This window comes from Brassica napus, chromosome C1 (assembly GCF_020379485.1).
Source record: "Brassica napus cultivar Da-Ae chromosome C1, Da-Ae, whole genome shotgun sequence".
Lineage (NCBI taxonomy): Eukaryota > Viridiplantae > Streptophyta > Magnoliopsida > Brassicales > Brassicaceae > Brassica > Brassica napus.
Window position 1 is genome coordinate 48,399,765 of NC_063444.1, and position 60,948 is coordinate 48,460,712.

General features: G+C 36.9%; 4 protein-coding genes, 1 long non-coding RNA gene and 1 pseudogene across 6 annotated transcripts; 2 read left to right on the top strand and 4 right to left on the bottom strand.

Annotated features, from left to right (window-relative positions):
- Positions 1 to 11,726: 11,726 nt before the first annotated feature.
- On the bottom strand, positions 11,727 to 15,138 carry LOC106382275 (cytosolic endo-beta-N-acetylglucosaminidase 2-like). Of its 2 annotated transcripts, none has more exons than XM_013822275.3 (11): positions 14,508 to 15,138; positions 14,234 to 14,371; positions 14,048 to 14,157; positions 13,872 to 13,983; positions 13,688 to 13,795; positions 13,489 to 13,601; positions 13,318 to 13,399; positions 13,117 to 13,197; positions 12,946 to 12,998; positions 12,707 to 12,842; positions 11,727 to 12,624 (listed from the first exon to the last, which is right to left on the bottom strand). In XM_013822275.3, exons 1-11 carry the CDS (start codon positions 15,009 to 15,011, stop codon positions 11,917 to 11,919), a joined length of 2,145 nt encoding a protein of 714 aa, XP_013677729.2. In that variant the 5' UTR covers positions 15,012 to 15,138; the 3' UTR covers positions 11,727 to 11,916. The 2 variants fall into 2 exon arrangements, with proteins under 2 accessions (XP_013677729.2, XP_022551383.2); XM_022695662.2 differs by having other exon boundaries at positions 12,707 to 12,836; positions 14,508 to 15,088.
- A 2,366-nt stretch (positions 15,139 to 17,504) lies between these two features.
- LOC106379892 (dehydration-responsive element-binding protein 2B-like) lies at positions 17,505 to 18,840 on the bottom strand. The gene is made up of 2 exons (XM_013819742.3): positions 18,659 to 18,840; positions 17,505 to 18,578 (listed from the first exon to the last, which is right to left on the bottom strand). Exon 2 carries the CDS (start codon positions 18,540 to 18,542, stop codon positions 17,667 to 17,669), a length of 876 nt encoding a protein of 291 aa, XP_013675196.1. The 5' UTR covers positions 18,543 to 18,578; positions 18,659 to 18,840; the 3' UTR covers positions 17,505 to 17,666.
- A 568-nt stretch (positions 18,841 to 19,408) lies between these two features.
- LOC106379893 lies at positions 19,409 to 21,972 on the bottom strand (annotated as a pseudogene).
- Positions 21,973 to 38,557: 16,585 nt separating this feature from the next.
- On the bottom strand, positions 38,558 to 39,640 carry LOC125580358 (senescence associated gene 20-like). The gene has a single exon (XM_048744721.1). The coding sequence runs from the start codon at positions 39,158 to 39,160 to the stop codon at positions 38,846 to 38,848; it is 315 nt and encodes a 104-aa protein (XP_048600678.1). The 5' UTR covers positions 39,161 to 39,640; the 3' UTR covers positions 38,558 to 38,845.
- A 4,772-nt stretch (positions 39,641 to 44,412) lies between these two features.
- On the top strand, positions 44,413 to 45,949 carry LOC106379894. Its single transcript, XR_001276207.3, has 2 exons — positions 44,413 to 45,680; positions 45,760 to 45,949. It is a non-coding gene; the product is annotated as an uncharacterized LOC106379894 (long non-coding RNA).
- Positions 45,950 to 56,508: 10,559 nt separating this feature from the next.
- Positions 56,509 to 59,717, top strand: LOC106382287 (adenine/guanine permease AZG1-like). Its single transcript, XM_013822282.3, has 2 exons — positions 56,509 to 58,577; positions 58,689 to 59,717. Exons 1-2 carry the CDS (start codon positions 56,904 to 56,906, stop codon positions 58,704 to 58,706), a joined length of 1,692 nt encoding a protein of 563 aa, XP_013677736.1. The 5' UTR covers positions 56,509 to 56,903; the 3' UTR covers positions 58,707 to 59,717.
- Positions 59,718 to 60,948: the final 1,231 nt, after the last annotated feature.

Here is a 60,948-nt window from a genome sequence, read left to right on the forward strand (position 1 = left end):
AAATTTCCGACCAAATCCAAAAAAATTAAGTCGTCGGAATTCCGTCGGCCATTTCCGACGGAATTCCGACGAAATTTGGTTCGTCGGAATTTTCCGACGACTTTTCGACGACATTCCGATAAAAAATGTAACCGTTGTAGTCGTCGGAAGTTCGTCGGTATATTCCGAAGAATTTCCGACGACATTCCGATTAACAGCAAAGTCGTCGGAATTCCGTCGGAAAATTCCGACGGAATTCCGACGAACCATGTGACCGTTGCCGACAAATATATATGACCGTTGTATAGCCGTTTGAGATTGGACAATTCCGACGGAATTCCGACGGACTGCTTTACATCCGTCGGAATTTCGTCGGAAAGTCGTCGGAGGTCCGTAAGCAATTTCCTATAAATATAACCCCTCCTCATTCAACTCATTCACACTTCATTCTCTCTTCATTCTCTTTAGTCATAACAATTCCGTGAAAATCATGTCTTCAGAAGTTTATTATCGTTCGTGGATGGATAAACCTCATTTGGATCCGAACACCAATTTGCTTACGGAAGAATACGTTCAAGGGATTGGAGAATTCATGAGGCTTGTTCAACAGCAACCGGATGCAAAAAGTGGTATGTTAAGATGTCCCTGCTCTTCTTGCAATAATAATAAGGTTATAAAAGAATTTGATGTTTGGACTCATTTGTATATGAAAGGGTTTTCACGTAATTATAAAGTTTGGTACCTTCATGGGGAAACTGGTTATGAATATGGTAGTACTAGCGAACCTCAGCCTGTTAGTGAACCTCAGCCTGATATTAGGTTAGAAGAATCTAGAACGGATATAGATTATGGTGTAGGTACTGAGCAGATGGTACATGATCATTATAGAGGGGAAGAACCAAAACCCGAGTCTAGGAGATTTTTTGACATGTTGGATGCAGGAAAACAACCTTTGTATCAAAATTGTAGAGATGGTCATTCAGTCTTATCATCTGCAACTAGATTAATGGGTATTAAGACAGACTATAATTTGGCTGAAGAATGTATGGATGCGATTACTGATTTTGTCAAAGGTATTCTACCTGAGGATAACCTTGCACCGGGTTCATACTACGAGGTTCAGAAACTTGTTGCAGGTCTTCAACTACCGTATGAAGTGATAGATGTATGTATTGACAACTGCATGATCTACTGGAGAGCGGATGAGACACGGAATGTATGCAAATTTTGTGGGAAACCTCGTTATCAGGAGACGAGGGGAAGAGTTCCGATCCCATTCAAAAGAATGTGGTATTTGCCTTTGACGGAAAGATTGAAGAGGTTGTATCAGTGTGAGCGCACAGCAAAAGCAATGAGATGGCATGCAGAGCATTCCACAAATGGTGAGATTAGACATCCTTCAGATGCAAAGGCTTGGAAACATTTCCAGTCAACATATCCAGAATTTGCGGAAGAGAGAAGAAATGTTTATCTTGGATTATCTACTGATGGTTTCAGCCCATTTGGAAAGCATGGAAGGCAGTATTCTCTATGGCCAGTTATTGTGACACCGTACAACTTACGGCCGAGCTTGTGCATGCGACGAGAGTTTTTGTTTCTCTCAATTCTCGTCCCCGGGCCAGATCATCCTAAAAGATCACTAGATGTGTTTCTTCAACCACTAATATATGAGTTGCAACAACTATGGGCGCATGGTTTTGAGACATACGATGTTTCGCGCAAAGAAAACTTTCAGATGCGGGCAGTACTTATGTGGACAATAAGTGACTTTCCAGCATATGGTATGTTATCTGGATGGACAACACATGGGAAGCTATCATGTCCATATTGTCAAGATGACACAGATGCTTTCCAACTAAAGAACGGAAGGAAAACGTGTTGGTTTGACTGTCACAGACGATTTCTACCACCTGATCATCCATACCGCAGGAGTAAGACTTCGTTTACGAAGAACAAGCAGGTGTTTGATGGTCCACCTGAGGAAGTTAGTGGGAAAGATTTGTTGAAGCAGTTTAGGTATTTTGATGCAGAAAGGACGCCAGATGTAGGTGGACATGAAAACATTCGAGTCAATGCGGTTGGAGAGCTACATAACTGGCACAAAAAGAGTATTTTCTGGGATCTGCCATATTGGGAGAGTCATCTATTGCGGCATAATTTAGATGTCATGCATATTGAGAAGAACTTCTTCGATAATCTGATGAACACAGTCCTTAACATCCAAGGTAAAACGAAGGATAATTTGAAGTCAAGGTTGGATTTAGTCGATATTTGTGATCGTTCTGAACTTCACGTTGATGAGAACGGTACGGCCCCTTTTCCCATTTATCGGCTAGATGGTGCTAGAAAAGAAGAGTTCTTTGATTGGATTACAGATAAAGTGAAATTTCCTGACGGATATGCATCAAATTTGGGGAACTGCGTTGATAGAAGCGAAGGAAAGTTTACTGGCTTGAAGAGTCATGATTGTCATGTAATTATGCAGCGCCTCCTTCCGTTTGCTTTTTCAGCATTATTGCCACGTAATGTTCATGAAGCAATTGCAGGTATATTATATTTTTACAATTTAATTTATTTTTATATTTAACAATTATGCTTATAAAAACTTAATACTTACGAAAATTATGTCTTTTATCTATGTAGGGATTAGTGTTTTCTTCCGCGACTTATGCAGCAGAGTAGTGACTGAAGAGGGTATTAATAATTTGAAGACAAACGCACCAGTCAGCATGTGCAACCTTGAGAAGATATTTCCTCCATCATTCTTTGATGTAATGGAACATCTTGCTATTCATCTCGCAAGAGAATTGGAACTTGGTGGTCCTGTGCAGTACAGATGGATGTATATTTTTGAGCGTTATATGCATCATCTGAAGAAGATGGTCAAAAATCAAAGCAGGGTGGAAGGATCTATAGTGGCACAGGTGATCAATGAAGAAACTGCAATCTTTGCTGAAAATTATTTTCCACCAGAAGTGCATACAAAACACCGAAGACCTGCTCGGCATGATGATAGAGGGGAGAGAGCAACATATCATGTTACTGTCCCAAGCATGTTCAAGGAAATAGGACGACTTAGTGGAAAATTCACGAAGCGGAGACTTACGGACACTGAGCACGCTCATTTGCAAACATATTTGCTCACCAACTGTGAAGATGTTCTACAATGAGAGGTAAAAATATTTATTCATTTATTGTTAGATTAATATTCAATAATTTTATTTCATATTGATAATATTTTTGTATATAGTGTATATATGGCGGAGTTGCGTATGACTCACAGGCATGCAACAGAAGATGAGCTTCGACAACTTAGAGATAAAGGATTTGCTGCGTGGCTTCGTAGTTATGTGAGTCATATATCATATTACCCTATGCAAATGATTAGTTTAAATTTAATATATATAAACTAATTAATTTTGCAATCATATATGTTTTTAATTTATAGGTGAATGATGGTTTGGCCAGAGGTCTTGTGTTCGATGATTGGATACGCGAATTTGTGCAGGGACCAAACTATGTGGTCAAATCATATCCTAAATTTTGTACGCGAGGATATGCATTCACAAGGAAAGGTCATTCTAAGACAACATATGATGCTGGTGTTTCATCTTCTTCTGGTGACGATGTCTACTACGGCAACATAAAAGAAATATTGGAAATCCAATTTCCTGGAATGGTTGGATTGCGTTGTGTAGTATTCTATTGTGATTGGTATGACACCACCCCAGATAGAGGAGTGAAGATTGATGCGTTTGGTGTTACATCAGTTCATTCGCGGCGGAAACTTCAATATTATGATCCCTTCATTCTTGGTTCGCAAGCTGATCAGGTATGTCAATCTATTCATAATTTTTTACCAATATAATTAATTAATGTTATATATTTTACTAATACTTGTATAATTGATATGTATAGGTGTGCTACATCAGTTACCCTCGGGTGACGTACAGAGACGATCCATGGGTTACTGTAACGCAAATCAACCCAAGAGGACGAGTGGCTGGAACTTCTGATGATGATGAACCATTGCAACCAGAGTCTACCAGCAACGCCCAGGCAGTTGAAGATTTGGAAAATGTTCAACTCGTTGAGAATTTGACTATGTTTGGAGATGATGCTGTCGTACATTCAGAGCCGGAAGCCGAGGTTGGGGAGTTTGATGAAGATTCAGAAGATTCTGATTAGTTTTTTTTTTTTTTTTTTTTTTTAATGGTCCGTCAGAAATCCCTCGCAATATACCGACGATATAGCGACGACAACGGGTTTCATTGAAAATTGGAAAGGTCGTCGGTATTTCGTCGGTATTTTCCGACGAAATACCGACGACCTTTTTTCTATAAAGTTTCAATCATAAAAATCTATAAATTTATATGCCAAAACTATGAAAATAACACATAATAAGTGTTTAGTATAGTATTAGATCGCAACCGTTCAAATATAACAACTCATTAAAATATTTATGTATGCATATCATTGTTTTCATAACATCTCATCTTAACATTATATACTTATACAATCATATTTATATAAGCTTACACTACAAAAAATGTTGTTGTGTAAAATCGTGTTATAAAACATTTTTATTTTAAATCTTTATGCAAATACTATATATATTATCAAAGATTTGGATTTTGCATTTAGAAACTTGAAATCAACACCCTAAACACTAAGTCGTCGGAATTCCGTCGGAATATACCGACGACATGTGTCCGTCGGAAAATACTGACGGACACATTCCGTCGGAATTTCAATTAGCCCGGGAGAACCAAACCGCTTGAAAATTTTCGCGAATCGGCATTTGGTATATTTTAATTATACCGACGGAATACCGAAGAACCCGTGTCCGTCGGAATCCTCGGAAATAAAAACCCTTCTTCTTCTTTCTTCCTTATCTCCGCGGCCTCTCTCTCTCACGAAACCCTCCGACGATTTCTCCCCCTCTCCGGCGATTCCGGCCTTTCTCCGCCTCTCTTCACCGGCGATTCCTCTCCCCACCCTCATATCTCTTCCCCAAACCCCAAATCATGTAAGAATCATCCCAAACCTTCTTTTTTATCAATTGTTTAGGGTTTTGGAAGTTGATCTCGGATTTTAGGTTGTTTGATTGAAAATTTTAGGATTGAATGGATAGTTTAGGATATATAAGTTAGGAATGTTGTTTGGATTGTTGTTTTAGTTTTTTTTGGAACATTTTTTGATTTTAAAAACATTTTTTGATTTTTAAAAACGTTTTTTGATTTTTAAAAGTTTTTTGATTTTTAAAAACGTTTTTTGATTTTTTAAAACGTTTTTTGATTTTTAAAAACGTTTTTTGATTTTTTAAAACGTTTTTTTTTATTTTTAAACGTTTTTAATATTTTTTTTAAAATATTTAACAACATTTTTCTATATTTATAAATTTTTTATAATTTTGTATACATATATATATATATATATGTAAATCATGTATAACAAAAATTTTAAAATTTTTTATAATTTTTTATAAGTTTTCACTAATAAACTATGTATAATAAAACGTTTTTTAAAAAAAAATATAAATATTTAACAACATTTTTCTTCATTTATAAATTTTTAACAACATTTTTCTATATTTATAATTTTTTTATAATTTTGTATACATATATATATATATATATAAAAGGTTTAATAGTTTTTTTTTAAACGTTTATAAAACCTTTTGTAAATATATAAATGAAAACATTAAAAATATAAATGATTTGAAAATATGTTTGATGGGTTAATTTTTTTTTTTAGGGCCGAGGATGAAGCCCGCCCCGCAGCCCGTCTTCGACGTAGTTCGGTGAGCAGTTCCCGTGCATCGGGATCGTCTCATGACTCGGTTCCCGCATATATTCCCGCTCCAGCTCCCTCAGCCCCTCACGCTGCCCCTCACGCTGCTGCTCAACCGGATCCGGGGGTCATGCCGGTTCATCTATTGGTTCAACAACCAGGTCGAGAGCATCTCCCGTTTCTCCAACCCAACCCACAACGAGGCCATAGCACTTGGTTAGTATTTTTTTAATTTGTACCGTTATATTTTTTCCTTTAATTAACTTGCTAACTTGTATTTTTTTTTAAAGGTTCACCAAGTCGAAAAATGGCATTAGCCGGAGCATCAACCAGATGATGTACTCCATGCTCCGTTTTGGATATCCAAAGTGGAGTGTGATCCCTTCCGACGAACGAGAGTTGTGGTTTCGTCAGTTCGTCAGTTTGAACATTTTTTTAAATATATTTACTTATTAAATTGTGTTTGTTTTTTGTAGCAAGAGTTCAACTGGCACTCCGATCTTACGGAAACAGTCCGTAAGAAATTCAACGAAAAGGCCATGGACTCTTACACAAAGCAGATAAACTCGTGGAAGACAGTTTGGCAGAAGAACAAGAAGCCACGGTTCATCAGCGGGTCGGTGTGGGAGCAGTTGATAGCTCATTGGGAGAAGGAAGAAACTGCAGAGACGTCTTCTAGGAACTCTAGGAACCGGAAGAGCGATCGTGGCGGGAAAGGTATGTATGTGCACAACCTCGGCGCTTGCTCTATGTCTACTAAGGAGGATGAACTTGTAAGTTTTTTATTATTATTTATCTTTATATTTTTTAAATAAATATTTTATATATTTCTTGGCTAATAATGGCGGTTTTTTTAGATCGAAGCAAATGACGGTAATCCCGTTGATCGTCTACAACTCATTAAGGTGGCTCACACTAACAAGACGACGGGTCAAATTCAGGACCCCGTGATCAGAGGTGTAGTTGATTTGGTGGAAGCTGAAATAGTTTCCCAATCTCAGCCTCTCTCTGATGACGGCGACTCCACGGGAGCTTCAACCAACCTGTCTCTATTGCAAATAAATGAGATGGTTGAAAAGGTAATTTTTTTATTATTATATTTTTTTAATAATGTCGATTACTTACTTGTCCCTATTTACTTACTTTAAATATTTTTGTAGGCGGTTCCTAAAAGGAAAGGAGGCCGTTTAGTTGGGTTGGCCCGTCGTGCTTCTTCGTATCCGGCATCTTCTTCACAAGCTCCGTATGCCGATCCCATGATTCTCGAGGAGCTACATGACAAAGATGAACGGATTGGGGCATTGGAGGAGCAGAACACCACTATCCTTTCCGAGAATGCCACTATCCGTTCGGAGAATGCCACTATCCTTGCTGAGTTGGCATCCCAGAAGAAGTTCAACACCGAGATTATGCAGAAGCTAGATCGTTTGATGTCTTCGAGTTCATCTTAGTTTATTTCGGCTTTTTAAAACTTTCGGAATGTTTTTTTTTTTCGGTTTGTATGAATTTTAAACTTTATGAATGTTTTTTTCCTATTTCGGTTTTTATGAATTAAATTTTATAATATTATTACTTTTAAATTATTAATATCAAAAAATATATAAAAATGCAAAATTAATTTGAAAAAAAAATGGGTATATACCGACGGAGTGGTCGTCGGAATTTAACGACGGACATATCCGTCGGAATTTACCGACGAACCTTGTTAGTCGGAATTTACCGACGGACAACGGTCGTCGGAATATACCGACGACCGTTGGCCGTCGGTAAATTTCGACGAACAAGGTTCGTCGGAATGTACCGAGGAACACTCTGCGTCGAAAGTGTCCGAGGAATGTTCTCCGTCGGTTTGTAGTTTTTCCGATGAACTCTGGTCTCGTGTATCCGCATCGTAATATCGTCGGAAGTTCGTCAGAATGACGTTTCTCGGTATTCGTCAGAAAGTCGTCGGAAGTTCTGACGAAATTCCGACGAATTTTTTTTTTCCGACGAAACGATACCGACGGACGGGTTCGTCAGAAATTCGTCGGAATCGGTCTATTCCGACGAATTTCCGACGATTTCGGCCATCAGAATCCCCCTGTTTTCTTGTAGTGCTTGTGATTGTCAGATACTGAAGCTTACCGGCTAGACGTCTGAAATAGGTCGGCTCTGAGAACGGTGTTGAGTCAAAATGTTCAATGCGTTGTGGTAATGGCGTTGGCATTGGATTGCATTCTAACATAGCCGCCTGAGAGAGTATTTCTTTGGTGTATGCTTCCTGATGCAGGAACATTCCTTGAGAGTGATGCTCTATCTCAACTCCCAGAAAGTACTTCGGTGTTCCCAGATCTTTCATTGCAAAGCGGTTGTGTAAAGCTTCAAGCGCTTCTTGGATCAGAGACTCATGGCTCCCAGTTAGTAGAATATCATCTACATACAACAATAGCACCAATGTCTTGTTGTGATGATGATACGTGAACAAGGACGGGTCAGACTTGCTGCAGGTGAACCCAAACTCAATCAAGAAGTTACTGAAAGTATCAAACCAAGCTCTGGGAGCTTGTTTCAATCCATACAAAGCTTTCGTGAGTTTACACACATGATTAGGCTTCGCTGGATCCACAAACAGGCTGATACATATAAACCGGTTCCAGTAAGTCTCCATGTAGGAAAGCGCTTGATACATCCAATTGCTTAATCAGCCAGTCTTTCGTTATAGCAACCTCTCAAACAAGACGTATTGTTGCCGTTCTCACCACGGGACTAAAGGTTTCCAAGTAGTCTATTCCTTCTTCCTGCTCATTACCTCGTGCAACCAAACGAGACTTCAAACTCTCCACTGTACCATCTGGTCTGAACTTAATAGTAAAGACCCATCTACTACTCAAGATGTTCATTTCATTTGATGGTTCCACCAACTCCCATGTATGAAGAAGATGTATCTTATTCATTTCATCCGACACAGAACCATTCCACCCCGTGTGTTTCATTGCTTCAGCTATCGTCTTTGGAATAGTAGGAGCATACTTTGGCGCCACTAATGCATACCGTGTATTAGGCTTATGGATTCCTGCCTTTCTTCTAGTCACCATCGGATGAGCATTAGTAACTGGATCTTGGACAACTTCAGGATTGACAACTTCATTAACTACCAGGGCCTGGTCCTGTTCTACTACTACTGGCTCAGCCTGTGTATCTTGACGTGGCAGTGGCAAAACTCTTGTGATCTGCTGCTCTGGCTCTTCTGGTGGAAAAGAAGTAGCACTCTGCCAAGCTTTAAGTATAGGTGTCGCATATCTCGGAACAAGCTCCTTATATGTTGTCTTGAACGAAGCATTCCTCATCAAAAATGGTATTTCTTGTGATGTAAACCTTCCCACTTGGTGGATGCAAACACCTATATCCTTTATACTGCGAGGAGTAACCCAAAAAGACACATTGAAGCGATCGAGGTTCTAGTTTATGACTCGCCCAAGGTCTTAGGCATGGGTAGCACACAGATCCTATAACTCTTAGTGCAGTGTACTCCGGTTTGCTCCCAAATAGCTTCTCATAAGGACTAGTTGAATCACTTCCTACTGCTGGAAGCATGTTGATGATATAGCTTGCGGAGAAAAAGACATCAACCCAATACTGAAGCGGAATATGACCAGCAAACATCATAGACAGGGAGAGCTCAACCACATGGCGATGCTTCCTCTCAGCTAAGCCATTCTGTTGAGGAGTATGGGGACATGAGATTCTATGCACTATGCCACATTCCTCTAGATGTTTCTTCATTTGTAGGTTTACAAATTCACCTCCTCCATCACTTTGAAATTGTGTAATCTTGAATGAATGTTGATTCTCCACAAGCTTTTGAAACGCCACAAACACACTGAAGAACTCAGACTTTTGTTTCAGGGGATATAACCAAGAAAATCTTGTATATTCATCAATGAAAATTGCATAGAAACGGAACCCTTGATTCGACAATACAGGAGATGGTCCCCAGAGATCACAGTGTATTCTCTCTAAGGGACAAGAAACAAAAGACTGAGAAGAAAAAAACGGTAGACTGCTACTCTTCCCCATCTGACAAGGCTCACAAATGGAGGTTGTTCTGTTCTTATTGATGATAATCTCCTTGTGGTTGTTGAGAAGTTGAAGAACCTTAGGATTGGAGTGACCTAACCGATGATGCCACACTGTCTCAGACGCTGCAACTTGTCGGTTTGAGAAATGCACTTCAACCTGAGTATCCTTCAACACATAAAGACCTTTACTTCTAGGCCCTTTTGTCACCACTTTCTGCTCGAGCAGATCAATCACATAAACACTATTAGCATCAAAGAAGACCCCACACGGATAGTCATCACACAACTTTGATACTGATAACAAAAACTTCTGCATAGATGGACATACTAGTACATCATTTAGTGGAAGTTTACCTGTCTGAGACAAAAAAGTGGTGGAGCCAACATGGGTTATCGGAAGATAAGCACCATCACCAACCATGACTGCTTCATTCCCCTCATATGGATGGACATTCTGGAGGTTAGTCGAGGAAGACGTGACATGATCTGTGGCGCCAGAGTCTGGATACCACTCTTTGCCTTCTCATCAATCAAACGCATGGCAGAGAATGCTGCAGCAGGTTGATAGTTGTTATCAAACCTATTGTAACATTTCAGAGCAGTATGACCTATGCGACCACATATCTGACAGGTGGGCCTCTCTCCATTGTTGGTGCTTGTCTGATGCTGAGAAAACCCCCTACCACGAGAGCTATATCCTCCTCTGCCTCTGTAAGGTCCAGAACGTCCTCTACCTCGTTGAGCGGGATTGTAAGCTGGAGCAGCCTGTCTATAACTTTCACCTTGTGCATCTTTCTGAGTGTTATACGCCAAGTGAGGGTTCGCTGGAGGGTCTTGCTCATAGGACTGAAGTTTAGCATCAAATCCTTTTACTTCAGACACAACATCAGTAAACGTTGGAGCAGGAAACTTCGACAGTGAGCTCTGAATGACCGTTGTGATAGGATCATATTCCCTACTCAGACCATTGAGAAATCCAAATATCTTCATGGACTCATCGATAGGCTTGCCAATGGCACTAAGTGAGTCACACACGGTCTTGAACTCACGACAATAGACTGACAAAGTCTTCTCCTTTTTGGTCAACAGTTGAAGTCGACGACGTAAGGAGAACTCTCGGGACAACGAGCTCTTATTGAAGCTCTCAGCTAAGGAGAGCCAGACTTCTCTCGAGGTGGGAAGGGTATGAACAGATCCAAGGACTTCTTCAGAAAGCGTACCAAACATCCACGACCTGACCAGTTGGTCTGAACAAAACCAAGCTTCGTGCTCAGGGTTTGTTTCTTCGACGGTAACGTTATCACGAACGACAGAACGAGTTGCAGCGGGAGCCGTGACAGCCCCATTGATGAATCCCAAGAGCTTCTGACTTGAAAGGAGAGATTCGAACTGCATTTTCCACAAAAGATAGTTACTGTCATTTAGCTTGAGAGTTACGGAACTGAGGATATGAACATTACTGGGAAACGGGTAAGGGTGTAATGGATTCGCCATCGATTGACTTGTTAAGGTTTCAGTGGCTCTGATACCATATGAAAATTTAGAATAAGATAGGGATTCTGAACTTTCTGATTTACTTTCGTTAATCCATACAAGACTACACAAGAGACATTATATACAAGGTTATGGATATTTCTAGATAGCTAGCTGTAAAGGTGCTTCGTCATCCTGTAAGGATAAGAAAATATCAAATCGGTTTCGGGTGAGAGCTGGCTTTGCGTCTTCGTCTTCTCCTTTTCCGTACTTGCTAGCCGTTGATCCTCTGTTTCTTATAACAGTGTTCTTCATGATGTCTGGGCCTCTTCTCTTTGTATCTCCATCATGGGCTTTAGTATCGAGGCCCATAGTCTCTTGTCTTACAAATACCGTATAGCACAAAAATTTGTAGAGATAGAATAGTGCGATATAGCACAAGGAAAAGATCTCTTTATAATTATAAAATACATTAGTGTACATTAATTATATTTTTAAGAAGTTGTACGATGATCTGTTATCAGTTCAGGTTTTTTTATCATGTTTTCCCCACTTTCTAGATTAATGTAATTTTGTAATATACATTATGAATCGTTTCATTGTTTCCAGCAACCTACGAGAGACCCTCCAAGTCCACAAGAAGGTTAGGGGAATCATCAAGCTTTCTCCATAACCCATCTTCACCACACGGTTGCACCACGAAGCTGACCCCTTTCACGTCCGAATCTACCACCAGTTCCGATACGTAATAAGCCGGTACGTGAGAGATTCCGAGGAACACTCTCTCGCTTCTTGGTTTCTCCAAAACCTTCCTCGATCTTAGTTCACCAGTTGACTTCACATTCTCTGCATACACATTGTACACTGGGAGACCAGAGTCTTCAAGGTGTTTATGTTTCCATTCTAGCTTAACCCTGAGGATCTTTGAACCGAAGTTACCCGGTACAAGCTCTATGTTATGAGCCTCGATGACCCATGATGATGCTGGAGGTAAGGAAACGAAGTTTTGCTGGAGGAGCTGAACATGATCTTTGATTGAAATGTGACCGAGCAATGCAACGTACTCTGATGCCTTCGTCGAGTTCTCTGTTCTGTAGCAAAAGGCAGAGATTTCAGTTAGTGTGTGTTCATCCATGACAAGGCTTGTCTCGTGTACCGTCCACTCTGATACAGTCTGCTCTGATGTAACGAGGCACTTCAAGAACATGTGATCTAATCTAGGGATGGGTTCTTGTGGCGCCACAAGTATGGATTTAGTCCCGTGTGATGCGGACGAGAAAGAAAGCAGGAGTCCAAGTTTACAAGTCTCATCTGATTTCACCTGCACCAAATCCAAAATCATCCATTAGTAAGAGAAACAAGATCATCTCATAATGTGATGTATCTAAAAGCAAGGGACTTACAGAGTAGGAGACTGTGATGGGGGAAGAAGAAAGTTGAAGGAGAGGTTTAAAGAGCCTTGCTGTGAAATACACATCTCCCTTGAGTCTTCCTTTAAAAACGATGTTCCCTCCTCCGTTATAAGATGCATCTCTAGTACTAAACAAAGTCATGTGCTCACCGTTATCCGTTTGCAAACAAATGTATCTAAATCAACAAGAAGTTAAAAACATTTTTTTTAGTATCAGGGGCCAGAACTCACTCAATAGTGACCTGTATGATATCAGTGTTGTCTTCCTTGAACTCGAGGAGTGGCTAACATTAATAACACAACAATCAGATGAGAGGAGAGACAAACCCAGATCAAGAAAATAAGTTTTTGGTTCGTGTAAATATTATATGTGCAGTTAAAGAGTGGACAATAAGATTGAACCTGAAGACTTTGGCAAGAAATGTTGTACCACGGAGCATCAGATAACTGGCGACCCTCGAGTGATACATGGTTACCAAAGCCCTGGATAAGCAAGAACAGAGTTTTTCAGAACATAAATCATGGGCAAGACAGTCAATTCATACTTTACCCTGGTGTTATTCTAACAAGATGGGAAGAAAGTTGAAATCAATCTCACTTGACCTGATTGAAATCCGAGTAAAATGGCAACGCTTGTGGATATGTTTGGACTATTCCCCATGACTTCTCAACAAGTGACCACCACCTGAAGAAAAAAAGCATGAACGATAATAAGATGAAAAAGAAAATGGCAAAATTTATTTTACAATCAAACAGGCAAAAGAAGAGTATTACTTATTCTGAGCTGTGTGAAAATTAGGTGGTTGTGCAGTCTCATATACCCATCCAGGAGCGAAAATGGCAGCCGATACATTGTTTCTCTTAAGCAAATCAAGAGCAGTATTAACCTATCATATATAGACTACTGAGACAATGAAGAAGAATAATATGAAAAATTATTGGTTGGTTTTCACAAGAGTTTCTGAAAACATACAGTCCATTGACCACCACCAAAGGAGCCGCGACCGAAGACATCAATTCCCATGTAAACATCATATTTTCTGTCACCTGCAACTTCAGCTGATAATTTTGGGTAGCTCTCCTGAAATACCATCACCCACTCAAATAACAGGCAAATGCATATAGAAGAAACACAAACTGAAGAAATTGAACGGTACCTTCCATGTATAGTTCATGAAGATTCCATCACACAAGTCAAAGAAAGGTTTGTTCTTTTCATTCAAATGATCTTGCCATTTAAGATGGCCATGAACAGTGACACTATCGTACCTGCAAAAAGAAGTGATCAGATTCAAAGTGGTTTCACCAAAAGAAACACTTGTGAACAACTCACCATATAACCAAAGACCCAGGAGTGGATAAATGCAAGACTTCTGTTAGATGGCTGACGAACTCCATCAAATTAGGAATCTGTTCTTTATCTATTTCGTTCTCTATATTTATCTGCAGGTAAGAGCTTACACTTCAAACGCAGATGAACAGAAGAATCAAGAAGTATCTACCAAAAGACAAAACTCACCAGCCATCCATCGAAACCTAGAGAAGTAGCAAGCTCAGACAAACGCTCAGCATACATCTGAGCAGACTCCTTAGTGGCAAGCATCTCTTTGCAGGCAGCTTTACCTTCATCCCATTCCGTGATGAAAGTCCCCAACACCTTTTTAACGTTTCCATAAACACACAAGAAAGTAAACACTTTCATAATCTGAACTTAAAATCTGAACTATCAATCCAATAATCTAATGAAACCACATCCAAATCAACTAATGTATCCACACGAATGGATTCTTTACCTTAACACCATGCCGATGAGCTGTATTGGTCCAACAAGGAGGAGGAAGAGTCACCAGAGAATGGGAGAAGTAAACAAACACGTCCATCAAATACCAATGCCAAATCGCGTATCCGGCGTCGTTTTCACACCCTTGTACCCACTTGTCTTCTACATACCCTCCCTTCATATCGTGGCATACTAAAACCCTCGGGCGATTATTAGGTAAGTCTCGCCGGAGAGGGACTGTGGAGCGGTTGAACTGAAAGTGGAAAGAGTCGAAGTAGGAACGCGATTTTAAATATTGGAGAGATTTGATCGGGAAGGAGATCGGTGATGACGGTTTCGATAGATCGAGCAGCGGGACGGACTCGGACTCGGAATCTGCGCCGCCGTCGTTGGAATTGGGCATGATGAGGGAGAGAGGGAACGAAGTGAGGAGCGTACGGGAGATGGTGAAGAAGAGATTGTAGAGAGAGACGAGTGTTCTCCGTGAGAAATAGGCGCGAAGTAGGTCTCCTCGCATTTCGAGAGAAGGTCAACTGATGATTGAAGACGACGACGATGGCTTCCGATTTTTCTTTATTAAATAATAATAAAAAAGTACGGCTTATGAAAAAAAGATGACGTCACTCTTCTTTTCCTTAATGCGTACGCTAAACAAAAAGCATAGCATATGAAAAGAAGATCACTTTTCAAGCGACATGGAAATTTCATGTTTTTTTTTTATAATAAAGTTGCTTGCACGGAAGAAGCCAAGAAGGATGAGAACGTTGGATATATTGGCCTTTCGGTATATGGGGCTAGCCGATTAGCTTTGTTGTATGGCACTAAAGACTATGGTTAAATGGGTGAAGAAGAGGGATAATGAGCTTTTAATTCTCCAAGTATTTGTAATCATCACTTTTAATCCTCAACTTTTACTTGTACAGTTTTAATCCTCAAGCGAATGTTGACTGAGCAAAAATGAATTTTAAAAGGTCAACCGTTATGTTTTTTTGACGGAAACGTTAGTTATAATAGAAAACAGATTTGATTTGTCTTTTGAAACTTAGAAATTTCTCACTTCGATTATCCAGACGATTTTGGTGGAGAGGAGTGAGTTCCAGCGAGAAGAGGAACAATTTCCAAACAGTTGTCGTTGTTGTTCCTTTCAACAAAAAAACGAAAGGAGTGTAAAAGTGAAAACAAAATTTGAGGGATTATGATGATCAATTATTTCAGGTTTACTCATTTGGCATTAGTGGCCCTCTTCACAACTTTCAGACTTAATAAAGCGGGGCTTTGTCGCCTCTGAGTGTGTAGCTGTAATAAGGTCCCGAACCGTTCACGTTAAAATCTTTCCGACTGGTTCGGTGAATGGAATGTAGTTTAAAGCTTTAAAACTGGAGGTTTTGGGTGGTATTTGGAAAGGGTGAAGCCCGTGACTCCCAAGGCTCCTCTATTAGTTTGAGGCTTTGAGCGTAGTCTCGTCTCTTGCCAACGAAGCTATAACGATGCTTGAAGCTCTTTAATCAGCAAAGACTAATAGAGAATCTCAAGTCTTCAGTTACTTTTGGACTCTATTGTCCTCTTCTCTGCCAAGCATTCATGGGTGGACATGATTAAGATCACATGTTTTCTTTTCAGAAACCTTGTCACTTTTCACTCCACTATCTTGTAGTTTTAATCAATGCACAACCACTTGTTAAGCTGTTGCTTTCACAATGAGTGTTGTATCCAAACTATGTTCTTTGATTACTCTGTTTTGAGTGTTATGAAATGAAATCTTTGACAAAAAGAAACTATCTACCCATGAGAAAGAACTACTAAAGCTTCCATCCAAGATTGAATAGATGGAGAAAGCAAACTTAGATCATAAGCAGCTCTGCAAACACGTTCCATGACAGAAGTTGGTTTGATGATGGGAATTTGTATGGTCTTTGTTTTGATCCGTAGCCAATTAACACTGTGTCTTGTCCTTCTAACTTTGGCCATAATTTTAAAATCACACATGTACAAGTACTCATACGATTAGCAAAAACAAAATTTGTAACAACATAACTAGATTTCTCTTCCTAGAAAATGCATATATTTTCCAGTTCAACATTTGAGTCCTGCAACAGTTGCAGTATCACACACTTTTTTTATAAAAAAATTATATCACAATGATAGTTCTCAGATTTACATATTCTCCATGACAGATAATTGCCCCAATAGCAAATAAAACCAAAACTTTCACAGAATCAAAGCGAAAAGAAAAGGCAATGTTAACAGCATCAATATCTTCTCCTCTCATACAAACGCTTAAATGAAGAATAATGAAGAATCAATAATTAAAATCATTAAAGCAATCTCTACGGTTTTAATAAGCGCTTAAGATTGATCCCCACACTGACCGACTTAGCATCATTGGCATATTATTTTGCACTGTCTTAGTATTCTTCTACTCTCCCAGCCATACACAACAAAACAATACGGCTTATGTAATGCTCGCCGGAACTCACCTCCTCTCCATCAAAATCGCCTGAATAATCGAAGTGAAAGATTTCTGGGTTTCAAAAGAAAAATCAAATCTGTTTTCTATTATAACTAAAGTTTCCGTCAAAAAAACATAACGGTTGACATTTTAAACTCCAATTTTGCTCAGTCAACATTCACTTGAGGATTAAAACTGCACAAGTAGAAGTTGAGGATTAAAAGTGCTGATTACAAATACTTGGGGAATTAAAAGCCCATTTTCCCGTGAAGAAGAATATGAATACATTGAAGACAAGGGTTTTCTTTGCGACTATGCCCCTACTCATTAGTTATTTAGATAATAGAAGTATGAGTTAAATAGTTCATAGGACTTGGCTTTTCACATGATCTGCAAGTGGAAACTAGATTAGATTAAGTCGTAAGAACATTTTTTTCTTGTATGCATTGGTGCTTTCCTGGCCTTCAAGAAACATGTGGGAAACGAGCTTCTCTTTGCTCCTTGATTCTTTTCTTAAGATTCGTTTTTAGGACTGTAATTCTAAATTATGGTTATTCTTTTACGTAAGCTATGTTATTTATATTAAACTCAGTAGATGAGTATTCAATACTTCATGATCCAAGTAAAGAGTAAAGACGACAGAGTTAGTCTATTTTTCATTAACGCTCATATCTTGATCAAATCCAAAGATCCTATTGCAGACCATTCATTGCCTCAGTACTCTCAAAGATCCTGAGAACTCAAGTCAAAGAACTCGTGACCATCGTGTGGCTCCAGCTGAAGAGGAACATGCGAGTCATAACCACCAGGGTTTATCCCGTTCTGGTCTCCATCCGGACCGGTACCTGTTAACATGATGCAGTCATCTATATCCCCTAGGAGTTCATCAACATCAAAAACTTCATTCGGATCCCAAAGATCTTGCTCGCTCAACATATCATTAGACCAACCATAATCCGCAACGGTAAGCACTTCTTCCTCTCCCTCATCAGGTTTCTCTATCTCCTTGGATACTCTTCCCCAATACTCCTCATCAAACTCATCCAGCAAATCGGAACTCATCCTTGTATTACCATCACTAATCCGACTAACTGGTCTAGATTCACAATAAGCATCACCATCAAGAACCGGTTTATCCTCAACACTACACACCTCAGAGTGACTCGACGTGCTGGCCAAGAACTCAGAGGCAACAACACACTGTTCAGGGAAGTTAAGGCGTGCCAAAGGACCGTACATAGCCTTAGCGGCTTCATCATAAGCAGAAGCAGCTTCTTCCGCTGTAGGGAAAGTACCAAGCCAAAGCCTACTTACTCTGTTAGGTTCCCTGATCTCTGCAACCCATTTACCCCAAACTCTTTGTCTAACTCCTCTGAAACTACAGTGAGTGTTCTCAGGTCCTCCTTTGCCTTTCATACACCCTTTCTTCGACCCTTTCGCTGGAACTTTGCGTCTCGGTCTATTCTCTCCTTCGTCAATAATGTCGTTGTACTCTTTCCACTTCTTTAGCCTATCAGCGACCGTTGTACCGTCTGCTCGAGCCCTCGATTTTCTCTTCTTTGATGATGTATCGGTTCCCGTTTGTTCATAAATCGCCATCTTCTTCTTCTTCTTCTTAGCTGTAAAATCAAAACCCTAGAAAAGAGACACTAAGCGTGAGATCAACGAACTAGCGCTCACCAACAATAAAAGGAAAAATCGAAAAATTGACATACCTAATGGGAGGGATAGCTTCAAAACTCGAGTCGAATCTCTACTTCAGCTGTGTTCTCGCGTGTAACGATCGTGATTCGTATACCTTATTCTTCTTCGGAGTGTCGCGTTTTTTCTAGCGTCTCTTCTTTTTTTCTAACTTTTCCAAAAAGTAAAATAGCTCTGTAGACCAAGGGGTCAAGGGGTATTTATACAGGTTTCTCTAGATAATAATTCTGATATTTTATGTGAGAGTTGTGACGTGTCACTGAATAATTCGAACACCGAACCGTAGATGTTCCCATGATTGACACGTGTCTTAATACTCACCACAAAAAAACACGCTCCCGATACAGCTAAGCAATTGGGTCCTTTACCGAAGTTGATAAACACACACATACACAATTGGCTTACTTGCTGGGCTTCACGCCTTCAGCTATTAACGGCCCATTGAAAAGATCCATATTGACCTAGTTAATATGTAACTGGCCATCCGGCTTTTATAGCCTTCAGTAGAAAAAGCTAAGCCACCATTACAACGACCATTTAAGAAGCTCTGATCTGACCCCTAAACATTCACTTGAAAGTTAAAAGTTCAAACTGAAAGCATACCAACTCAAAAGGATTCACAACCACACCTACAAGTTTTTCTCAACAAGCCAAAACATTATACTTTGTAACCCAAAAGATTCTAACTTTTTGTTTCTTCAAAACAAAAGCAAGTATGCAGAGGGAACTGCAAACTCCCGGAGTCTCGTCGTGTTACCATATGCTTAGGAACTTCCCTATGTCCTTTTCAGTTGAAGTATCTCTTTTCTTGATTCAAGCTACAACAATACAAAAGCGAATTGGTTTTTGAAGCACATGAGAAAAGGCAAGTAACAAACAAATCACAAGTTCATCTTTACCAGCTCCATCTGCAAAGTAATCATATACTCGGCTTGCTTCATCTGAGTTTGCTTTAACTCTTTCACTTCAGCCCATATCTAGAGCACAGAGGAACGATTTTCGTTAGTGAGAGTCACTATAAACTAGCTGTGTTTATAATTCAGAGAACAAAGTAAAGACCATCAACTTACCTCACTCAAGATATCCACGTAAGTGGGTAGCGATCCCAATTCCATCTTGGAAAGATCCATACGAAGCTTCTCTTTGTCAACTCCATTGTCCTCAGCTCCATCTCCTGTCATGGCGGAAACATAAGAGGACCCACAAGGTGATTTATCTATGTTCCCTTCCTCATAGTCCGAGAGCGGTATCCCATCTTCCCAATGATTGGGCACCATAGAAGAAGCCGATGCAAATCCTGTAGGTTCTTCCAAAATCCTCTCCAGTCCTTCAAGATGTGCTTGGAAATTCGATGCAGCATCCCAATCGATCTCTGAATGTGTGTCCTCAGCAGAAACGTCCTTGCTATGTCCTATCATGTTAATAGTTCCCTTGGTACCGTCTTGGCGTGAAGAGAGAGGTCGAGAAGAAGATGACCAAGGATTTTCAACTCCTTTACTTGCTTGAGATGGAACTTCATTTGTTGAAGTCGAAGACTCGGTCACGTTTCTCAGAACTGATGAGTAAGATACACCAGATTGCACCACTGCTTTCTCAGCTTTTCCAAGGTTGACTACTGCTCTTGAACCTGCCCCGCGTGCTCCACTTGAGTCTTCTCCTTTGTTCTCGTCTGAAGACTTGAAAAGACTGCTCCACTTATCAACCCGTGTTGCTCCTACCTCGCCTATCTCCACAAGAGAAGACGCCGGAATAGCCTTCCTGGATAGTGATGCAACAGCATATTTGGATGTTGACGGTGCCCTTACATACGGGGACGGTGAAAACATACGGAGCAGCTTGTTTGTCTGATCTCGGTCAAGCTCAAACCAAAACATTTTCTCATCCTGGTAATTGCCAGCAATCACAGGACTAAACTTTTCTTCAGCCAAAGGCTCACACTTCACTCTTACTCTTATCTTTACCTGTGTAAAAAACATTTACAAAAACGAGTTACATTTCAGTGAATCAACTAAACAAAGTGTTCTGTACTAAACAGTACAAACCTGAGCAGGGTAAGGACTTGGATCAGTCCCATTAGGAGACCAAGCTTTGGGATCAATGTTCAACTGTCCTTCGCTAGCAGCTTCAAAGATACCATGAAGTGTTCTATCACTGTAGTTGAACAAGAACAGCGTCAAACCAGGATCAATATTCTTGATATACGCCATGTGAGGAGCTGGCAAACCTGGCCACAAAACAAACATCAATCTCAACACAAACAAAGCTTCGATTTTTAAGAAAGATTATAGATTTGCATAGCTTAACTAACCAAACAACTTCTTAGCGTAACACTCTTTGATAGTGCTGAACTTGCATCCAAATATAACTCCACAGAGATCTTTCTTCTCAAGATTCCTCATGCACCAATTCCCGTATGTGTTAAGGCTATCCGGAGCAAGCGTGTAGGTCTCCGTCTTCCTCCCCGCACCCATTGCCTTTCACCTGAAACACAAAAAAGAATCAAAAACGATTCACTAAACCGGCTAACAGCTTCTAGAAACCCTACGCAATCTGAGAGAAATGCTAACAAACACTAAAACCTAGAGGATCTCGAATCACTAAACGTCGATCTCAGCTCATAACACTAGGAAGCAGAGAAAGATCGCATATAAATCACACACAAGTTCTTCGTCTTAAAAATCGTTCAGTAACAAACCAAATCGGAGGTTTTTTTACACTAAAATCTCGGAAACAGAGCGATTTCTCGCGCAAACAGAGAAGGTTACGCTAAGAAACTGTTTCGTCACTTTACCTACACGATCTGAAACGAGATTAGAGAAGAGAAGAGCGATTAGGATCTTCAGAGACGTAAAAATTCCCGCGAATTTCAGTCGAAATGCATGGGATGAAGGAAGATCTACAGTGAAATGGTTTGTTAGGGTTCTTCGATTTTTCGCAGGGGAAGGGATGAGTGTAAGATGAGAGAGTTAAAGAGAAAGAGGAAGGTACTACTAGCCTGAAACCGTAGGAAGGAAAGCTGCAATTTTTTCCTCCTAGACAACAAAAAAAAAAAATGATAAGACGAAGCGCGAAAAGAGTTTTTGCGTGTGCCGATTATACCCTTTTGGGGTTTTGGGTTGTTACATTAAAATGGAAAGTGAAGGAGGGTTGTTTGGTAATATCAGGGGGATAATTCAGGGAGACGTTGCAGTTTGCACGGCCATCACGTCAATGGTCAGGGTTGAATGGTTGATAAAGTTGAGAGGTTTTTGTTACATGCTCCTTCCCCCGAGAAAAATTTAATACGTGTAAAATAACAATTTTAAATAAATTAATTGTTTGTAATGATTACTTTCAAGGTGTTTTGGAGTTCATTTATATCCTGCATTGAACTAGTTTTCTAACTCGCTTCCATTTTCATTTATTCCAGCATTTGTTGAACTCCAACTCATCCATTTTGGCCTATGAGAATGTAATAATTTTAGATTTTTTTTTTTTTTTTTTTTTTTGTCATCTACTTTACACACTCATATAGACTCTGTGAACCAAACTGGGAGATCTTGATCCATGTGAACTACAAGAGACGTTTCTTTCCTAGCGCTACTGGCTAAGCTATCCGCCTGCTTGTTCTGCGTTCTTGGGACATAGATAATCTCTACACAGGAAAAACTCTCCTTCAAGCTGTTTATATCCTCCAAATAACTTGCAAATGCTGGTCAACCCTCTGGTGTTGAAACCATCTTCACCAATTGAGAACAGTCCGTTGCAAACGTAACCTGAAATTGTCGTAAGTTTTTCATACATTCCATTGCCCATAACAAAGCTTCCATTTCTGCATGAAGTGGAGAAAGGGACGCCCGGACATTTCTTGCACCCATCAAACCCGCATATCCCTCTAGAGTACTATACCATCCTTGTCCTGAGAAAATATCATTGTCTTTCCAGGAACCATCCGTAAAACACCATCTTCCTGAGATTGACGGAAGAACCATTGCACCAACCTGTTGAACTCTCTTTTCATCAGTCAGAATTTGCAACTCAGCCCAAAGCTTTGATTCCGTATCAGCCAGTTTAAGGGTATCTAGCGGATCTACATCCATATTACTAAAGACTTTATTATTTCTTCCCTTCCAAATATACCATAGTATCCATGCAAACGGATGATCCTCCATCTGGAAGCACTCTCCAAAAAAGATGATCCATGTTCACAAAGAGGGAGCTTGTCGGAAACATATTTGGATTTGTTGGAATCTTTGAAAGAGCCCATGTCTGAAGTGCAGGAGGGCATTCAAAAAACACATGGTTGATTGATTCCTCCTCCGCACCACAACTTACACACACAATGTCTCCGGGTATCCCTCGCTTATGCAGATTTTTCTTGACTGCTATACACCCTATCACCAATTGCCATAGGAAATTTTTAATCTTTGGTGGACACCGTATTTTCCAGCAATGTGCCTTCAAAATATCCACCGTAGGTCCAAACACTACTGGTGGTTTTTCCCTATCTGGATATATTCTTTCCACCTGATATCCAGATTTGACCGTGTATTTTCCATTATTTGTGAAATGCCATCCATCTTTGTCTGCCATCCGAGTCCTACTCAAAGGTATACTCTCTATTAATTTCACATCCTGTGGGTCCACCAAAGCCCGAATCGCCTGCGAATTCCATCTTCGCAAATGAGAATCAATAAGCGAATCCACTGTAAGGTCTGAGTAAAGATTGTGTTGATTTTTATTTGCTGGTCTCGGGCGAGTGGTTGGGAGCCAAGGATCATTCCATACAGATATGGAGGATCCTGTTCCCACCCTTTTGATTAGTCCTTTGCTTACCAGAGATCTAGCAGAAACAATGCTCCACCAACCATAAGACGGAGAGTATGAACGAATCGGTTCCAGGGGTGAAGCATTCCTGTAATACCGACCTTTAAAAACTCGAGAAAATAGAGTATCTGGCTTTTCTATCAGCCGCCATAATTGTTTCTCAAGCATTGCGGTGTTAAAGTCAGTGATATCTTTAAACCCTAAACCTCCATCTTCCTTACTTACACATACTTTGTCCCATGATTTCCAAAGCATTCCTCTTGTGCTACCGCTTGGGCTCCACCAAAACTGAGCTATTGCACTCGTCAATTTTTTTGCAGTAGCCTTGGGTAAACAATAGCACGACATCACATGATTTGGCAAAGCCGTAATCACGGATTTGATGATCACCTCCTTTCCTCCTTTTGTAAATAATTTTAGATTCTTTTTTGGGTGTTTTTGACGATTTAGCTATAGTTATATATTTATTTTATTTCTTTTTTTCAATTGACAAATATTTAGTAAATGTAATATTTAATATATTTGTGTTTTATTTTATAAAAGATTTAAACTTTTTATCTTTCTTTATCATGTTTCATTTTAAATGACTATTTATATTTAAAAAATTAAACTTTATTTCTTTAATAAATTAGGTTGGTATAACTCTGATAAATTAATTTTATTATGTGTTTAATATTTTTATTAAAAATAATTATATACTTTTAATAAAGATTTATACTTTTCAATGAAAAAATCAATTTTTTTTATGAATACTTAAATTATATTAAGAAAAGAAAAGAAAAATAATTAAGAATGGTCGAAAAAAAATTATTTGAACTTAAACTCAATGGCCCAAAGGAAAAAAAATGTGAGAAGTGGATCTGATTTCTTAATCGGACCAAATGGCCCAAGAGAGATCTGATGTGGACAGTGGGTTGGATCCGGAAAAAGTGGCCCAATATAAATGTGTTATTAATATTACTTGATTGCCCAATGTTAGTAAAAAATTGGCAAACTAAGGTAAAAATGACAATAGGATCCTGCTTTAATAGCATAGATAACAAGTTTTCTTTGTATAATAAGCAAGTTACGTTTTCTTCCAACACAAAAAGACAATAGATTGGAGTTTTTGTCGGTTTATGATTTTAAAATTGGGCCACGGGCCTCGATTTTGTTTTTTTTTTTTTGGTCAACTTGAACTTTTATTAAAAATAAAACTTGAGAGGTGTTCATGGCTTCAGGCCCAAAGAAAATAGACAAGACTTTGCTAAAGAGTCCGCTGGGCCGTTTTGGGCTCTAGGGATAAACTGAAAATAACATTTCGAGAAGGATGAGGACGGAGAGAACGCCAGGGAGTCGATATCGGAAAGGACTCCGTGAAGATCCATCGTTCTACTTCTCGAGGAGATTGCTCGTACGAGCACTTGGGAATCCGTTCTGAGGCAGATTTGATTGATGTTAAGGGAGGAGGCGTGCAGGAGTGCTTCTCTGATGGCTAGCGCTTCGGCCATGCAAGCGGAGGAGACATGATGTTGAAGTCGTGATGCTCGATTTAGTTCCACCGAGTCCTGATCACTGAAAATCCAACCTAGACCCGCCGCTTTCTGATCTGATCGCCACGCCGCGTCTGTGTTGCAGATGACTGTTGAGGAATCGATCGCCGGTGATTGGAGAGGTGAGCTGTGCGTATGTGGAGCTGATCTCTCTGGAGTCTGTGCATTCTCCCACTCTCTACACAGAATAATGGTTTTGTCACCACATCTTGCGGCGTACAAGTTCTATTTTCGAAAAGAAGCTGGTTTCTTGAGGTCCAAAGGGTCCAACAGAGCCAAGGGAGGAAGTTTCCTGAGATCCCATACGGTGGGAGGTTTACCCAAGTGTGGGACGCTTGTAGAAGTTCTTTGAAGTTGACGAAGTGCAGTGGGTTGAGCTGATGGAGCCACGGTCCCACCTCCCACACCTCCTTTGCAAAGGTACAGTGAACAAGGATATGATAAATAGATTCAGTCCCTCCACAGCGAGCACAATTGGTGTTGATAAAAAGTCCCCTTTTTTGCAGATTGTCACCAGTAGGGAGTGCATTAAGAGCTACCTTCCAGAGGAAAAACTTTAGCTTCGGTAGCAGGGGAGGGGACCAGATGTTCTTCTTCCAGTTCCATGTATCTGGTCCCAGTACAGGGGAGCTCATCGAGGTGTCACCTTGTGTATGCATTGAGAAGTAACCCGACTTTGCTGTGTACTGGCCTGATTTTTGTAGAGGCCAGACACATGTGTCTTGGATTCCAAGGATATTTGGTCGGATAGAGAGGATCTGTGACGAAAGTTCTGGGAGCAAGCAGTCGATCTTAGCCTTATTCCATTCCCGTGTCTCTCGAGATAGGAGGTATGAGACTATTAGATCCACATCTTGGGCGAGTACAGGGCCAATTGGTTTTATGTTGCTCACTGGCTCGATCCAGTTGTCTGGCCAGACGTTAATAGAGTCTCCATTCCCCACTGCTTTGCCTAAATGCTTGATCAGAAGATCTCTGCCCAGAAGGATGCCTCTCCATCCATGCGATATGGAAGAAGAGGGATTAGTCTTGAGGAAAGAGACTTTGTGGCAGTACTTCCCCAACAGAACACGAGCAAAAAGGCAATCTGGTTTGGTTATGATTCTCCACGAGATCTTTGCCAAGAGGGCGTGATTGAAAGTTTGGATGTCTCTAAAGCCCAAGCCGCCGACGCTCTTAGGTTGCGTTAGTTTGTCCTAGGATATCCAGCAGATTTTTCTTTCTCCCTCCTTTGAGTCCCACCAAAACCTAGTGAGCACAGACTGTATGCGCTTACATAGGCTCACCGGTAATTGGAAACATGTCATCACAAAATTCGGGATAGGAGATAGAACAGACTGCAACATGGTGGCCTTACCCGCTGTAGACAAGAACTGGGTAGTCCAGCTCAGAGACTTCTGCTTCATTCTGTCGAATATGGAAGAGAAGAGATCCTTCTTCCTTCTGCCAAAGTGCTCTGGCAGGCCCAGGTACTTCCCTACACCTCCTTCTCTTTCTATACCAAGATACAGTTTAACTCTCGCTTTGACTTCTGGTGTCGTTTTTGATGAGAAGGTTATTGATGACTTTTGTGCATTTATCATCTGGCCTGAGACTCGCTCGTAGCTATGCAAAATCTCTAACAGGGCGGATCAGCTGTGGGGGTCAGATTTAGTGAATATCATCGTGTCATCAGCGAAAAGGAGGTGATTTATCTTTGGGTTGTTTCTGGAAACTCGGATTCCTGGTAGAGATCCAACTGCTTGTGCTCTCTTGCAGGGCCCAGAGAGGACTTCCCCACAGATGATGAAGATATAAGGTGAGAGAGGATCCCCCTGAATGCCTCTCTGTGGCGTGACTCTCCCCACAGCTTCATTGTTTAGGAGAAAAGTGTAGGACACAGTGGAAACGCATTGCAAAATCCAGCCGATCCAGGTATCGCTAAACCCCATTTTTTCCAAAACTGCCCTTATGAAAGACCATTCAAGTCTGTCATAACCTTTACTAATGTCTGTCTTTACTACCATTGAACAGTTCTTTATAGCTCCAGATATTTTCAGATAGTGCAAGACTTCATCGGTAATGAGAATGTTATCCGAGATGGCTCTTCCAGGTATAAAGGCGGATTGATTCTCAGATACAATGTCTTGTAGCACCGGTTTGAGTCGTAGAGCAAGGATCTTCGAAATGATTTTGTAATAGACATTACAAAGCGCTATAGGTCTGTAGTCGGAGACAAGCTTAGGACTTTGAATCTTTGGGATGAGTCGTATATGAGTCTCATTTATGGAGCATGGTAGATCGCCTGAAACAAAGAACTCTTGTATTTCCTTGGTGATCGCAGGGCCGAAAGAATCCCAGTTGGATTGAAAGAAACTAGCGGAGAAACCATCCGGGCCTGGGGCCTTATCGGGATGGATGGCAAAGACTGCATTTTTGATCTCAGTAGGGGTGGGAGCAGCCGTTAGCCTTTCGTTTGTTGCAGCTGAGATACAAGGAGTGATAGCTTTGTTCACTATCTCGGTTGTAGAGGGATTAGTGGAGGTGAAAATCTGTTTAAAGTAACCCGAGATAACCTCTGCAATCTGTGTGTCTTCATAAACAGGTAATCCCGCGTCATCCTCAATAACTGATATTCAGTTCCTAGCTATTCTGCTTTTCGTTGAGGCGTGAAAGTAGGAAGTGTTCTTATCCCCTAGGTTTAGCCATAACTGTCTGGACCGTTGTTTCCAAAACTGATTTGTTTTTTAAATCAGTTGATTTGTTACATTTGGTCTGATTGCAATGGGTCATATAAATATGTCCAACTAAAAAAAGTAATTTTTATATAACTGAGTTATATAACTACATCTAAATTGAATATATTTGGCAGGTGGTATCGGGCCAACTAGCAGTAACGAGTAATCTGACTCATCGCCATATGCGATGCGATAATTACTGCTCTCGATGTGGTGTAGATGATGAAACTGTAAATCACGCTATCTTTGAGTGTTTTCCTGCAATTAAGACATGGGCACATGCATCAACCCCAATGTCGTCGACTATATTTCCAAGCGGAAGTCAGTTCACGAATATAGATTACCTGTTCTGGAGGAAGAATGATATTATAGAACCAGAATTGGACAGGGACCCATATCCATGGATCATATGGTTTATTTGGAAAGCGAGGAACGACAAACTCTTTAAAGGAATTCACAGGGACCCTTTGGAAACTGTCAGACACGCTGAATCTGAATGCCAAGCTTGGTTTGACGCAAATCAAAGAACGGACGAGATGGTGGAAGAACAAAACACAGTAGGGAATCCAATCTCCGAGCGCTGCATGATAGATGGATCATGGACACATGATGCACTCTTTAATGGTTATGGATGGACATGGGTAAGTTCAAGTGGTGCGCTACAATTATTAGGAGCAAGAAATCAACGACGTCGAATCTCACAACTGCATTATGAACTGGAAGCATTATCATGGGGAATGGAATGTATGCTACAGGTATCAACATGCCAATCTTTTGGGACTGACTGCAAGGAATTAATCGCGAAGACCAAAGACCCTGGAGCATGGCCGTGCTTTTCTACTGAGCTGGAGGAGTTTATGAAGTTCAAAGCAAGATTCACAGAGTTCTCGATTATTTTTGTACCTCGTCAGAAAAATGTATCGTCTGATTCACTAGCTAAGATAGTGAGATCCTTCCATAGGGAATTGTATTACATTGGTTATTCTATTCCGGTCTCGTTTCCCAGACCACCTCAAGCTTGAGTAATAGAATAGTCGTTTGAAGAAAAAAAATTGAATATATTTTAAAGTCCTATTTTAAAGGGATAACCACTTTTGAGTCATATTTTAAAAAACTACATATATGGCAACAAAAATTATAAAAATATATTTTTGTACTTTTTTGTTATTGGATGTTTAAATAATAATATAAACCCTTATGTAGGGCAACAAATGTTTAATACGAAAAAACCCTTATAACAATTGGTCATGTACCATAAAAATATAAACCCTTATGAAGGTTAAAACTAATGCTCGACATTAAAAAAATACATTTTTGTTACCATATATTTTTGTATTTTTATTGTTATTGGGTGTTTAAATAAAAATTATTTTTAGAATTGTAAACTTTTATTTGATTAATATAACACATTGTTTTATATAATTATGTATACAGTTACGTTATTGACATATCTTTCTATAATGATATGATAATTATTCCTCATAATTATAATAAACTTTGATATATTTTTTACAAAAATTATTATCACACAACAACAACATAGCTTACATCTCAGGATTTATTCAACTAGACAATATTCAAATTTTAAATATTTCACATACATTAAGGTTATCAATTAACAAAGCATTTGATGTTAAAAATAGAGTTTAAGTAAAATTTTAATAGAAATAAATATTCATATAAACTCATTTAGTATAATGGGTTTTAAATATGTTATTCGATTAAAAATATTTTTAAAATGTGATTTTACTTAAAGTTAGTGAAGACCATATTAATCCATTTACACACACACACATATATATTTAACATAATATAATTAAAATTAAAATTTTTAAACATTTTTCAAAAAAAATTGTTTGGCTAACAATGCGGGTTGGGTTTGATATTGGTTTTTGGATATAACATTTTAAGAACTGTTCAAATATATAAGTCATGTCTAATGGAGTATGAGATTTTGATTTTCGGGTCGATTTCGAATCGTTTTTTTTTTATTCAAATATTCTTGAGTAATTATGTTAGATAACTAATAAAAAAGATAATATGTTGTAATATTTATGAATAAAGTTTAAAATAATTTTTAAAATGCATATAGTATAAATGTATAGTTATGAAACTTGACATATTTAATATAATTACCAAAAATTATAGTATGTAAATTAATATTAAACACAAATATGATTTTAAAAAACATAAAATTAAAATTTTCAAAAATAATTAAAACAAAAAATATACCCGCTTTTTCAAAGCTGGTCAAAATCTAGGAACCAGTTGAAGTGTATGCTTTTCTCATTCTTAGAAACAAACCTTATTAAAGTCATAGCTTTCTAATCTATATACTCGCTACAGAAAACTTAGACCCAAGAAAATAAAACTACCCTGAATCATGCATACAGAAAACTTAGAACCCAAAATAAACAAAATTACCCTAAATTTTTTTATAGGGTAATTTTCTAAAAGAAATAATTATGTATGGTATCAAATTGGGTTATCCATAATTAAACGGTTTAATATGTATGCATAATTAAAAAGACTTAGAACCAAATAAAAGTAATTACCCTAAATCATAAAAACGTGTTGCCTTTTAAACTCCCACCAGTGTTAGTTATTACGTTGATTTAATTGGTTTACAGAATCTGACCAATTTGATTCGGTTTAAACTAAACCGGTTCGCTTGCTTTTATCCAATCAATGAAGTTACAAGATTCACTGTTTGTTTCGGTTTAATCATTAACGGTTTTAGAGGTTAAAAGAACCATGCACGCACTTTCTTTCTATATAAAGAAAGCAAAAGATTTATCCAAGAAACTACTCGAATCATTCAGAGCGCGGCTCATGGCGTCTTCACAGCGTTCATGGTCGTTGTCATCGCTGCCGCTCGATATGATAGAAGAAATATTCCACAGAACTCCGGCTGAATCTCTACTCCGATCTAAACCGACGTGCAAGAAATGGTACGATCTCATCAAGAACAAGAGGTTCATCTACGAACACTTGCGGGTTTATTATTATTTTTTTTTTTAATTGACAAATATTTAGCGTCATATTTCATATATTTATGTTTTATTTTATATAAAAGACTTAAATTTTTTATATTTCTTTATCATGTTTCATTTTAAATGACTATTTATATTAAAAAAATTAAACTGTATTTTTTTAATGAATTAAATTGATATAACTCTGATAAATTAATTTTATTATGTGGTTAATATTTTTAATAAAAATAATTATATATTTTTAATAAAGATTTATACTTTTCAATGAAAAAATCAATTTTTTTATGAATACTTAAATTATATTAAGAAAAGAAAAAAAAAATAATTAAGAATGGTTGAAAAAAATATATTTGAACTTGAACTGATCAATGGCCGAAAGGAAAAAAAAATGTGAGAATTGGATCTGATTTCTTAATCGGCCCAAATGGCCTTAGAGAGATCTGATGTGGACAGTGGGCTGGATCCAAAAAAATGGCCCAATATAGAAGTGTTATTAATATTACTTGATTGTCCTTAATGAAACATGCAATGTTAGTAAAGAAATGGTAGACTAAGGTAAAAAAGACAATAGGATCCTGCTTTAATAGTATAGATGTATAATATTTTCCTGCATTTAAGAATATATCTGCATTATTCTTAAGCTTTGTTTAAAACTAAAATTTGCTTGTATGGTTTCTTATATACCTGTATGTTTTAAGTTTCGATTTAATGATTCCATAAACTTTGAACGTTGCTGTAACGACCGTGACCCAATGTGGGAAATCTCATTTGTTTTTATTAATTAAAACCCAAAACCTTTCTTTTTATTTTGTCTCACATTGGAAGTTTAGAAAACCTACTTCCATTCCCTTCTCTTATATAATAAACTCCACCCTTTCTCTTTATTCTCATCAAGTCAAAGTATTTCTTTGTATGTGACGAGTTGTTGTTGAATTATTCGACGACCAGTCACTAGTGAATTTTCCGGTGGGATTTCCGGGTGAGCTTCCGGCGAGATTTCTGGGCGAGCTTCCGGCGGGATTTTTGAACGAGCTTCCGGCGGATTTTTCTAGTAAGTTTGTCGCCTCCTTACTTCTAGTTACAGAAATCTATTTTAGAAAGGTTGTTATTTTAGGAAAGTTTCTATTTTAGGAAAGTTTCCATTTTAGGAAAGGTTCCATTTTAGGAAAAGTTCCATTTTAGGAAACTTTATTTTTGGAGAATCTGAGCCTAAGTCGTTGATTGTCGTGTTGCAGTCGACCTCAGTTGACCGCATCTTCCGTTGTTTATTTCCTGCCAGTGGCTAAGGTGATGGCTATTCCGTTAAATCCTGAGCTAGTTTAGTACTACTATTATGGAAAGTCTAGTTTCGAAACATGATCCGTCTCTGTGAATTGAGTCTGTTTGAGAGTCTTGTTTGTTTATTATTATTATTGATTGTTAAACCGGAAATAGGATAATAGAGGATTCAACGGTTGAATGAATTGAGTGATGTTAAAACTGCTATATATATGTATATAAATATATAAGTCCGTTTCTGTGGATTGCGGGTGCACAAAGACGTTTGTGTAAGCCGCCGACGAGCAGTGTGATTGCGGGTGCACAGAGACGTTTGTGTAAGCCGCCGACGAGCAGTGTGATTGCGGGTGCACAAAGACGTTTGTGTAAGCCGCCGACGAGCAGTGAGATTGCGGGGGTACAAAGACGTTTGTATCAGTCGCCGACGCGCAGATTCTGGGAGTGCAGAGATGGACTACTGCACGCCTGGAGATATACATATATCCTTATGAGGAAATGCGGGGTGCATAGAGTAGCATGTACTATCAGCGCACTGGATGTTTTATGTGGTGTATTAGATACCGTGTTTGTTTCATGCTAGAGGTAGGCCTACATGGTCGTAGTGCTATGTATTGAGTCAGTGGTTAGCGGTTTAGCATCCCATACCTCACGGAGTAACTCCCCTGTTACTCACCCCCTCCTTTTCTTCCCTTTCAAGTGAGACTGACGAGCATGAGTGATTGCTATCGGATTTGTGCTTTGGGAGTTTTATTTCTTTCTTTTTCAGACTTGCGGTTTTATGATTTTACCGATATTTTCGGGATTTATTATGTTATTTGGATTTATGGCTTTGGAGTTGACTTTTGAGAAGTAATAAATGGAGATTTCAAACTTTTTATTTAATTAAGTTATTTCTGAAAATACGGATGCTACAGTTGCTTATATGCAAACTGATTTCAAATTGCAAGAACATTTTGTTACGTGTCTTCTTTTTCAATCAGAAAGAGAGTACTAGAAGAGGAGATGGGAGGAAAGAATAGAATAATCAAACACGTTCATCATCAATGTATGCAACAATGTATTGACTTAGAACATCTCAAACCTCACTCCATAATTTACTGCAAAATGGAGTGGGAAATGGAGTAATGAACAAAAAAAAAAAATGATTACTCTATAAATAGAGTAATTTGTTTTTTGTTTGTTCATCACTCTATTTCCCACTTCATTTTGCAGTAAATTATAGAGTTGGGTTGGAGATGCTCTTAGGAGTTAGGACAGTTGGGTCTCGACGTGAGAAAGCATATTAAAATACTAATTCGAACACCATAATAATCTTCGTGTTACATTCATAAACACCATGATATTACTTTAACAAAATCTTCGTGTCACATTCATAAACACCATGATATTACTTTAACAAGAGTAAATGAATAATCATGTCTTCCTTCCCCAAGCAATCTTTTTTTTGTCAACAGTTTCGTTTCATAAACTCAAAACAAAGTACTTAAAGAACAAAGTTTGGGGACAACACCATTTACAAAAGCAACAACAACTAAACAAAAGGTAGTGCATAGTTTAAAAGAACATGATTGCAGAATGACGAGAGGGACAAGGTTTCTCGCGATGAAGAAACCTGTAATCTCAATCAAATCCAACCCTGAGTGCATGACAAAGAAGGAGACAATAAAGTCCGAAAGAATCTGAAGACTTGAAAGTCCAGATGATATTCTTGAGGGAGGAGCTTTCTGCAGCGTTACAGCTTTGGCGCTTAGAGTAGAAATCACAATCCACATTCCATTAGCAGAACAAGTCGGGAAGTTCTCATCTTAACCGACTGTGGAGGACACATCAACAAACTTATAGGTGACAAAACACCTCTTCCAAAAGCTTGAGTGATGTGAGGCGAACCACCATCCCGAAATAGACAAGCCTGAAACAATAGAATCCATAGCCACAAAGACAGAAGTCCAGATAACATGGAGCTTTAACTTGAAGCTCAAAGGGTTTGTAACATCTTCAATACGAGGTAAAGAGTCATTCAAAAACAGCATAATCTATTGATTACCAGAAGACAAGGATCTCCTACTAAGACAATTAAAGTCTACTCGGAAGCTATGATCGAACAAGAATGACTCACTCCAACAAGATATGAACACCATACCTTGCGGAAGCATGAAGCAAGGTCTACAAGGGGAGATGGGTCCAACAACATGTAACCAAGGTTTCAAATGAAGGATAGGCTTTGACTGAGAACTGCACATAGCAGTAGAGAGCTGCACTCCAAAAGGTTGCACTGAAGTAATAAGAGCTGCACACAGAATACACACCACCACCAATATTTCAACATTCGAAGTTCAGTCCTCGAGAACTTGAAATGATGAGCAATGAAGGGAGGTAAGCTTGCAATCAGCTGTCAGTAACCCCAAAAACCTTGCAACAAATTCTCAAAAAACCCCTGCCTCTGCATCTGAGCAGAGAAGCTTGAGCGAGAAACTGGTAAAAGCGCAAAGAAACCATGGCATCGGAGCTTCCGGTTCTCTCCGATGGTGAGGAGTGGTGAAAGACAACGAGATCTGGCGGAGAAGCGCACAACCTAGAAGAACCGGCGGGGGGTCGGGGGGGACTGGAGGACCAGGATGATCCACCAGGAGCATCACGTCGAGATCCGGATCTGGAGGTTCAGGCGGCAAGGGAGGAGAACCAGACGAAACAGCTTCAGGAGACTCCATTGACAGAGCAGCCTTCCCCAAGCAATCTAACAACCATTAAGAAGGAATCAAAATGAGAACGCTGATCCTTTGATCTACAAAACCATATTTTTTACTCTTTTTTAATAAGTTCTTGTTTTAAACTTGCTCCCAAGAATATTGTTTGAGAAACAATGGTGTGTTTGTGGGATAGATGTTACAGTACATGACAGAGTTAGTGAGAGCTTGGATCGTTACGACGCTTTTGATCTCTCCGACAATCTTATCTTCGCCATCGATGGTGGCATAAGGAACATCCTTCGTAAACATGTCCTCCGTGACACCACCGAATTCCTCTTCCTTCCATGCAGACCATGGTCACAAACTCACACAACACCTCTAATTTTACCTATATATATGTATTTCTATACGACATTAAACCATAACGTCGAAATCATCACATGCCATGTACATGTAATCTGTAATCTGCTTAGACAACATTTTTTGAATTTTCATAGTGAAAGTTGGCTGCATAAGATAAATTTTTTTATTTAAACACAATTTTGTTCATCTAACACTCAACTTTTAGAAAATCGGTAGATCCCATTAAATCGGCTGAAGGGTTAAATGGCCTAATAAAACCAAAATTTATCGCCAACTTTTCTCTTTCTAATCAAATTTATTGTTTTTTTAGTTTAAAAATCGTAATGTATAGTGTTTTGTTTCTGATTATATAATTCCGTAACGTATACAATCACAACTAACCATGCACCTAATTACTATTAAGGCCAAACACATCCGATTAATTGAAGGACAGGTTAACTGTATCAGTTTTCAATCTCTGAACGTAAAAGTAAACGAAACTTGATCTGACACCATAGAAACAGTAACTAAACTCTCATCTAATAGATATGTTTGATTAAGAGTGTCTAATTGAGTTCATATATTATAAAATACAACGAGCTATAAGAATTGAGTTTTGTTAGTAAAAGAAATTTGTAATGGCCTCAGGGAATTGTAACAATGAGATGCAAATGGGAAGTCTACTGTGTACAAAGGAGAAAGCACATAGTCTGATGATCTTCTCTTCTCAGTAATGAAGCCAAGTTTATTTTCCTTCAAAAGATCACTTGATGTTTCGTCACCGCCACAACAACCTTTGATTGACATTAGTAATATCGAGCTAGACTTTAAAAAAAAATATCGAGCTATATTTTCGAAAATACAGCCGTTACATTGGTTATTCTTTCAAACTCTTTGAACCAATTTATAATACTCTTCTTGCTGAGGTACGTCACTAATCACTCTTCTTAACTTCTTGCTGAAAGACTAACCGTTAGATCAAACGTCCATCCGATTATAAGTAGCTTTGCGGTCGAAGGAACTATGCTATGCATGGCATGTTTAATTGAAACTAATGAGAGAGCTTGTATGCCACAGGTTGTTCATGATTTCTCATGGGGAGGACTTATATGTCGATTTCGCATTCGTCGTGTTACTTGTAAATTGTAATCGCAGAAAATACGTCCAATCTACGTTGGATAAGATTTCTACATCTCTTAGCTGGTTTCATATATGCATTTTATTCAAAATAAGATCAGATAATGAGCTGTAGATTAGTGTTTTACACATCAGTATCAGATTGTATATTGTTGACTCTTCATCTTTTGTACTTGAGGTTTGTCTACTCTTGAAGCACTTGATCACTTGTATATAATCTTTAGACTTTTACAACAAATTGATGAAATCACTTGTAAATATAGTAGATAAGCAATTATATATATAATGGATATTTTGGGCATGGGACATGACCGAAAACACATCTAAGTTCGATGAATGTGCGTCACTGCATCATGCTTAAATTAATTAAATAATATGAAATACGCCAATGTTTACTTTTTCTTTGTTTTATCTTCCGATTGTTTAGTGTTTTTTTCTGTTAATATCGTTTTATTGCATACCAATTTGACCAAACGACGCCAAAAGAGAGAGATAATGCGTGTCCACGTCCAACACAGAAAAAAAAAGACGCAGGAGTAACCTTCCTCGTTGCTTCCTCTGAAACTTTCTCTTTCACAATTAAACTTTTTTGATGTTACGTTGCGTCCACGATTACATTTAATAACTATATTAATTATTTCACTAAAAAGTAAACGTCGTTAAATCTTAACAATATCCAAAACCCAAATCATAAAACTTGGTTCATACTTATCTCAACACATCAAACTCTCCAAATAGACTGAACTCTATTCCATCTAATCCTCATAATAATGTTTATCAGTTTGTGCAATGATTTCATGTAGAATAAGGTACATAAACTCAACCTAAGTAGACAATTAAGGAACGCTAACTTCAATATGTTCAGGAAGTTCTGTTTTTAGATTGTGTATTTTTTTTTTTTTTTTGAACAACAGATTGTGGATCTTTATAAACTCAAATCTGTATCCAAACTAAAAAAGTAAAGCTTAGATACTTTTATAAACTCAACTAGATCATGATCCGCGCGCCAACGTGGATATGAATTTTCAGTTTTTAATTATTTATTTTATTAAATGATGTATTTGTAAAATTCATTCATATTATATTCATTAAGTAAATTTTTTTGCATCTTAAACTATCTATTTTTTTACGAATGTGTGATATCATATAAAAAATATAAAAAATGAGTATACATAGTTAATTAGATAATTGTAAAAACATAAATTTTTCTTTCGTTTGCGATATCATATAATGATCCACCCAGTTAACAAAAATCATGATTTTTTTTATGTGTAATTTTTTTTTATTTTGACCATTTCCTTAAAACTATATTAAATTTTACATATTTTAATTAGAATATTTTTAATATCTTTACCTTTTTATTTGAAATGCAACTCAATATTTTTTTAAAAAATTATAACAAAATATTTACAAAATATTTTTAAAAAATATTTACAAAATATTTTTAGAATTTGTTTGAAAAATATGAAAATTACATTTTAAATTAAAATTATCCTAAAATATGATAAGTTTTGATGAAAACGAAAACTCAAATTATGTCAAAAATAATTATATTCAATGATAATAACAATTTAAATTGATTGTTTTAAAAAAATACATTTACAAAAATATTGTTTGAAAGAAAATTCATTTCTCTTTCAAATATAAAATAAAAATATTATAATTAAATAATAAAAAATATAAATAAAAACCATAAATTTAGCAAATGACAACTGAGTTATATTATGCTAAAATTTTATTTCTAACAATTTAGCAAATGACAATGAGTTATGAGCAAATAATACCATTTAATTTTTAAAAACATAGACATTCTTAAATATTTTTTGAATAAATAAATATTTTTTAATTTAATCAACTGAAAATAATATCCGTACAATTGTGTGAGTCAAATTCTAGTTTTATTGATGCATGTTATATATTAGTGCTGTATGTTTTAGGTAACATTTTAATGATGCACGTTTTTAAAAATCTCCATTATTAAAATTATGCACGTAAAGATAACTCATGAGTTTTTTGTTAATTAAATGACATTATGTCCAAATTTATTTAAGGATATTTCATTAAGGTAACTGAAAAAGACAAACAATAAAATAGGAAGTTTAAATTCATTTAAGCATATTTCATTAATGTAACTGAAAAGACAAGTAATAAATTAAGCAGTTTTATTCGTTTTATGATATTTCATAAATGCAAGTGAAAAAGACAAAAAAAAAATAGAAAATTTAATTAATGAAATAAGAACATTTTCAAATAGGTACTTCTCTTTTAATAATATAATAAGATTTGTATCCAAGCTAAACAAAAGTAAAGCTATATAATAAAAAGCATGCTAATCCATATGAGCCAAATGGGCAGCTTTTTATATTATTTTCATCGACAAGTGCAGAACTTCTCGTATTATAAAATGTTGAACGAATATAATAAGATCCCAAACGCACATTTTTATTCCAATTATAACATAACCAAACGTTACATCAGACATAACGGCACAAGCCAGTTTGGGTATCCCCATGCTTGCTGAGTTGCTGTAGCCACTAAAATACAAAAGCACGATTAAAAAAAAAAAACAAACGAAGAACTAGCGACAGCCAAAACGCAGCCCACACCGCGTCTCCAACCGCACAAATTCCTCACATATACGACAAACCAACCACACACCGACACGTAAGCAGCCTTTATTTAGTTATTAATCCACGTGACTTTTACTCCTCAAATCGCAAGAACCAGACCCGGTACGGATTTTCCAGCCCGACCCGAGAATTTGCTTTCCCACACGGAGGGGCAATGCGACCTCGCAATCTCAGCAGACCTTCCGGCGACGACGCCACCGATCCGCGTGACGGTGAGAGAAGTGTTCGAGTACTCCCTCACCTGAGTGATTATCCCATGCGACACGGTCCAGGCGTGGATCCAGGAGACGGAGCTAGCGGCGTCGCAGCCCTCGGCGATGACGGTGGATCCGAAGGAGACGACGGAGAGAGGCGCGAATTCGAAGGGCGGAGAGACGCCGGTGAGCGTGCGCATCAAAAACTGGTGCGGCGGAGGGCCGTGGAACCAGTAGTCGAGATCCGGGGTGAGGATCCGGTGAACCGATTCGACGTCTCGAGATCTCAGGGCGTCATACAGTTTCAGAACCACGTCTCGGTTCTTGGTCTCTGAATCCGCCAGAGTATCCAGTTCTTGGCGAGTTTCTTGAATCGAAAGCTAACGCGAGGATTAGGGATTTGGATTAGGAGATGATGAAGATGAAGAAGATGAACGATTCTCAGGCTTTTCGAAATAGATTTGATGAAGGTTTATATAGGAGCCGCAGGCTGGGATATGATTCTGTGCATCCCATCCTACTTTAACGTTCTCGGATATATAGATGCGATGACACGTGACCTTTTATGATTAGTTAATCTTGTTTGTGGGGCCCGGTGATAGCCAGCTTTTGTTGACCCCACGCATAATTAGGTGAATAGTTAATAGGTTAATTCAATTTTGCCGGTGGTAAAATATCTTGACTTTAGTTGCTTTGTGAAGTAATTGATTTCCCTTTTCTTTTTCTTTGTCCTATTTGAAATCTACTCAACCTAAACTTAGAGGTAGAGAGCACCACTATTGATAAAATTTTAAATAATTTAAATCTAAAAAACGAGGAAATGAAAAGAAAAACTGTGAAAAACATATAACTGAAACTATTGTTTCTTATGATTTTTTTTTTATTGTGTCAAATTTTCAATAATTATTATTTAAATGTTAAAAATTGAATTGAGTACACTATATTTTCTAACCAATGTTTTTGAACAGTATAGATTTTCTAACCAACTTTGATGTTCTTAAATAACAAAATAAAAACCAATTAGTTATTGATAGTTTTCTGTACGCATTGTTTTGGTGGAGTTTTCACATACAATTATTGATTAACAAAAATATTTAATGGAGTTTTCACATACAATTATTGATTAACAAAAATATTTAATATTATAGTAAATTGTTGGTTTAAAATTGTATAATTTAGCCGAGATGGTCATGGATCAGTGGCCATGCCTTATGACAAAGTTCACCTTGGCATCAAGGGTTCAATCCCTTCTCTGCTCCAAAGGAATGAGCCTCCCTTTCATGGAGTTAATGGGCTAACGGGCCGGTTCGTTGTTGCCCGAAGCTGACAAAAAAAAAAAAGTAATGTAATATACAAAGAAACGGTTTCGATGATTGTGTTGGCCCCGCCAACCAATAGCATAATTTTCCAAGTATAGTGCACAATCACCATGACACGTCCGATTCCTTGTTCTAATACAGTAATACTAGGCACGGATATGAATTTTCAGTTTTTAATTATTTATTTCTTAAATGATGTATTTGTAATATTCGTTCATATTATATTCATTAAGTAAATATTTTTTTACATCTTAAACCATCTATTTTTTACGAATGTGTGATATCATATAAAAAATATAAAAAAATGAGTATAGAGTTAATTAGATAATTTTAAAAACAGAATTTTTTCTTTCGTGTGCGATATCATATAAATAATGATCCGCCCAGTTAACAAAAATCATGATTATTTTATGTGTAATTTTTTATTTGACCATTTCCTTAAAACTATATTAAATTTTACATATTTTAATTAGAATATTTTTAATATCTTTACCTTTTTATTTGAAATGCAACTCAATATTTTTTTTAATAATTATAACAAAATATTTAAAAAATATTTTTAGAATTTGTTTGAAAAATATGAAAATTACATTTTAAATTAAAATTATCCTAAACTATGATAAGTTTTGATGTTAACGAAAACTCAAATTATGTCAAAAATAATGATACTCAATGATAATAACAATTTTAATTGATTATTTTTTAAAAAATATATTTACAAAAATATTGATTGAAAGAAAATTCATTTATCTTTCAAATATAAAATGAAAATATTATAATTAAATAATAAAAAATATAAATAAAAACCATAAATTTAGCAAATGACAACTGAGTTATATTATGCTAAAATTTTCCTTCTAACAATTTATCAAATGACAAATGAGTTATGAGCAAATAATACCATATAATTTTAAAAAAAATATTCATTCTTAAATATTTTTTGAATAAATAATTATTTTTAAATTTAATCAACTGAAAATAATATCCGTACAATTGTGTGAGTCAAATTCTAGTTTTATTGATGCATGTTATATATTAGTGCTGCATGTTTTAGGTAACATTTTAATGATGCACGTTTTTAAAAATCTCCATTATTAAAATTATGCACGTAAAGATAACTCATGAGTTTTTTTGGTTGATTAAATGACATTATGTCCAAATTTATTTAAGGATATATTTCATTAAGGTAACCGAAAAAGACAAACAATAAAATAGGAAGTTTAAATTCATTTAAGCATATTTCATTAATGTAACTGAAAAAACAAGTAATAAATTAGACAGTTTTATTCGTTTTAGGATATTTCATAAATGCAACTGAAAAAAACAAGTAAAAAATAGAGAGTTTAATTAATGAAATAAGAACATTTTCAAATGAGTACTTCTCTTTTAATAATATAGATGTATTTGATATATTAAAGGGGGTAATAAATTGCTTTTTATTCGACCATTCATCGCCTTGTTTTCGATATAATGTTTTAAATAACATTTCAATAAACAAAAAAATTATTACTAGTATAAAAGACATCAATTTCCGGTAATAAATAGTCTTTAGCTAAGCAGTACAGTTGTTTGGATATCACCATCAAAATATAATTTCGTAAATAGTGATACAGATTTTCTCTTAGAGGTTTGTAAAGAAAATAAAACGTCTAAAATAATAATTTTTGAATTAGATAATAAGTTGATTACGCAAACAATTAAACTAATACGTTAGTGGATTTTAGAAGCGGTTCTCCACGAAAACAACACTTATGAAAGCGACACCTACTTTATATTGCATAATGATAGTGAATTTTGTTTAAATTAGATATATAGTATTAGCATTTGTAAAAATGTTACGAAATCTTTTATAAAGATAGTGAATTTTTTTTTATTTTTTTTATATATATATATATAATTGGAATCTCTTGGACTCGCTCAAGAGAGAGAAAAACTGTTCTCTCTAGAGTCTCTCCCCTCAGTCTCCACAAACCCTAAATCAACCGCTACATCTTTTTCCTCTGGTGACCGGTAGCTCCTTGCTCCGGTAGCCACCCCAGTCCGTCATGCGTTCTAGCCTTCTTCCTTAGCCTCTTTGTCCTACCCTTCTCCTTATTGTGTGGTGTTGCTGGATTTCTACTGGAATCTCGGTGAATCTAGTCGAGTGTCGCATGAGTATGTGACCTTTCTGGAGCACCAACGAGGAGAGGAGTTTTTCAGGGAGCTTAAGGAGCCTTCGGTCTTTGGTTTCTACTTTCAATTGGAGCAGATCTGAGTCAGATCTGATCTTGCCTTCGCCGGAAAAGATGGTGAAGCGTCGCTGCCTCCGCCTCTGCTCTCGTCGTCGGCCTGTACCCGTACGTCTAGCAGGACTCGTTTTTCAAGGTCTCGTCAGAGCTTCTCCTCACCGTTTGGAGTAACAGCGGTGCTAAGGCTCACCGCTCAGAGGATCTATGTTTCTTAGGTCATGAGACACGTCAACCATAGCGTGCCTTTCAGAGTTCGATTGACTTTCCTTGCTGCTGTCGATGTCGACTCCTGAGGTTTTGAGGACAACCCCTGTGATGGCGTCACCTGCTTTCATGGATGAGCTTTCTTTACTCGGTTCGGTCGCTTACTTTTAAAGGAGTTCTACATCTCCTTCAGTACTTCATTCCCCTGCTCCCAAGCTTCGGCAGATAACTTTTTCGTTCACTTGCTGTCTCCGCCGCATCCTTTGTGTCGTGTAGCCGGATGGGGAGCTTTATTTACCGGTTGCGCTTGACCGTAACTTGTGCTTTCACTTCCAGCGGTGTTGTTCAGGTCTACATCTTCGTCGTCTGCTGCGTTAACTTGGGCTCGTTTGTCAGCTTCTTCCTCTTCTAGTGGAGCTCCGGAGCGGAAGCCAACTGTCTTTGTCGATGTCTGCTTGAGCCACTTCGGTGAGTGTTTGACTGAACTTGCCTCTAGCTATTCTGTTGATGGTATGGTTACTCTGATAGTCAAGAAGCGTTTGGGTGGAGAGTTTAATTTGATGTCTCTTGTCCTATAATGTTTATTAACTTCAAAGTTCACCATTGTTGGCAAGCTTTGAGTTAATCTATTTGTGTTTTGGGGTTTTTTTTAAATTTTTTGCGGCCTCTAAGATTCAGAATGGCTCTCGAGCAGAATCTGGTTGCGATTAAATTTGTAACCAAACCTTCATTTTGATTAATGACATTTACAATTTAGCAAAAAAAAAAAAAAAAAAATCTCTTATAAAGCAGATGCATGATACCATTGTCAGTCTTAAAGTAACTTGTAGGCGTAGGGATGTGAAATACATTATGAAATCCACCGAATTTACGAATAAACCCGAGCCATTCCAGAAAACCATTTAAATAATATCCATTTTTACTTTGCTGACTTTAATTGCTGCTTCGGAGGAAAATTAAGAACATCGTCAAATATGCACTGTGTATATATGTATAATAGTTTGTAATGGCCTATTGTGTTAAAACCCCTGTTCAAAAACGCGGCCGCCTAGCCGCCTAGGCGGCCGCTTAGACGCAATTCGGACATCAGCCGCAGCGACTTTACCACAATCGGCCAACAAAATCGGAGACCAATTATGCGGCCCATTTAAACGATTAATCGGCCCATTAACCGATTAATCGGTCCATTAACCGATTAATCGGCCCAGTTGAGGATTAAACAGGCCAAAAGTTTTACTTATGAAAGTATTTATCGGGCTTCCAAAGATCAGGCAGCCCAACTACTTTACCTTTCTCTTACATGTTTGTATTCTATATATAGAGTGATATTTGGCCTCTCTTGTTGCATCTAAGCGATGTGGGACTTTTGTCCATTTTGATAGTAATAATGCGAAATAATTAAAACGTAAGAAGGAGACGTCGAACCCGCGGGTTATTCGAAGAAACTGACATGCTTTGGCCACTAGGAGACATTGAATGCTTTGTACTTTTGCGCATATGTTAATATATATACATATATACGTATAATAAAAATTCAAAATCTAGATTAATTTGTGTTTTAATTGTATTGCTAACAATTAAATTTTTAAAATCAATAATTAATTTCAATAATAACATACAAAAACTATTAAATTCTAATATATTTATATTTTATATTTAGTTTAAATATTATAATAAAATAAAATAATAATTAAACTAGGCTCCGCGTATACTCCGATTAATCCCCGATTTCTTAGTAACTCGCTAGGCCCGGGGTTGCCGCCCGACTAGCGCCTAACGTAGTTTCGAACAGGGGTTAAAACCGATTTTGCAAACCACAATAAAACAAAATTAAATAGTTTATTGGCCCAGTAACTTTTCTATATTAGTATAGGTTGATCGGCCCATTATCATTCCTGTTTGAATATTTGTAAATTGGTGCATAGCGAGGAGCTCTGCTTCTGGTTCTGGTCAAAACTGACGTTAATGGGGTTCACTCTCAAGCCAAACAAACTCTTTACTGAAGAGGTAAACTTTCCATCAGAAAGCTCGGAGCTTTTATGAAATTTGATGAATTTATTGGTGATTTTGTTGATCTTTTAGGTGTTTGGAGCTGAGTATGAAGAAGGGTTTTGAGACTTTTAGTCAGGATGGTCCTCTCTAAGTTGATGTGGTAACATGTGACTTCGTTTTTGGATTGTAAGTAGGATTTCTGGAATGAGAAACTGGAAGATGGGTTTCCTTCCAGGAATACGTTACGCAATGAAACCAGACGAAGCTTATGGACTTGTATTCTCATGGGACAATGTCGTGGTAAGTCTTTTACACCATCTTTGTGTTTGTAAGTTCGATAGTACTCGAACCTTCCTCTTCTGGCGGGAAGTGAAGATTTGTCTTATTAAATATATCTGTCTTTAGTTTGTGTTGCTGACAAGGTCCTATTATTTGGTAAATCTCAAAAGTTGTAGATTAGAATTGTGTGGAATATGCATATACTAGTTCTGGACCTAGATTAGTTACAAACTCTTTTTTATTTTATTGCACGAAATTTTTCTGTCAATATTGGTTTATTGCTTATGATGTTTTCATGTTTTCATGTTTTCATGTTAGTCCATGATGTTTATTGCTTATATATTTTTGGAAATTAAGCCCTTTTCTCATGGTATAACGAGATCTATGTTTCTGCTAGATTCATATCCTCTGCTTGGTTATATATTTGCTGATGCTTGTATTCATTATCCGTTTCAGGCAGTAGTTTCCGAGGAAAATGATATGGAATGGATAGCTCATTGTTTTTTTTCCGCAGCTGTGAGGGTAAATGCCAATCCTAACCAGTTTTCTCTGAGAGATGTTGTGGAAAAGTTTAAAACTTTATCGCAGTTGGATAGGAAACCATCAAAATGTGTTGTGTTTGAGGATGATCCTAGTGATATAACCGCTGCTCACAATTGTACTATGATGGCAGTTGGATTAATCAGTGTTCATTGAGAGTAAGTATATATGTTAACCTTCTTTGAGGAACAAGAAGTATCTCCAGCATCTAACTTTTTATCAAAAACATCTCTGCAGGTATGATCTGATTCAGGCTGATCTTGCAGTTGGATCACGAGATACAAATCATAGAAAAATCGCCGCTGGAAAGAAAACTAGCCATCGCTACCATTTTCTAAGCATTTGGTCGTGGCATATAAATGTTTGATACAAGGCATGAACCGGATATATCCAGTGAAATTTCAAGCTTATATTGGTCCTTTTCTTTTAAGTTTATCTGCTTCAAGATCAATGTTGTAATATCTTTGAGCTGTACATGTTTTTGTTTTGTGAATTTTCATGAGAAAGCGATGGAAAGTGGACCCAAGAAAACATTCTTGGGAGCTTTGGACAATGGCATCAATGGTGGGCTGTTGAAACCGAATCAGATACTTTAAAGTAGAACCCAAAAAAGACAAAAACTAAAATAGTGACCGTTCATGCAAAAGTGATGAAACTGAAGTATACCCATTTGTGTATTAAAGCAAACCATATTTTGATCATTGGAGATTATGAAGTTCAAGTTCTCACTTACTCTACTATCTCTATGGTGAAGAAGATTATTGCTACACAATCTTGAGTTTACTAATCTCTCTAATGAAATATTTTGTAACGTCGAAATAGCATATTAGGCCATATTAAAAGAGAATGATTAGAGAATAAGAAAAAGAGTAAAGAGATTGTCCTTTTGAGAAATGGATAAATGGAGCAATTTGATTGTTACAAGTAAACCTAAAAGGACCTTTGATTCACACTGCGAATTTGATTGACATGTGCTCTATTAGTTGTAGGTACTCCACAGAATCGCACAAATCACATAACTTTTGTAAAGAACTAGGTGTTTTCCTGCACCATGTGCAGTAAGAATTTTTTTAAATCTAATGTATATTTAAAAATAAATTTATTAAATATTATATATTTTACTATTTTCTTACTAATATTTAATATAGATTTGATATATATTAAATCAATTTGCATAAAACTAATAAAATTTTTATAATTATCAAAAATTTAGCCTAAACAATATTTATAAAATTTGTAGATATATAAGAAACTAATGATTTTACGGTTAGATATTTAATTTTTTAAAAATTTGTAGAAATTTTTGAAAGCTTTAGTAATACAAATTGTATAATTATACAAAAATAATAACATTTTGAAATTTGAAATGTTATATATGAATATATTTATTTTATAGATGATGTATGAGCTATTACCATATTTTAAAAAAGTTTACCAAAAAAAAATATCAATATATTAAATGTAATATATGAATTATTACCATATTCTAATAAGTTTGCCAAAAATATAAATCAACATTAAATGAAATTATTCATGCCATATTTTTTCAGAAGGCATGTCATCAATTTCAGTAGCCATGTCATATTTGTTTTGTGAAATTGATTGTCCAGAAGACATGTGGCAAAATCACTTCGCAAATATAGTCTAAGGGATCTCTCCTGAATTATTTTTAGATTAAGAATTAATAAGTAAATAATTAATGTATTAATTCATTTCGGCATATTATTGGCATGGTTTAAAAACGAAAAAGAAAAGTGGGGACATGTTTTGTAGTAATACTAATTATAATCAGAATGTTCTTTGAGAGACTTCTTAACCCTTGTTCCATTGTGTCATTAGCTTAAACTTGTAATGATGAGATTCTCCAGTGTCCCAACTGTCATTACTAGCTATTAGTGGCTTTTTGATAACATATTTTTATGCTTTGAAAAAAGTTTCAAACACATTTTAGTTGAGTGAAATTGGTTTTGTTTTGGTTTCAAACTTTCAACTTTCAACCCAAGTTTATTTTCTATATGATAATAATGAATACTTTTTATATTTTGTTTGTTTGCGTTTTGTTAAACTAATTTGAATTACGACATCCCTAGTGATGTATATAAATTGTTAAAAAGCTTGTGCATAAGTAAGTTCGTTCCTTATAAACCCTAAAGTCATCCAACTGATGTAGAAACACAAAATCATCTATTTAGTATTTTATCTCTGGATATCAACATGAAAGATTGAATGTCTCAACAATAGTAATGTTTGTCCTGAAAAGGATATTCAATATAGCACTGTTCATAAAACAATTAGTGATGTAATGGCACGTTAATGTAAAAACAATCAGAGAGAAAAGTTAATAATTTGAATTTTGTATTCATCCAGTTGGACCTTACTTTATTTATCTTAATCAATACTTTTAATTAAGTGGATGTGATCGTAATGCGACTTTTGGACGAATTTGTACCCACAAAAAGGTCCATTTCTCCCAAGCAAGCTAAATAGTTGATTTTGACACAGATGATAATATAGAAGATTGACCAAAACAAATGGTATGGTGTATTAGATAGCGAATTATCTAGCACTTTCCCCACTTTTCACCATACTTCATGATAATTAATCTGCTAAACAAGGCCGGATCTGGACATAGCCGGGTGAAATACTGGCATTTGTCTCCAAGATAATTAAAGGATATATTGTTTAAAGCCCCCTGAAATCTCAGATCGCCCTGCGGCTAAAATAGGCTTTCAAAAAACCCGAGAAGAAGCTGACAAAAATTAAAAAAAAAAAGGAGAAGATAGAGTATATTAATTGCTAATATATATGTGTGAGGTAGTTGACCAAAAGAAAATATATGTGAGGTAAATTTTTCAATAGTTTGTTTCCAGTTCCACACATTGTTTGAGACAACATTTTTATTCAAATTATTGTGCTGTTGTCTTCTTTTTCAGAAAACCCTTTATACGTTGCATTCAAAAAGACACAATCTTTCGCATATGTTTTTTCAAATGGGGAGATCTTCGGTTAAAGTAAGATAATCCAACTAACACACAAGAAGACAAGATGTGTTGCTTGTGTCGCCTACACACTTAGGATAAAATGAGACAAAATTCTGCATCTAATTATTATCGAAGAAAAGTTAGTATTATCTTTCTTACGATCGATTCATTAAAATCTGTAAAACACCGTAATCATGTTTTACCGGTTTACTATATAGAGAACTATAAATTCGAATCTAAGTTATGTAAGATGGTGTGGCCAACAGTCTTGATAAAAATAGTTGTATGTATCATTGCTTTTTTTTTGATAATATGTACTAAACTATTAATGATTAACAATTGACAAATTAAATTAGTGAGTTTTTAGTGGGTTTTAGAATAGAAGAAAGATGGAACACAAGAGGGAAAAAGTAGAGGTCAACACTTCGGCACTAATCACTTTGGTGGCCAACTTCATCATTAAAATTTTCAAACCCTCCATTGATTAAACTTTCTTAACCTCCCACAAATACACTGCATCTATAATTTAGGAAAAAAAAATTCTTATGTTTAAAAGACTAGTGAAGTAATGGACCATAATAATCCACCTAAAACATGCGATCAAGTCAAACGAGCACCAAATGGCATGATCATCAATCTGTAATAGGGGTTAATCATCAATCTGATGACCTAGTTGAAGTAGTTCAATTTGAAATAGTTAGACGTTATCTGCTTAGCTTGACGAAAAATGACAAAATGACATGAATATTTTGCTGCTTAGCTTGGAAAAAAGGACATGTGCCTGGACTGGCTGGGTATGAGAATGTTGATTATCCAGTAACCTAATCGATCTAGTTAGTAGAAAAATAAAATATTGAGTTAGTAATTTTCTGGTTTGATATTTTAATAGAGAAATAAACAAATTTGTTTGTTTTTTTTTTTTTTCAGTTCAAAAAAAAACAAACAAATAAAACGTTTTAGGAAGACTAAAAGTGGTTTACTTTGCTAAAAGTACCGTAAACTGAATGATTGAGACCTCAATTCCATCACGCTCCTTTTTGTTTTGTTACCCTCTATTTCTCGTCAGGTTCCATTTTCATATTCCATTTTCTCTCTCTTTTTTTTGTTCTTATCATGTAATACCATAATTTTTCAAAATATAATTGTATGTGTAACAGTGTAAGGTTCAGAAAATAGTTTGGTTATCTACATCATTTTATACGTTTGATGATTAATACGCATTTAACCAATAGTGTTCTAAGATGAATACATGGAAATAAATAGTACTAGATCTTTGTTTTCGTCTACTTGATTGTACTACAAACTTTTCTTTAGTGGATGTTTTTCGTAGTGACTATCCATGCAACGTAGTAATTTCGATATTTATATATTGGCGATCGACAAAGAAGCAATGAATATCTAAGCTATACGCCTGTACCTAAGCACAAAAATTAGAAAGTAAGAGCATCACATTGCTCATTATCTCACAATAATTTTTTAATATAATTTTTAAATAGTCAAAATTTGATTATAAAAATAAATTGACCCAATTATTAAGTAAATATGTGAAAATGAGCATTTCACGATTTTTTGTTGAATATTTCAAATAAAATCTCTTGTTCTCTCATTTGTTTTTTCAAATTCCTCATTTATAAAATGTATAAATAGTTTTATTAAAATATCAATGACAGTGCCCTAAAAATAAACAAAAAGAGATTTTTTTTTTGAAGAAATAATATTAACATTAGTATAGATAATAAATCGACAATTGAAAGCTAAGATTCAGATGGTAGTGCCTTGTTGGTTGTCGAAATCATGTGGAAGGGAACAAAACTGACAGCTCGAAAAGAGTCATGGAACGATACTTTCACATGGAACTTTCATTCAATTCATTTCTTATTCCGTTTTATATATTTCTTGTTTTTTTGTGTGGAAATTTCTTGGTTTTTGAAAAATGTTTTTATATAATACATTACCTTATAAGAAATACTCTCTCTGTTTCATAATAGATGATGTTTTAAAAAAATTTTGTTGTTTCAAAATAGATGATGTTTTGATATTTTTATGTTATTTTTAGTTTTATTGAAAACTGTATAATCAATCAGATGTTATGGTCATTTCTGTAATTGGTTGAATGATTTTTAAATTATATTTTTAAAAACTACTTTTTAGAAAAAAATAAAATTTTTAATCTTCGTACACTAAGGAATAAATCATGTATTGTAAACGGGAAGGAGTATATAATGCAAAAAGATATAATGCTGTTTGATTTTTCTTTTCGAGAGAGCGCCACTAACGTATGATCTATTTGTTACTTATCTAATTGAAAAAGAGCCTAAAGAAAAGAAAGTATATGTGTAAGTGGGATAGAAAGTGGAAACATGTCGAAGTGTGTTCCTCTTTACAGAACCAAAACTATATTTAGTCTTGGTGGTCGGTTTATTAATGTCTTCATCTGGTTAACCTCTAAAAGTATTATCCAAAATGTTAATATTACTCTCAAAGTCGATTCCTCATTGATGTGTTTCAGATGATATATACATGGCTATAAACTGGACTATGAGGAATAGACTTTTAAAATAATGTTGACGTTGACTATATCACTTACACATATATCTTATCTTTAGTGGCTTTTAGCACATCGATCAATATTTGTGAAGGTAATTACGATATTCCATCTTGTAAGTGATTTACTGACATATCTATAGATAATATTTTAAACTAGTACGTGCTACTAAAATCCATAACTCGTAAAATAAAAATAAAAATGAAAAAATATTGGAGATTTAATTCTGTTTTTGTTTTAATAAACAATGCAATCGAAAGATTCGAAACCAACCTTTGAGTTGTGTGGACGAGATAAAATCAGACAAGGCGGAGCCGCTGAATTAGGATCGAGAAACATAAAACTGTTTGAACTTTTACCAAAAGAAAAACATGAAATTGTTCAAGTAGTTTTATTTTTTTGAGCAACAAGTTCAAGTAGTTAATTGTAAATTTTATTACGCCAAAAGCAAAATGGCTGCCGAATAACGGCATCTCCTCACGTGTAGAGAAGTCGGCCACCACCAATCCATATTCCAATAATGATTATAATTTTACAAACCAAATACTATGGTATTTTATTTTTATTTTTAAAATATACTTTAATTAAGAAACATAAAAGTATATTCAAACAGATTTGGTCGACTTATATGGTGCCAACGATCTGTTTAAAACATTATATGATAATAAAGTCTATGATATTTTTTTAACACATTTTAAGTCTATGATTCATGTAGATTTTGTGTGATTTTATGATCTATCTGTTTTGCGATTAGAATTATTCCTACTTGTGAGGAGATTACAAAGGCCAAATGGCACATGCTAGTTTGGGACATCTAGTACATGCAAATATATAACTACTCACTAGAATAGGTATGCAACAAAAGGTATGCATCTTATACCAAGACCAAATTGCACATGCTAGTTTGGGACATCTAGTACATGCAAATAAATAACTACGATTTTTTAGTGTGTCTCCGCATCAGTTCCAGTTATGAGTTCGATTTTTTCTGGCAACTAAATTATTATCGTTTAGCTAGTTTGGGTTTGAGTTTCAGCCTAAGTGGTTTACATGGTGGATCTTAAGATGATCGGTTCACTCCATGCCATTAGTCGGAAGGTATTCCAAACTCGGGTCAGACAATGTGGTAGTCAGTCCACTATGTAGCACTAAGTGCGTTCCTCGCGAGACCAACCGAAGAAACCGATAGGATTTATCAAAAAAAATATATATATAACCACTCACTAGAATATGTATGCAACAAAAGGTATGTGTCTTATAGTTCACTAATATATCACATGTAAACATATATATAGTATATATACAACAATATTTTTTTTATAACCGTGAAGATCCAGCGGCCGAGGTCAACCGATTAATCCAACGAGCCCCACGGCACTCCACGCATTCTCGCCATTTAAAGCTGCGCGAGTGGCCAGCGGTGATCGAACCAGAGTTTCGCCGTATTGAGTTTATTTTCTCTCAAGCGCCACTGGACCACCACCGTTGGTTATATACAACAGTATCACTTGCACATCATTTAAAATTCGGGCTCCAAATGTTACGATCCGCACCGCACCGCACCGCACCGCAGTTAACAGTAACAAAAATCTCTACATATACCATATATCTATACGTTTTTATTACTGTTTTAACTGCATCGCAGCTGTACCATTTGTCCCGCACCGCTCAATCTGTTGTTACCATTCCGAACCTCGATTATTCGAATACTGTAAAGTTATGAATGCTTCTATCTTTCTGATTTCTCTTCATTTAATATAATGATGTAGTGAGCTAGACACATTTTGTATTCGTTTCCTTACCAGTACTGAGTACCATGACGTACTTTTGGACACTTTCACTTTCTAGGTACTCGCCATCTTTTTAAAGCAAGAAGAACGACTACAAATCCAATATTACTACCTGATATTTGATTAATCCGTCGCCATTTTAATCACACTTACATTATCATTTTGATCATAGGTACGTAAGATGACCGTATAATTGACATTTTGTATTTTCTTAAAAGGAAAAATCGTTTGGAAGATATTCAAGTGGAGACTGTATAAAGTAGGACTATAGTTCGAACAATATGGTATACAGAAGAATGATCAATCCTGTTATTATACGAATTATAATCACCCGTTGCATCAACACAATTGTTATATAGCTTTTGGAAATCATACAATGAATTTATTTGAAAATGATGATTCATCGCGCAGTGATTTAAATTTAAGATAAGGATTTGTGATCTAGTATAGTAGTGGTTCACTGGTTTGTACTTTGTACTAATGATGTTGAATTATCATTATTCAATGTTTAATATGGAAATATGTATGTTGTTAACAACCACAAAAGGTAAGTTGCAAATCTTTTCGTTTATGTATTTCTGTGGATTCACTAATTAAAAGTTTAGGGCAGTTTTATACACTTTAATTTTAAATAACGTTTAGATTAAATAATCCCCTCCAACCTACTCGATTATTGTAGTCAGACCGATACTTTGACTTGCCATCAACGAATTGAGTAAAAAAATGACTAACACGACGGTCCACGTGAAAATCAATTCTCTTAATTATGATATAATTTAATTTAATAGTACTTTTTTGGGTCAAAATAGTCATTATACTTTGTAAGAGAAAACTACCAAACCTTTATTTCTTCAAGATATCACAGTACTTTTAAACAAATCTTTGGAGGGAAAAAAAGAGTCAGCTGGTCAATATATACGATATGTTAGGTCAGTGTTTTCACACTTGAATCTGTGGCCAAGCCTATAACGTTTCCTCTTCTGGCGGTGATTGCACATATACACACCATAGTCATATTAAACAAAAAAAGTGGCTGAGTCGTTCATATTGCACCCTGTTCATATAAGGAAATTGGGCTCTATGATGCCCAACAAAGCATAATTCACTAGACAGCTAATCAACCTAACTTTTCGATATACCAATTCTATTTTACGTAATAATGCTATTTTGTTTTTGAACACAATCGTGCAACTTTAAAAAAAAAAAAATTATTAATAATCATTAACCGTAAAAAATAAAATGCGGTCTTTTGTTACTCACACACTCTCACAAAATAAGTTTTTCATTGCTAATATTTGGAAAAATCAATAATTCCTCCACAGATTTGAGCGATGAAGACGTTACCGACTGCATTCACATAAAACTTTTGTGGAGGAAAAAACCGGTTTAAGAGATTTTGTCGGTGATGGAAAGAGGAGGCTTCTCGGATTCCAAAAGCGACAGTCGCGAGGACGCCGGAACATGTACATATATGAATTTGAAGAAAATCTCTATCGTTGTGTGAGAAGATGAACAGTTTTATTATTGTGTTCTATTCTATTTGGGTTTCACGAAAATGTTATATGTTATTTATTAATTTTGTTCCATTCTATTTAGATTTATAGTTGATATTTGGGTAAGAGTTTAGTGATTAAAGTTTAGGGTTTATATTTACAAGGTGATGGGGTATGGTTGAAGTTAGCATTAACTTCTTTCATGCAATCATGAACATTTAATAATTTCACCAATATGTATTATGTTTATTTATTTTCTTCCATTCTATTTTGGTTTTGGTTTATATTTGGGTTTAAAGATTATATTTGGATTTAGGGATTATATTTGGATAAATGTTTAGTGATTAGAGTTTAGAGTTTAGAGTTTAGGGTTTAGTATTTGGAAAGTGAGGAGATATGGTTCAGATATGCATTAACTTCATCTATGCAATCATGAACATTTCATAATTTCACCAATATTTACTATATTATTTATTTTGGTCCATTCTATTTTAATTTTGGTTTATATTTAGATTTATAGTTTATATTTGGGTTTAGGGTTTACTGATTAGAATTTGAGGTTTAGTATTTAAGGGTTGGGGTTAGGGTGGGTTTGGGTTGATGTTAGGATTTACGGTTAATGTTAGAATTTAGAGTTTATTGTTAATTTAGGGGTTGCCAGATGAAATCATAATTATACTAGTTTGGTGATATGGAATAGAATCCTTGCTGTATATATATATGGTCAATTAATGTGTAACGTGAATGACTTTTTTTTTTTCACTTGGAATAGATGTGATCCACTCTTAACCATATACTCGACCGCCTATTCTCGCAACCCACAACGTCATTTTCTATCACACATGTTGAGTAAGAACTTGTTAAGGAAAAGATCAAAACAGACCAGAAAATAGCGTTAATGTCTGACATTAAATTATATGTAATTATCCAATTTACAATTCGTATAGGGTAATTATGCAAATAAGCCTATATTATATATTATGTATTATTAACTAAAAAAAAATACCAGGTATAACACCATTAGACCCCAAGCATGAAATTTACTCGGTTAATTCTTGTTCATTTGGAATTGATCATTTAAATTTACTAAACACAAACTCATGTTTGAATTTATTCTATTATATCAGTTATCAAAAATATTTATTCTATTATATGAAAATCCTTTTAACAAAAGAAGAATTTATTAAGTTATACGATTCGGCATTTATACAAAGGAATGTCCATCATTTGACGTTTTTAAACCAAAAAAAGCGAGCACTAATTTGTTATTACAGCTAAAAAAGTTAATATTTGTCAATTGACTCAATACTAAACCTTTTAATTTCGTTTATTTAATATTGCAAAAGCTTCTGCACTCGTTACATTGTTTAGTGAACAATGATATATAATATAAATGATTTAAGGGGTGTATTGAATATGAAATCTAAAGTGATCCGGTTGTATTGAGTTTTTAAATTATTTTAGGTGAATATTAGAATTTGGTGTTATTTTCGTTAACCAACTCTAAAATCTCATATAAACTATGAAATTTGAATTTCTATTTTTGTAACAAAGAAACTTTTCTCAAATATCCTAAAATATTTAAAGTACTGTAAAATTTTTAATTTAAATTTTTTTCAATACCATTAAATTTTAAAGTGTTTTATAAAATAACAAGTTCAATAATGTTAGATTTTAAAATATTTTTTAAAATCTTTGTTTAAAAAATAATAAATTTATCATTTTAATACAAATCATCTGATACTTTTAGTTGAATTTACCCCATTTAATTCATTCATCTACTTACGGTACACAAGATCAATTTGTGACTCAACTTGCAAAACAATTTTTAAAATATTTTGCTAACAATCTAAAGAATTGTACATGAATTATAATCCAGCGTAATCGTATGCTTACTAGTTGACTAATTACTCAACCGATTCATTTATTTATTTTTGGTCAAAGTTCTCAACCGATTTAAGTTTATACTATTTTATGATACCCATTTGCATTTTACTTTTTGAATTTACACCACCGCGCAGGGTGCTGACTCAATACGTATTCAAATTATTAGATGAAGAAAAAGAAAATGATATTTTTACTCAAAACGTCAAAGATACATTTGTCTTAAAATATGTATAAATAAAAAGAAGATTATAAATTTATAATAAATACACTAGAGATGAATCATGCGTTTCTATAATGTGGTAATATTCTTTAGTTTAAAATGAATAATTTATAATTAGGATATAAGAACTATCTATATATTCTGTAGTTGAAAATTTGTTAGGATTGTTAACCATATTGTAGTTATCATATTTATCAACAATAACAAGATTATAGTATACAAATAAATAAAAGCGAGGAAGACAGAGAATCGTGAACACATGGTTGCATGAGAGATACTTCTCTCCTAAAAGATCCACTTCCTCTAAACCAGAATCTTTCCTCTTTCTCTAATCATATCAAATCTCCCTATATATACACACGCACAAACACATTGATATATATATATATATAAACACCCTGAACTCTTCACTAAATTACAAAACTAAAACAAAAGTTTGAACTCTTCTCCTGTGATCTCTTTCCAATGGAGCAAGAACTACCTTCTAGTACTAGACCCAAGCCCAAGCTACTTAACCGTCTCAACACCTACGTGGGCTCAAGCCGGGTCGGCAAGCGGTTCAAACTCGCCGAACGGAATTCAACTTTCACGACGGAGCTCCGTGCCGGTACGGCGACATTTCTCACCATGGCGTATATCCTCGCCGTGAACGCCTCCATCCTCTCCGACTCCGGCGGAACTTGCTCTGTTTCCGACTGTGTCCCCCTCTGCTCAAACCCAGCCCTCCTACCTTCCCAGTGTACCGGACCGGGTCTCAGCTTAATCCAACCGGACATAACATGTAAATTCGATCCGGTTAATCCCGGTTACGCAGCCTGCCTCGAAGTACTCCGAAAGGATCTAATCGTCGCCACCGTGGCTTCCTCCTTGATCGGGTGTGTAATCATGGGACTGATGGCGAATCTCCCTCTAGCGTTAGCTCCTGGAATGGGAACAAACGCTTACTTCGCTTACACAGCCGTCGGTTTTCACGGATCCGGTTCAATCTCGTACCAAACCGCTCTCGCCGCGGTTTTCATCGAGGGGCTAATATTCCTCTTCATCTCCGCCATAGGCTTCAGAACGAAGCTAGCGAAACTCGTCCCTAAACCGGTCCGAATCAGCTCCTCAGCCGGTATAGGACTCTTCCTCGCCTTCATCGGTTTACAAAACAACCAAGGACTCGGTTTAGTCGGTTACAGCCCCTCAACACTCGTCACACTCGCCGCGTGTCCAGCCTCGTCACGTGCCTCGTTAGCTCCCGTTATAACGTCGGCTAACGGAACCGTTGCTTTCGGTTCAGTTTCCGGCGATATCATCTGCCTCCACGGGCGCATGGAAAGCCCCACGTTCTGGCTGGGCATCGTCGGGTTCGTGATCATCGCTTATTGCCTGATCAAGAACGTGAAAGGAGCGATGATCTACGGGATCGTGTTCGTGACGGCGGTTTCGTGGTTCCGTAACACGGAGGTAACGGCGTTTCCGAACACAACGGCGGGAGATAACGCTCACGATTATTTCAAAAAGATCGTTGACGTCCACGTCATCAAGAACACGGCGGGAGCGTTAAGCTTCTCGGGGATAAGCAAAGGGCATTTCTGGGAAGCGTTGGTGACTTTCCTCTACGTGGATATTTTGGACACGACGGGGACGCTCTACTCCATGGCGAGGTTCGCCGGATTCGTCGACGAGAACGGCGATTTCGAGGGGCAGTACTTCGCGTTCATGTCCGACGCGTCCGCGATCGTGATCGGATCGCTTTTAGGGACGTCTCCGGTGACGGTTTTTATTGAATCGTCGACGGGGATTAGGGAGGGAGGGAGGACGGGGCTGACGGCGATCACGGTGGCGGTTTACTTCTTCTTCGCTATGTTTTTCACGCCGCTGCTGGCTTCGATTCCGGCGTGGGCGGTTGGACCGCCGTTGATACTGGTGGGGGTGATGATGATGAAGGCCGTGACGGAGATCGATTGGGGAGATATGAGGGAGGCGATTCCGGCGTTCGTGACGATGATTCTGATGCCGTTGACGTACTCGGTGGCGTATGGGTTGATCGGAGGGATTGGGACGTATGTTGTGTTGCATCTGTGGGACTGGGGAGAAGAAGGTATGGTGAAGTTAGGGTTCTTGAAAAGGAAAGTTGATGAAGAAGAAGAAGAGGTTAATGATACTAATGGACTTGTTAAAGTTAACACTCACACGTCTGTTTAGAGTTTTATTTCTTCTATTTTTTTACATTGGTTTTCTTTTTTTTTTTCCTTCGCTCAATAGGTTTTTTTTAATGGATAAAACGGACCAAACCCAGAGTACACATCCCAATGTCCAGCTACATAATCAAAAGGCCAGAAGCCCAAAAGCCAAAAGACAACAAACGGACCCATTCATCGGGCCGTCGGCCCAAACATTAAAAGCATGTGCGACGTCGGCCGAGTCACGCGTCAAGGAAGCTGACTGCTGGACACGTGGGAGCATCTATGCCATCAGAACGACACGCGTCGCACCAGCCTCGACTTGACCGTCCCCGCCTCGACTCACCGCCGGAACCACATAACCACAACTTCATTTCGTCGGAGCTCATAACCCGCAGAGCCTCCGCCGAAACCATCTCTGTTCTTCCAATTCTGTCTACCCGTCGGAGAGCTTCATCGCTCTTGGAGATCTCATCCGACAAGGCCAAAGCTTCAACACTAGAGAGACAAACAAGACCCACTCGATCCATAATCGAACCCCAAACTTTCAGAACCGCAACGAAATACCTAAAGCCGGCGACGCAAAGCTGTTGTAGCCTTCACCCCCTGGAGACTAGAGCCGACGACGGTGAAGCTGAAGAAACTACCACCTCCCGGAAACAAAAGCCGGCGGCGACGGAGCTGTGGAAGCCTCTATCTCCCGGAATCAAAACCCACACTACGAGCGTCTTCACCACGCCATAACCTCCAAGCAACCGCGTCTTCACTCCAAGAAAAGAGACACCATGGGTGGTGGTTGGCCAGAGCTTAGACAAGGCGGACGCCGGAGACGACGGAGAGGAAACAAAGGCCGAACAATTTTTGCTGAAGGACAACGAGCTTCGACGACGGCACGCACGCTCACGCGTCGGCCGTACGCCGAACCCAACTCTGAGATCTACTTTCTCTCTCTTCTCTCTCTTCTCTCTTCAAAGAAATCTACTACATTGGTTTTCTTAGACGGGCAAATTGATTTAAGAAACAGTTTCTTAGATGGGATTATTGATTTATTTCTCTTGAAGATATAAGAAAAAAAAATGTAAAGATGGGCAAATTGAGCTTGGTTCTTGAATTGGTTTCAGGTTGATTACTATCAAACTCATAGATGAGTAGTATTGCTATCAAGATTAAATGTAAGTATTACTAAATACATCATCACAGCTCAAATCTAACAAAAGACTTCACTGAGAAGGAAGAAACGTTTGGTCAACGGCAGGTACCATACAGAAAAAGCAAAAGCCAAAGTGATGAATCCAAATAGAGTCAACTGAATAGATAGAACAAAATGACACTTTCCAGATGATCTAAACCGAAAAAGCCTAACAATTCAGTATTTGATAGAACCTAAATGACTTGTGTGAATAAGAATTACTCTTTAAGAGGAATGCAAAAACAGAAGAGAAGAATACAAATTCACCATGCTTTCACTTTGTCGCAATCTTTGCAACCCCAAATGCCAACAGCTTTCCTATAAGCTAGTTGCATACTGCATCAGGTATCAACATAACCCAGTCTGTTATTATTTTATTTTTGGGGGGGGGGGGCAAATAAGAGATTGATTACTGCTGCAAAGGTTTACATAACAGACAAAAGTCGAAAGACTGACTTGCAAGAACAGATTTAGCTACGGTTGTCAAAGCCAAGAATAAAAGAGTAAAAAATAGTTGAGAGAAGAGAGTAGCAAAGGCTTCGAATATCGCTAAACTCATTGATTTCCTTCCCTGATCGCAGGCACCTTTAGGTCAGAGTGAGAGTGAAGCAAATCCAAGAAGGGCAAGGGCTCTATCTAACTCTATGGGAGGCTCAAACTGAGCAGGTGAGGGTGGAGCTTCAAGGGCAGGTCTGCGGTGTCTTGACCTACTACTGTTCATGGGATCCCTTTGAGTTCTTGGAGGACGTTTTCTTGAACTCTCAGAGCGGTGAACACTATTGTTGGGGCGACGCTCTTCATTGCTTGATTTTCTAGTATCAGAGCGTGGAATGTACTGAGAGCTGTGTCGGGACTGGTCATGAGGAGACAGTTGACTGTGAGAGTGCCCACCCCTAACTTGGAGACGGGAGGAATCTTTGCTATCCCTGTAACAGCTCTGCCTCGAATTATCTTGGGACCTTTGGATTCTACCATCAGTAGAGACTAAGTTTAACAAACCAGAAGCACACGAAACAATGCTTCTCTAATTTCTCATACACCAAATCATAACGGAAGACGCATCTCCAAATTTTCAAGACCGTTAACGCCAACTCGTACCCTCCCGCGCTCCACGTCATCATCCAAGAAAGCTCCCAACTTTTTCCCAACGGCT

Excerpts from the sequence above, each read along its gene's own strand:
- LOC106379892 (XM_013819742.3), bottom strand. The coding sequence starts at position 18,542 with ATGGCGATTTATGAACAAACGGGAACCGATACATCATCAAAGAAGAGA.
- LOC125580358 (XM_048744721.1), bottom strand. The coding sequence starts at position 39,160 with ATGCGCACGCTCACCGGCGTCTCTCCGCCCTTCGAATTCGCGCCTCTC.
- LOC106382287 (XM_013822282.3), top strand. The coding sequence starts at position 56,904 with ATGGAGCAAGAACTACCTTCTAGTACTAGACCCAAGCCCAAGCTACTT.
- LOC106382275 (XM_013822275.3), bottom strand. The coding sequence starts at position 15,011 with ATGCGAGGAGACCTACTTCGCGCCTATTTCTCACGGAGAACACTCGTC. Across the intron at positions 13,602-13,687 it reads TTGGTGGTGGTCAATGGACT|GTTAATACTGCTCTTGATTT; the intron begins GTATGTTTTCAG and ends TATATATGATAG. Across the intron at positions 12,999-13,116 it reads TTTCTTGCCAAAGTCTTCAG|CCACTCCTCGAGTTCAAGGA; the intron begins GTTCAATCTTAT and ends TATTAATGTTAG.